Source organism: Frieseomelitta varia, unplaced genomic scaffold (genome assembly GCF_011392965.1).
Source record: "Frieseomelitta varia isolate USP_RPSP 00005682 unplaced genomic scaffold, Fvar_1.2 scaffold_182, whole genome shotgun sequence".
NCBI lineage: Eukaryota > Metazoa > Arthropoda > Insecta > Hymenoptera > Apidae > Frieseomelitta > Frieseomelitta varia.
Window position 1 is genome coordinate 1,959,557 of NW_025109550.1, and position 72,089 is coordinate 2,031,645.

At 38.3% G+C, this 72,089-nt stretch overlaps 2 protein-coding genes and 2 long non-coding RNA genes across 16 annotated transcripts in view; 3 read left to right on the forward strand and 1 right to left on the reverse strand.

Moving 5' to 3' along the window:
- The window catches only part of LOC122538950 (dynamin), an 18,143-nt gene extending 1,450 nt beyond the window's left edge, over nt 1–16,693 (forward strand). Inside the window, exons 3-19 of one of the 13 annotated variants that reach the window (XM_043673472.1) lie at nt 366–515; nt 593–796; nt 861–1,053; nt 1,132–1,341; nt 1,836–2,035; nt 2,156–2,301; nt 2,388–2,545; nt 4,083–4,109; nt 5,449–5,620; nt 5,702–5,947; nt 6,355–6,366; nt 7,134–7,340; nt 7,536–7,711; nt 7,823–7,828; nt 8,039–8,227; nt 9,869–9,964; nt 16,365–16,693. In XM_043673472.1, the coding sequence (XP_043529407.1) occupies nt 366–515; nt 593–796; nt 861–1,053; nt 1,132–1,341; nt 1,836–2,035; nt 2,156–2,301; nt 2,388–2,545; nt 4,083–4,109; nt 5,449–5,620; nt 5,702–5,947; nt 6,355–6,366; nt 7,134–7,340; nt 7,536–7,711; nt 7,823–7,828; nt 8,039–8,227; nt 9,869–9,964; nt 16,365–16,428 (2,456 nt within the window). In that variant the 3' untranslated portion in view covers nt 16,429–16,693. Of the gene's footprint in view, nt 1–365; nt 516–592; nt 797–860; nt 1,054–1,131; nt 1,342–1,835; nt 2,036–2,155; nt 2,302–2,387; nt 2,546–4,082; nt 4,110–5,448; nt 5,621–5,701; nt 5,948–6,354; nt 6,367–6,800; nt 6,813–7,133; nt 7,341–7,535; nt 7,712–7,822; nt 7,829–8,038; nt 8,228–8,548; nt 9,495–9,868; nt 9,965–16,364 lie in introns of those variants that run through there. The other 12 variants (XM_043673471.1, XM_043673480.1, XM_043673473.1 and 9 more) reach the window with 12 other exon arrangements.
- Nucleotides 16,694–22,631: 5,938 nt separating this feature from the next.
- Nucleotides 22,632–24,354, forward strand: LOC122538906. The gene is made up of 3 exons (XM_043673401.1): nt 22,632–22,649; nt 23,354–23,830; nt 24,169–24,354. Exons 1-3 carry the CDS (start codon nt 22,632–22,634, stop codon nt 24,352–24,354), a joined length of 681 nt encoding a protein of 226 aa, XP_043529336.1.
- Nucleotides 24,355–33,312: 8,958 nt separating this feature from the next.
- Nucleotides 33,313–47,941, forward strand: LOC122538909. Its single transcript, XR_006308945.1, has 3 exons — nt 33,313–33,322; nt 36,532–36,537; nt 47,329–47,941. It is a non-coding gene; the product is annotated as an uncharacterized LOC122538909 (long non-coding RNA).
- A 1,799-nt stretch (nt 47,942–49,740) lies between these two features.
- LOC122538908 lies at nt 49,741–51,570 on the reverse strand. The gene is made up of 3 exons (XR_006308944.1): nt 51,204–51,570; nt 50,294–50,500; nt 49,741–50,098 (listed from the first exon to the last, which is right to left on the reverse strand). It is a non-coding gene; the product is annotated as an uncharacterized LOC122538908 (long non-coding RNA).
- Nucleotides 51,571–72,089: the final 20,519 nt, after the last annotated feature.

A 72,089-nucleotide genomic window follows, 5' to 3' on the forward strand; every position in this document is an offset into this window, starting at 1 on the left:
TTCATTTCATTGTAAATTGTTTTTAAGAATTAGATTATAATACTGCAGCTATAGCATAAACAACATAATTATTTTATTACATGTTCTAAATTGTTTACATATTATATATTATTTTCTTCTAAGAAATATTAAGTACAAATTTAATGTAAAATTTAATCCCTTGATATTTTTTATAAAATTTAGTATTATTTATCTCTAATTTTGTTGTCCACAAAATTATCACATTTCCTGTAACAATGAACTTTTGATAAGCGGGAAATCACAAATATTATCAGTTTCACTATGCAGTCAAACAATTAAAAATGTTTTAACAAGATATTATTTAGAAAACACATATTATAAAGTAAATTATGTCTTTATTATAGAATTTGCTGAGTTTTTACATTGTAAAGGTAAAAAGTTTGTGGATTTTGATGAAGTACGGAAGGAAATTGAAGCTGAAACAGACAGAGTTACAGGCAGCAATAAGGGCATTTCTAATATACCAATAAATTTAAGAGTATATTCGCCTAATGGTAAATACAGTTTTTTAAATATTATATTTTATATTGCTCTATGTTAATAACTTTATCAAAATATTTATTGTTATTAGTTCTAAACTTGACATTGATTGATTTACCTGGCCTCACAAAAGTACCAATTGGAGATCAACCAGCAGATATAGAAGCTCAAATTAAAGGCATGATTTTTCAGTTTATTAAAAGAGAAAATTGTCTTATATTGGCAGTAACGCCAGCAAATACTGATTTGGCAAACAGTGATGCTCTTAAACTTGCTAAAGAAGTAGATCCTCAAGGTACATATTTTTAAATATTTGACACTTAATATTAACAAATTATTTATATTGTAAATTTTTTAAGGTGTTCGTACAATTGGTGTTATTACAAAATTGGATCTTATGGATGACGGTACTGATGCAAGAGATATTTTGGAAAATAAATTATTACCTCTAAGACGTGGCTATATAGGTGTTGTTAATAGAAGTCAAAAAGACATAGAAGGTCGAAAAGATATAAAAAATGCTCTAGCGGCAGAAAGAAAATTTTTCTTGAGGTATAATAAAAGAATAATTGTTCTTTGATCAATTTTTTTTATCGAAGTATCTAACATATTTTTTTCTGTATACACTAGCCATCCATCTTATCGACACTTGGCAGATAGATTAGGAACACCATATTTGCAACGTGTTTTAAATCAGCAATTAACAAATCATATCAGGGATACTTTACCAGCACTAAGAGATAGATTACAAAAACAATTACTTACATTGGAGAAGGATGTGGAACAGTACAAACATTTCAGACCTGATGATCCTGCCATAAAAACTAAAGCTATGTTGCAGTAAGTATTTTTTTTCTTTTTTATGTATATTATTATATGTAAATTCATAATTTCTGTGATATTGGTAACTGTTATCATAAAATAATTTCAATGAAAAGAATGGTACATTCCATAACAAATTATGTAGTATATTCTATAATAGAGTCATAAATATCTTATAAACTAATTTACTTCTGCAGTTTTTTTTTCAAATACATTATGGGTGGAGGGTCTTGACATTTTAGAGTTTTTATTCTTATTTTTCAGATCAATTCAAATGTTTCTGTAGGTATCATATTTTTTTTTTCATGTGTGCATTATTTGCATGAAAATTGTATAACCAATTAAAGAGTGAAAAATAACAAAGATTTTCACTAACATTAAAGATTTTAATGTATTAATGAATCATGTAGAATTTATTTGACTTTACTAAATATCATGACTCTCTGCCCATATAATTAATATTGAGGTTTAGTGCTTGTTTATGCATTGATTGAAAGAAAAACATTTTTAAGGATGATACAACAACTTCAGTCAGATTTTGAAAGGACTATAGAAGGTTCAGGATCTGCACAAATCAATACAATGGAGCTTAGTGGAGGTGCTAAAATAAACAGATTATTCCATGAACGTTTTCCATTTGAAATAGTTAAAATGGAATTTGATGAAAAAGAATTGAGAAGAGAAATTGCTTTTGCGATTAGGAATATTCATGGTAAATGATTATTTCAATAATAATAGTCTTATCATTGTGATTTTGTTTTGCACATATGAAGATAAATAAGTGCTGTTATGATTTTAAAAATAAGTTATTAACAATAATATAATGTCATAGGTATCAGAGTAGGTTTGTTTACTCCTGATATGGCCTTTGAGGCAATAGTCAAGAAACAAATCAATAGACTCAAAGAACCTAGTCTGAAGTGTGTGGATTTAGTTGTACAGGAACTCAGTAATGTTGTACGCATTTGTACTGACAGGGTGGGTAAAATTATAAGACTTTTACTTCTGAACTTTTTTTTTTCCTAATGACATATTTTTAACATAATTTATATTTTATGTTACAGATGTCACGTTATCCTAGATTAAGAGAAGAAACGGAACGTATTATAACTACTTATGTCAGACAACGAGAACAATTGTGTAAAGAACAATTGATACTCTTGGTTGATTGTGAACTTGCTTATATGAATACAAATCACGAAGATTTTATTGGTTTTGCCAAGTAAGTTACCTGCATTTTGTTACATGTCTTTGTAGCTATTTAGCAAAGTTAAACGAAATAACATAATACGAGAATTTAATTTTTAACAAACGCACATCTAGCGCTATATGTTGCTCTTATTATATTCATGACTGCAGCTATAAATTTTATTATATTTGTATTCACAAAATTTACTACACGACATTTTTATATAATAAATTTGTAAAACATAATATTTAAAAGATATAATAACAAATACTTTTATTAACTATAAATTACTCGAATAAAATAAAATATTTAATTTCTATTCGCTGTACATGTTAAATTATTATTTTTGGAAAATTCCAATTTGCAGTAATGAATTCTATTTTGCATGACAAATGTAAATTCAACACACAGTATAGTTCACATAATGACAATGTGCTTTACTAAATATAAACATATTTTCGAAAACTAGTTTCATTAGTTTCATTATGGTTATAATTTAAGCTTTTTTATGAGTTGAAAGAAAAGTGATGAGAAAATTCATTGATTAAATATACTGTTAGATATATTAGTTTGCTTGCAAATTCTTTTTATGCAAATTAGAAATTATATATGTTGATTTGTATTTTATTATATATAAAAAACATATCAATGTATATAATACATTTATACCGTATTTCCCTGAAGTAGTATGATTCAGAATGTAAAAATTTATATTGGAAAACGTATTTGACATAACTAATATATATTTAATTACATTTATATGACTTTTATAATCAGGTTTATGCGGTATATTCTACAATCAATGCATGCTTTGCCAAAATCAGTTTATATTGCAAGCTTTAAACTAGCAAATACTATTAGTTTATTTTGTTTTTTTAAAGCTAAGGCACACATTTTTAGTATCATTAATAAATAGTAGAATTTAATGCTATTTTCTTTACTTCTCGTGTACATCTGTATGACACATTGTGTCACATATATTGTCATATGAAATTGTATCTCACATTTTTTCTCTTTGTACTATGCATATTTACAATAATTTAATTCTCTCTAGCAAACATAAATTTTATTCATTTTTATATTTTACTTATTTAACACTTCTACATTTTAAAAGTTAGTTCTCAAAGATATCGCGAAGTAGATTCAAAAGAGAAAAAAGTATCAGATATTAATAAAATATTGATATGATTATGATTTGAGTTCAATTTTTGTTCCATATTCAATAATAATATTTTTAATTTCTTAAATCATGTTATGTGAATTATAGAAAAAATTTATATAGTAGTTTCCTATTATATAGTTTACAATAATTGAAATAAGAAATAAGAATATTCTATTTTTTATAAAGTTTTTTATGTCATTAAAAGGTAAGGCATACTTAATGTAAGAAACTATCTATGATTATCAACAGTTTGTTGACAATATTTTTCACTTTTTTTATACTTATTGTATTAACGAATGTATGTCTTCCCTTGAACTAAGTGGCATATACACATTTCCTGACATTTGTTTTCATTCATTGATACTGTATACTTCGCAATTAAAGAAAATTATTTAATTATATCGGCAGCGCGGCAGCCAGTAGCCATAACGCAAGGTAAGAATTATAAAGTACATTGGAACAAAAATTTACACTACATTTTTCTTCTTTTTCTATTATCACGCTCTTAATTTGTTATGCTTATTTTTCATTTGACTTTCTCTAGTTTTAAGTTTTATAATAAAAAACAAAAATTTTAATAAGCAATATTGAATTTATTTCCCATGTAGCAAAAGATTGAAAACTATTTTTCTAGTATATTTTAAAGCCTTTTTCTTTTGAATGAAATTGAAATTTATAAGTTTTATTCAATATTTCTTTATTAGTTTATTACATTCTGAAAAAGTTAATACCGTTTATATATACATGTATATGTATACACTATATAGATTGTAAGAATGGCACTTAAAATATAATTTTAAATTATTTACATATTAAATGTGAGAGTGGTTTATGAAAATAAAGAAATTGACTTAACCATCATGAAACATTATATCTCATTATAAATAAATTATTATTAAGTTTTCATCGATTATATATTTTTATTTAGTTTTATACATTGTAGAAAGTAGTCATAATTTATTACAATTTTAAGATTTTGATTTTAACATTTTGTATATAATTGCACATTTCAAATGTATTATTAAATAGACCATTCATTGCCACAGTCATTCATGAATACTCCAAATCGTATATTTCATACAGCAGTATCAGATTTTAGTTCCACCACTTTTCACATGATTTCACAATATATGTAATATTTGCTTCTGCAATTTTTCATGTGTTATGATCTGCAAAAATATTACAGTGTAATTAAGTAGAAATAATATTATGTGTACTTACATGTTATAAATAATGTTTGGTTGCATATTCAAAAATATTTAACTTTAAAGCTGTATGAAAAAGTATGTGCATGGAGTTGTTGTGACTGTATGTTATAATTATATGCAAATTAAAGCAATGTAAAGGTAAAATTAGTTTTTTTTTAAACACATGAAAATTTTATTGTTAAGTAGATATAAATTGAGGAGTATATTTTTTATTTATAACTTCCAATCAAATATAATTATAAATTAAAAATATACTATGTAATTATCCTCTCTATATTGTCATTTTGTGATCACATCTCATTGTTTAATATTTTTATATTATAAATACATGTGTTTTGGAAAATTGAATGAATTAATATTACTTATAATTAGGATTAAATTTAAACTTACATGAATGTTTGTGTAATTTAATACAAAAATTATTGCTGAAATTTTTATTCTGTTAGATTTTTTACACAATGAATTAACAGATTTTTATGGCAAGTTGTTACAATAAATTTTATATATGGGTATTCAAAGGCTTTTTTTAATTGACATTTCATTATAAATTATACCTTATGTTACAGTGCTCAACAGTCTTCAGAAAATGCTGTAAAATCTGGTCGTCATACACTAGGCAATCAAGTAATACGTAAAGGATACATGTGTATCCACAATCTTGGCATAATGAAAGGTGGTTCAAGAGATTATTGGTTTGTCTTAACGTCAGAGAGTATTTCTTGGTTCAAAGATGAAGAAGTCAGTATTTTTTAATTATACTATAAATATAATTATAATACATTGATCACATAAATTTTACATATTATGTTTTTTATTCAGGAACGCGAGAAGAAGTACATGTTACCTTTAGATGGATTGAAATTACGCGATTTGGAACAAGGATTCATGTCCCGACGTCATTTGTTTGCTTTGTTTAATCCAGAAGGCAGAAATGTTTATAAGGATTATAAACAGCTTGAATTAAGTTGTGAGACTCAAGATGATGTTGATTCATGGAAAGCTTCTTTCCTCAGGGCTGGTGTATATCCCGAAAAATCAACAGAGCAAGCAAATGGTGAAGGAGAGGTATATTTCTCATTATATAATTGTATTGTTTATATTGTTTCATATGTGTATTCAATTAAATATATCATATGTTGGGAAATATTACAACATATTCAGGGACGCTCGAGTGTCATTCGTCTCATAACTACTCGCATTTATTTTTATATTACAAGATGACAAATTGCATCACAATTTATTCATGTAAATCAAAGTATTATTAAAACGCAGTTGACATAAGATGACGTATGTCACTCGTGTGTACTATTTGTAACGCAGCTTCGATAAAAATATATTGGCATATTGTATAATTTTCATTTATAAATTAGTTACTTAATTATTTGTTTTGATTGAAGGAAAAGATTATTTATTATTATACTGAAATATATTTTGTTATGTTTATTAGAAAAGATTATTTTGGTTTATTTTAGGATATACAGCGGGTGAGTTAGTACGAGAAATGTAATTAAAATATTTTGTTTGATATTATATTTTTAACTGTGTGGTGGTGTGATGCATTAGTCTGCTTTTCATGAAATGGATTATTATAGATTATTATAAAATTCTTTGGATTTGGATGAAAATATTCATAGTGTAATACTATAAAATATTTCAATTAGGTTTTATAATCAAAATTCCATTTTAATATAAAACAGTATTCATAAATTTTCATTTTATATTAAATTAGACAATAATTATATTGCAAAAAATTAATTCTTTGCATTTTCGGAAAATATATCTAATTTAATAGCATCCCTTTTTATGCAAGTATAAATTGCGTAATTTGCATAGTTCTTATGTACTTCAAAAAAATAATTAAGTTTTAGTATTGCATTTACAATTGTTATTAAATTGTTTTGCTTCTAATTAACTGAAGGAAGGATATGAGGTTCGTACAATTGTAGAAATTTTATAGCTATACAGACATAACACTCGACACTCACACAAATATAAAACACCTCCACTCAGCTCTGCTTTTTTAATACGATTACGATTAAAATGTGTTTGTGAGAACATTTTATTCCATGCTGCTGGCAGCATTTCCATTTAAACATAAAATCAATAACACTTTATTAATTAAAACAACAGAATATATATAAATATTCTGTTGTTTTTATTTTTATTTTTGTTAATTATGCTTGTTACATTATCTTAAGCATTATTTTTAACTTGAACGAATGCTTGAAATTTACTATTTGCATATTTATAGGGTGGATCAGAAGCTCAGTCATCAATGGATCCTCAGCTTGAACGTCAAGTGGAAACTATTAGAAATCTGGTGGATTCGTACATGAAAATTGTTACAAAAACAACTCGTGATCTGGTTCCAAAGACAATTATGCATTTGATTATTAACAATGCAAAGGACTTCATTAATGGAGAGTTATTGGCACATCTATACGCAAGTGGTGATCAGGTAATATGTGAATTTAGTACATTATAATTTTATACACACAAATAAATTTTCAATATGATTGTTATTATATATACATTTATTGCTTTTAAATATAATTTAAAAATAATTTTTCTTATTTTGCACTTTGTCATTTATAGTCAAATTTATCGTATAAGTAAAATTTTAAAATGAGTATTTGAACGCGTATTATTATAGGCTTCAATGATGGAGGAGTCACCAGAAGAAGCACAAAAACGAGAAGAAATGTTACGTATGTATCATGCATGCAAGGAGGCACTTCGTATTATTGGAGATGTTTCGATGGCGACAGTGTCTACTCCAGTACCACCACCTGTGAAAAATGATTGGTTAGCATCTGGCGAAAATCCAAGGTAATAATTATGTTATTATTTTCATTGTCGCTTATGCATTTAATTAATTTGATATCTTTCAATCTTATACTGCCTGCTTTTGCCTCATACACTTGAACACCATTGAAACAGTCTTGGGTAAGAGTTACTACATTCTTTATATTAACTAAAATTTATTACTCAAACGCAATCTAAATTATAAATAGAATAACCTGACTTTTATAATTTGCTTATAGACTTATTTCTGTGCGTTTTAATTGAAACATGAAAATACATTACATATTTTCTATATTTATAACAGCAATAAATATAATGATTATTGTTTATTTTGAAATAAATGTGTTATAGGTTATCACCACCATCTCCTGGTGGACCAAGACGCGGAGTGACACAGCCACCACCTCTTTCTAGCTCTCGAGCTCCACCTCCGGTCCCGACGGGTGGTCGACCAGCACCGGCTATTCCTAACCGGCCTGGACCTGGTGGACCTCCGCCAGCCCGTTCTACACCTGGCCTACCTCCTCCTCTTATACCATCGTAAGTACCAAAGATTAACGTAATTTTCATCTAATTTAATGGAATTGTACCTTGTGAAGTAGTACAGAGAACATTTAAAAGAACAAATAGTTTCAAACACTCTGTACTATGGAGTATCTTCCGATTGTCAAGTTTCTCACAAATTTTGCACAACGTTCTGTTAATTTGTGTCAAGGTCGTCTTGTGTACAAAATGGAGGTTCCTTTTTTTTTAATTATTCTTAATCGTCACTGAATATTTTAAAAAAGAAATTTGCAGTTGCTTGTTCTCCATAGCTTTGTGTGATTGGGGCTTTGGTGCTAACTTCACTTTCTATTGCAGGCGCCGACAATAAGTCTTCGCACTAACTCGCCTATTCGCTACTAATTAATATACATATATATATATATATATATCAATTGCATCTAGCCAGTGTATATTTTACACGAGATACAATTTCCTAATGCTATATGTTTTGTCTGCAAATATTACGAATTATTATTGTTAATTAGGGGTGTGTAAATTGTACAAAAATAACCAATGACAGATTAAAGAAAGCTTCCAACAACTTTGATGAGCAATTTATCTCATATTACACGTTATACTCTGTATATCAGTAATATATCAAATTATTTCGTGGTCCAATTATTTCGTAAAAATGACCAAGAGATTATTGTCCGTATTTTTTTTATCGACTTCATTTTATTTTAGACAATATTGTAAAGCATAGTGTTCTAAACTCGCCCTAGACAAATTTCTATAAATTTGCAATTCATCAATTCGATAAATTCATTACAAAATTGCACACCTCTAATTAACAGACTAAATATCTACGATATATCTACGATATATCTAATTGGTATTAGTGGCAAAAAAAAAAAAAAAAGAAGAAATAATATGTAGAGAATAAATCACAGCTCATTCGCGACGAACAAAAGAGGTAGAACGACGTTTGTTTCATTGTAAATTAGTTGAATGAAATTGTACATGATGCCTGTATATACAACTAAAGACGTTGTAAAATAAATGATCTTGAGTTCTTATCACAGATGGTGGATAAGTATTCATTCGCTTTACTAACAGCATGACATTTTAATTGCCTCGTAAACGAAATACATCTTCAATAAACTCGTGGAACAACGTTTCGATGGGTGTAAAGACTTGTATGAGAGAATGTGATATATAAGTACAATACGCAATAAGTTTCGTAATAACGTGTTGCATTTGATGATAGCTTCTGAAACTCTCTTAATATCGCTGCTTTCCTGCCATTGTCGATTCGATAAATAATAAAGTTGCAGAAAAAGCGAGAAGAATTGATTTGAGTCTTGTCAATTAGCAATCGGGGATGGACGTGTCGGTGCCTGCATTGAAAATATTCATTTTGTTGAATGAATGTCAAGCAGTTGATCGTTGACGAGAGTACTCGTCGCTGAGTTTCCCGCGTCTGTCGCTTTTTAGAATCACGCGAGAGATTACACATACTTCTTAGGACATTCGTGAATGCACGATAAAGTCGAATTGAAGTGTTAGTGCATCATGCAGATATTAATTTAAATCACCATATATATGTCGAATTCTGTACAGTAGCATATTATTGTTAAGGCATTAAAAACAAACGAGATCTGTAGTAAAAGCTGAGTGTCCGTGGTGTATGTTTAGTCGTGGGGGTGGTCTTCAGCAGAGGGTGACGCAAGCTGCGACGCAGGCCGCTGCTAATGCCGCCGTGAACGAGCTGATGGATGCATTCAAGATCAAGTAAATAGACCCTTGCTGTCTCATAATCCATTTTTTTTTCATTTTTTTTTTTTTTACATGCGAGATATCTTGCCCTCCTAACCACGATAATGAATTATTATGGGTAATCTTATTTAAGTTGCGCTACGTAGATTGGTAGACTGTTCAGGGTTGAGAATGAACACTAATTCAATGTCTTACTGTTTTCCGATAGTGTGTTTCGATAACCAATTTTTGCGAATTGTAACCAGCTATATTTTTTTATCTTCTTCGCTCTCTCGTTCTCTTTCTCTCTCTTGCATGATCCGAAAAATTGGATTAATAAGCGATGACGTTGCCTTCAACTTTATGTATTGTTATTCGACATATGTGCGCGAAATAATAGATATTATATATATACATATATTTAAAGAAAAGGAAAAACGCCATGTAAAAAAAAAAAATATACGCGTGTAAGGGAATACACTCTGTATACTTGTAAAACACGTGTGTAATTCGCTTCGTTACATTCCACATATATGTATATTGCTCTTACTTCGTAAAGTAGTTTAGTGTTAAAAGGAAATAAATGTTCTTTCATAAACTATAGAACAATGATATATATTGTGTAATCCCAGAAAAAATAAAGATGTTCTAATAGCGCGATGAAGAAAAATTTTAGGATCTGATATAACGTATAATTTATTGTTGTTTCGCTTTGGATATTGATATTAAATACCGGAGATTCGTACACACGATCTTCTTGTTGATAGATATTTAAAAAAAGAAGAAAAAAAGAAAAAGAGTTTATTTAGATCGATATATTTGTATCTTCAGTAACTCTGTATCCTGGAAAGTCTACCAGAACCCTACAATGTGATCAAGAGTAGTTCTCCATTAGAGGTGAAATTCCAATTCCGATTGCGATGTTAAAATTCGTTCCCGGGACTTGCATAAGATAAAAGAAAAAAAATGTCATGCTGTTGGGCAAAAATAATCGAGAATTGTTATTAAATGTTTGTTTTATCTTATCCCATCGATAGACTTTTAATCGGCGAGGATTGCGTTACATCGAGTGAATTTAAGTATATGTAATTATTAAATTGCGTGACGCAAGACACAGTTAACAAATACACACACACACGCATTACACACTGTTTCTCTACCTCTTGAAATGTCACCACAGTTTGTTCCATTCTTAGCCATTAATACTAAAAACTATCATATAAAGTTATACATACATAGCTGATCCCTAATGAGATATTAATGGAAAAAAAACGTGCTCAGACATAGGATGTGATATAGCGTAGAGTGCTTCAAGGATTTTGCATGAAAATCCCAAGTCGCGAATCCTCTCTCTCTCTCTGAATAGCCCTAATAACGAAAGAAAATTGACACTAATGATACCGAATCAGAATAATATTTATATACTATATATAATACATAAAATAGTAATCATATTATACTGTTACAATGTATGATGAATGTATATCACTCAGCATGCGTTCAGGAGCTGCATTATATTTGACGAAGGTATTTGTTGTTTTTTTCCTATGCTCCTCAACCGTGCTTGGAAAATGAAATTAATTATACTTGTACATACATAAGGGAAAGGAATATGATGTATTCTATTACGTTCTTATAATTATATAAATCTACGAGGCGCGATGTGCTTTCGGGTTTGCGTAATAGAGACGTTTGATGATCAAGAACACACTATACTATATTTGGTATATTTATATATAAATATATATATATACAGATAAAGTTTTAAATAACATTATATGAAGCAGAAACTTACCAAGAATTGATATTTGGTTCTTTCAAGTAGTCGTTTAAAAGTTATATTAATTTTTTTACAAAATGCTGCACGAATTTCTAAATACTATGTTAATTATTTTATTTCTTTATTTTCTTCTTACAGATAGTTTCATTATCAGTATTACGATACATGTATATTTATGCATAAATATTGCTTGATAAGCATATTATCTTTGAAACGATATTATTGCAAAAACTTATATCTTTTTATACTTTTCTCTGACCAGTGACGCATGGAATATGCGAGGGCAATGATGGAAGTGCAATTATTAAAGAAAAGAAACAAACGCAGAAAAAAAAGGAAGAAGAATATTATTTTTCATTACAGCAAATCGTCGAAGGTCGTGGATAAATAATAATAATAAAATAAGCACCGACGACGATGGACTCGCATTTCTTCGTGTCACTGTGTCTTTCATGCGATACCTCTTTTCAGTGAACCGAATCAGAAGAGAGGTATTTATAAATTCGATGGCGTACAATTTCAAATTATCTAAAACGTGTTGGCAACTCGTTCGTTTCAATGTCAAAGAGGCCTAAGAATATTCGTTGTTCCATTACAGAGATATATATTTATTTACGCCAAATTTACTTAAAACAAAAAAAAAAAAACCGCAACTTTCTCTTCCAGGACTATCATATCTATGTATTACGTATATACCGATATTTTATGTTAAGAAAGATGTTTTTTCGAAAACAAGATTATAGGAGGAAAATTTTGCACTTCGAATGAAAGCACGTCGCACTCGCGAGTTGAATTGCTTGTCGTCTCTTGACACTGGACACAATCCGTAATTTAGACTATTCGCTAACTAAACTAATTGAACTACATCGTGTACGTTATGCTCGATATTGAAGACATGAGAAGAATTACGGAATACATAAACACACATAAAATAAAAACATACACAGAATGGAGGAGGAGAAATCTCGCGAACAGCCACAAGTGGTACTATTGTAATTGTTATTGTACAGATATATATTATATACATACATATGTCTATTGAGATCACTTTATGCACCGTAATGCCAGAATTTAATAGATCATACTTTGAAAAGGTGATTGCGATTACGGTTCGCGAATTGTGAATACCATTATAATTATAATTATTGTAATTAATATTATGATTAACGACGTCATTATATTGTATACTGTACAAGATAAAGAAGACAATGTTATACGTTTTTTGGTAGTCTGTCAGACTTTCGTGGTTTTGGTAGATTGTGAAAATTTTTATTTTCATAAAGTTGTATACTTTAGCGTTGTTCCTTTCGAGGCAGGTCGTATTATGAATATATTAAGGGGACGATAGATATATAAGTAGATGTACGAGCCTCGTACGAGGCATAGCGTTTCAATAACACTGGGGCATATCAAGTAGTAGAAACGTGAAGAGAAAAATCGTTCTTAAGCATGCCCAGGTTCCTGGATGTTCGTCCGTTTGAAATTAATTGCATTTCATTTCCTTCGTAAATTTTTATCCAGTTTATCGAACGTGTATGTAGCAATATATAAATTCAGGTACTAGTCGTTTAAATTATTTTGAGAAAGATTTTGAGAAACGAACACTCGTACCTTTTTTTGCTCCAAATTCGCGTTTTATATAAAAAGAGCTTTTTGATTCTCGACTGGGTGGGATCTTCATTTCAGATATTACAACGAAAGACGATAAGTGAAAAAGTGTTTGTCATCGTCAGTGAATCGTGAAGCTTCACCAAAGAATCTTTACGATTCCCTACTTGATGTTTCTGTACGCTCGTACCGTCAATTAAGAATTAATCGATACTTTCGTTTAAAAAGAAGAAAAAAAAAAAGAAAAGAAAAAAGAAATCTCTACGTTTTAAGTATTACTTCGTATTGTACAATTTATGATAATATACTTCTTGCGTATTGAGCCTAAAAAAAAAAGGTCTTTGAGAACAAAACTCTCGGCTTTCGTGACTAAATCCAATGAAAATAGCGTTAACCGTGTTTAGCGATGTTGCCATTAACCTACTTAGAGACCAATAACGGATGCAAAAGAACAAGGAAAACGTAAGCTCTCTTGTGAACATAGAACAATACCACTGTTGTATTTAGTATATTTAATCGTCCAACCGAGAAAGGCGATTCTGAACGTAATTGCGCAATAAAATAACGAAGTACGTACCTTACAGAATTAAACGCAAATCTTTTAACGAAGCAGTATAGTATTCGTCTGAATTAAAGATACTATTTATTTATTTCCGATTATTAAACACCATTCTGTATTGAGTTGAACACATAATTGCGTTCAGATCGTCCTGGTTCCAGAGAGAGGAAGAGAAGAGAATAAATCGCGCAGGAAAGTACAGAAGAGGACAGATCGGTAATCGAGATTTCACGCCGCATCCTATTCACGCGACAAATTATTGTTACATGCTTCCATCTAAAGCCTTAAATGTAGCGGAATTCTAGTTAAAAAAAAAAAAAAGAAAAAGAAAAAAAAGGAAAAAAGAAAACAGAAGCTTACCTTGCGTAAGATGGAGCATCGAGTAATAAGCGTGATTTTATTGCACATCGCGGGCCGAGTGTAAGCGTTATACAGTTGCACGTAATAAGAATGCGCGTGCGACGGAGTATGGTATATGGTAGATGAACGATAAAGATGAATATGTAATTAATAAAAATCAATGGAAACATAATTCGTGGCTGGATTCGTCTCCGACGTTATTTTCACATGGTTAAAAATTTAGATCGACGTCGGGACGAATCGTAGATAGCAGAACTCTAAGTAACCCACGTGTCATCGATGGGGCGATCCTTGACAAAAAGAAAAAAAAAAAAGGTCGCTTGAAAACTAAAAAGAAGAAAGAAAGATATATTGAAACGTTTTTTGCAAAAATGTTAATAGAGCTTCCCGTTAATGTGAATTCGTCATCATTTTTATACCTGTTATACCCCTGATTTTGATAGAAATGATTTTTTTCTACGTCTTAGGAAAACCAGAGGAAACGGCCGTTCGTTGAATTCGATTGTCGATGTTCGATCCTCGAACACGTTTTGTCGCGAGAAAATATTTCCCAAATGAACCAACATCGGGAACATTGACAATGGGTTACTTAGCGAATTATTCTATATATGGATTGTGCACCTTACACGATTCATTATTGTAATATCGCGCGACAGGCGCGTGATACATGCATACACCGTTTTACTGCAATATAAATGTATATATAGAAAAGAACATAGATTCAAAATATATATCTATATCTATATAGCTATCTATCTATATATATGTATATGTGTATGTGTATATATATATAGATAGATATATTCATATATGTATAAGAACGAAAATTGAGAGAGAAACGTGTGTTATCCAACGACCGGAAACGCATTTCCGCTGGGGAAATTAGTGTCCGATGAGATTAGCGTCCGGTTACTGCGGCCGAATAGTATTATTCCAGTTCTGTTGTAACACTCGTATTTAATGTGTTGACTGTTTTAATTGTCGATCATCGACACGTACTACTACATGTTTCACTAATTCCTCTCTAATTTTCGCTTGATTCCATGTACCGTTGCGTGCAAATAACAAGCATTATTTTTAATAGAGAATGTGCGAGATTTTCCTGATTGTCCCCGCACGCTGGAATGCGTATTCGCGTTCTGCGTTATTTTTCGTTTTCTTTTCTTTTCTTTTTTCTCTCTCTCTCTCTCTCTCTCTTTCTCTCTCTCACTCACTGTTTCGATTGAAATCACTATCCAATGTCTGCCATTTTTCCACCCATTGAAGCATCCAGGATCTTACCTCGTGAAGTATTATATATACGAATTAATTCAATCGTAATTATCTGTATCCAAAGGACGTTTGAAAAGACGCAATTAAAAAATTACGGTCCGATTGAAAATGTCAAGTGGTTTGGTAAATTAATGAAAACGATTGCAAATGGTCGTAAAACGAACGTCCTTTTTATACGTCTATTTCTGCATGCGTTTTTGCTACTGCTTGAGCATGTGCAAATCTTGGATCTTTTTTTCCCTTTTTTCTTTTTTTTTTTTCTTTTCTCTTTTGCAAATCATCTCATACGCATAAATTATATCGTTTATTACGTCGTTTATTATAAACTTGTTTGTGCTTTTTGCATTACACAACGAATTCATTACGTGTCTTTATCTATCCATATATAAGAGTTTGTTGCACTTGATTCATTGACATACATATACATACACAGTTATTATTATTTTTCTCGTCACCAATTTCATACAGCATAGAAACTCACATGAATACCATGTCATGGCATAACGAAGCAGACATCAACGACGTCAAGTTGAAATTTATTCACTCGAATTTGTTATTCGCAGACAATTCGTTACATAGTAGGCATCGTAGGCCCTTCAAACGCGAAATGAAACATCACAGATGTTATTAATGTTACATTTTCTTTCAACTTCAAGGCGTGTTATTAAATTTTATTTGAAAATTTCGTTAAGTATAATTTGTATCTAATCGTGTATCTTCGCGTTCGAAGGGTAAAGTTATATTTCACGTTTGCGCGAACATTCATCACCGCTTTACTTGTTTAAAGTTAATCAATCGTCGCGTCGCGAACACTTTGGCGAGAAGCACCGAGTACTTAATCACTATCTGTGTTATAGGCGTCCTGTACCCAATATTCCCCCCCGAATTCCCGACAGACCGTACTACGGCCGATTAAACTGAGCTAGTCCATGGTACCGTACGACACCTGTGCACAACCACGCCCGGGAGTGTTCGAGGAGTTTCGTTTTCTCGAAACGAAAGCCGATGCCCGGGACACAGAAACGAACGAGCTCAGGACGAAACGATGGAAGATGTCACCCGATGCATTAGTAGGTGGGTGACAGACGAGGATCCGGATGAGAGAATCCTCTCCAGGACCAGAACGCACGTCCTTTCCAGATCTGTGTCCTCCTTTTTCAATCCCGGCTGATATATCGTTGTACGAGAAAAATTATCGATCATCTTCGCTCGCCCGTGTGAAGAGGAAGATCGAAAAAAAAATAAATAAATAAAAGGAGGAAACGTGATCGATGAACGGAGCAGGAGGAACAAGGCTGTGCCACGAAAACAAAACCGAAGAGAAAGAGGGACCAAGAAATGAACAGACAAGGTCAATGTAAAAAAAAAAAAAAAAAAAAAAAAAAGAAAAAATTAAGAGAAAAATGAGAGAGGACGGAGAATAGGAAATTAAAAAGAATATGAACAAACAAGAGAGTAACTGCACGTCTGTTTATACGCTTGTGTTCTCTCTTATATATATATATATATATATATATATATATATATATATACGTATGGTTTTCTTGCCTTTCACAGGGAGTTGGTTCGCTTTCGTGACCACGATTATTCCTAGGGACATTCATAGGTAAATAGGCGCAGGGTGGATTCGTTTAGAGCCGCTTAACAGTTTCATTCAATTAACCTGGCAGCTTGGCAGATGTAGATTACAAGAGTGTATCGTGTCCCGGCTGTGTTTCGCGACACACGGGTGAGGCCCACCTGACTGCGTCACAACCACTGCTTTACGTATGTCGCTCTGGCACGCGAACCAGCAACCTAACCTCCCCTCCTCCTCCTCCGCCCCCCTCCCCTTCCACACCGCTCCCCTCGAACTTCGCTTTGGTTGATTTTAGACGTAGACTGTAACAGTGTTTAGTCGCATCATCAATCTCACGACCTTCCTCTCTTGTATCTGTATCTAATAAGGGCATCTAACAATAAGTGATGCCTAGAATTATGGCAGTTTGGTAGTCGTAAATATTTTACCCTTTGTTAATCCAAATTTGTTGAATATTTTTACTTATGACATTCGATCAATTTTGGGCGAATTTCCAGTCCAATTTCGTCCGTTTCGGTTACATTATCTCCAGCTAACTTCAAATTTACTCATATTTAATTTTTTCTTTTAAATCATGGAATCTTTTGTCCATACCTAAATAGTTTCGTGAGTTATCAATGTGAAACGATAGAATTGATCGAGATAACTCTTGAGACCGTGAATCAGTTAAAAGGAAATGGTAGAAAATCGAAGCGATCGCCTCAGTTCGGCCTCAAAGTGGAATTCGTACGGATGCAAGATGCGAATCCCGAGCCTGTCTCTGTGGATCCGCTTGGAGGAGAACAATATTCTGTTCCGTCGCCCCGAGTATACACGAACGACGTGCTTCTTATCTCGATCCGCCGCTTGTTGCAATGCAAACACGCATTTAAACGATATTGTTTAACCATTTCTTGTGGATTGTTTGGCCAACGCCGTCTGCCAAGCAAACGGACCGGCCCACTATCGATGTTTTAATTCTCTGTGATGTCTCATTTATATTCTTCTCTATTTACCTATCGGTTATAGAAAATCTTTTTTTTTTTTTATTTAAATGTCTCCATTATTCGAAGAACAATGAAAATTAATCGTTTTTCTCAAATACTTTTTTTATAATAATACATACTTTTATATGTAATATTAATTACACAGAAGGTCAAACGATCAAACGGCAAGAGTTTAATCTATACATAGAAAGAAGAAGAAGAAAATTTGACATCAAACGCTATATTTGTTATAGAGTCACGGACAAATATCGTATGACAGACGATATCGTTGATTATACGTCCTTCTTCACATACTGACAATTTCGTATCGTTAATTATAATAATACGATAAGAAATAATCTTTAATTCCATCAAGCTTGATATCGGCGAATAGTTGAATTAACAACGCTATAAAGTTCCGGAGAATCTCGCCGAGTCTCAACAAAATTAATTTTTAATTCCTTTAAATTCGGCACACTCTGTACATGTAACGTGTAATAATATACATCTTATATATAATAACACTTTTTATCAAACGCTGATAAGCCTGTCGTATCTAAATATGTTTCTTCGAAAGATCATCCGTATCTAGCGCTCTTGAGAACTTTTTATCATCCTTGTGTTTCCATTTTCTTTCTTCAAAAAGAAAAGAAAGAAAAAAAGAGTAATTTCCTTCTCGAAGAGCACCGAGAGAGCCGCCGTATCGCGCATTGAAAATCACTTAGGGGGGCGATGCTTTTATCAAAGAAGAGTCGTCGCGTATGTCGCGTTTACGTTGCATAGAGAGACGACGTTCAGCAGCGCCACGCGCCTATCGGGAGAATTAACTGTAGTTTTAACGTGGCTCCGACTCGGAAACGAGGCGCGTTCGCGTCCCTCAATGACGACTACGACTACGACTACGACTCTACGACTACGGCACGACGCGATACAAAAGGACACGAGCGTGTGTGCGTGGCGCACGTGACGCGTTTGTACGCGTGTGCGCGCGGGCTCTCCTCTACTCGGGTGCACAAGAGGCGTTCGGGAAGTAGGGAGCTCCAAAGATAGCGTAGCAATTGCTTTCGAACCCTTTCGGAACACTCTTTCCACGTTTATTTCTGACAGGGGGGGAAGGGGGGGGCTGCCTCGTAGAATTTCGTTCCTTCTTCGTGCGCGCGTACGAAATTAGGTTACGAGTCAATGAAGAATACTTCACGAACACACACGACCGCGGCCAAAGTGAAATCGCGAAATTGCCCCGCGATGGAAAACTGCAGGGAAAACGTCATTGGTACGTATCAATAAGCACGAGTAAAATTGCCTCACGACGAAACAGGATTCCCCGAATCCGTTCGGATTTATCGGCTAACCTATTTATATTCCACGTAGCTGGAACATTCGTTTCCCTCGAAACGTTCAATTGCGAACTACTCTGACGAAAGTTCAGTACACACACACGTATATACGTCAATTCGAGCGGATGCGAGACGAGTGATGGCCCCTTTAAAAAAACGGAATGAAAACTCGGAGATTTTTCCATCAATGAGCCAGAAACGGCTGGGAACGTTGTTCTCTCGTTGGTTCGACGACCAAGGGACGGTTCGGAGGGGCGAGATAAATTCTCGAGACACCCTGTGTGCAGTCGCGCTGCTCGTTCGAGGGGAGAAACCTCGGGCATGCACGCGGGGGGAATAGAGACGGAACGAACGAATGGAAAAGGAGGCGCTGCGGGTCGAAAGGAGGAACGAGTTTCGCACGAGCGGAACGAAAATGAAGCTACGACTCTCTCTCTCTCTCTCTCTCTCTCTCTTTCTCCCTTCCCTCATCGTCTCTCTTTCTACCTCCCGCTGTCTCTCTTTACCTTTGCTACCGCTAGCTCAACGTCTCTCTGTTCGTCCAACGCGAAAACCCTGCAGAAAGAGCGGAACATCGACCAGAACGGTGACACGAATGTTGAACGAAGACGAGTAGCACGTCGCGAGTAACATGTGCCACATTTTCGAGTTAAGCGGAGCTGCTGCTGCCTTTGCTTATTGTTAGTTTTTATACCTCTAATACCACGATCGATTTGTTTTCTGTCTACTGTCCGGACGACCTACACAGCTCGATTTCCCAGAGACTGAGGACGCGCGTGTTTCGCCGTTTCGGGCAGATTTTTCGAAGAAGTGGGAAGGAGGAGATATATATTTGCAGATACTAGGAACTTTGTTAACGCGACACGTGCGGATAACGAGTTTGCTTATCGGTTCCGCGAAGCGACTTCCCGACTGAGACCTTTTTTTTTTTTTTCCAAAAATGCTGAAATGTCAACACGATTCCTTTCAATCGTAATCAACCGTGACAATAGCGATTTCATACGACGAGAGTACATACGTATCCGGTTTAACATCATGTTCGAGCGTGTACTAAATTTGTTTAAAATTTTTCGCTATTGTGTATTTTTAACACGTCGACTGCCACGTCGGTCACCTCTGACTTTGAGATTGTTTCCTCGATGGGGCCACGGTGACCCACAAAGTGCCACAGATATTTCGATTAAATAAAATAAAACAAATATCGTCGTTAACAAATTTTTCACGTCACAGCCGACTATATCGTGAAATAAAATAAAACTTTGTAACTGCAGAAGATTGTAAAATAATATTATAAAATAAAAAAACGTACGTTTCAACAATTAATTAAAGGATTTTAATTAAAACACTACGTATTGTATCACAGAAACTAAAATGTCTTGTGAATCAGCGTGTTACATATGAACAAATTTTTTTTTTTTTCTTTTTTCTTATATCTCAGAAAATTAGAAGAAAAGAAAAAAAAAATACACCGTGTACCATTTCGCCGAAGACTGCGAACCACGGTGCTCAACGTGTTAAGTTGCTCGCGAGAAATTAGTTGCTCCTGCCTGTGGACGCGGTTCGATAATCGCGGAGAGAAAACGATTTTAAATACGCTTCTTGGAAAGCACGTACCGCGCGAACGCTATGTCTCTCTGTCTCCGTTCCCCCTTCCGCGTCGCGGCGCTTCTTCAAAGAAGCAGAATTTCTGGCGAATTCTCGACGCCGCCAGTTAAAATTCGCCCTCACCAACGAATAATACGCCCGATAAGCGGGCAAATTTACGAGCTCCTTCCGTCGAAGCTATCGATTGGTTTTTCGGTTGTTCCCAAGGACACAGCCGAGATAGGGCATTTTGAAGGGTCTCGTGAAAGCCCACCGGGGTCTGACCTCTGTGTAATATGTTTTCGACAAAGAATGCTGCCAACCAAAGGCGGTTAAGAAAATATCCGCAGCCTCTCAATTCTCTCTTTCGTTCTTTCAATCCAATCCAGTCATTTCATTTATTTATTTGTTCATGTAATTTCCACTTTTACACGCATCAAGGACTCGATCATGTTTCATGTGGAGAACGAATCCTCGAGTCTCACGAATCTTGCATAAAATTCTGTATTTTCGTATTGTCAGTTGACTTTTTAAACGAAAAGAGCAGAATAAATAAATTTCTACCTATTTTTTTTTTTTTTTTTTTTTTTTTACTGAAACAAAATATAAGAAAAAACTAATTTTATTGATGTTGAATTAAATTTCAGTACAAACGTGATTTCTTCCCATATGTTTTGCAAATTATTTCTTTCAAGTATATAATATAACAAAGACATTACGAATTTATTTTGGCAGGAAGTAGATTTTACTGGCCCACCCTGTGTACACCCGACGTACGTAAAATTTGGAAAACGAGTAGCAAATTGGTACGCGAAACCTCTCCACATAGGCGTGTTTGCGAGATCCGCGGATCCGCTCTAGGATTACTCGTAGGAGTTACAACGCACGTAAGAAGGACAGAATAGAAGCGCGACGCGAGAGGAGAATCCATCGAGAGAGAGCGGAGCGCACACACCACTTTCGTGGCTGTTCTGAAATCCTGCTCGGCACGTTCCCGGACGCACACTCTCTCAATGTCGCTCGCAAGCGGCGTTACGATGGAAACGCGCGCGCATCGCCACCGGGACACGGACGTGCACGTAACTCTGTGTGCATTAAGTGGCGGGACAAGCCAGACGCACAATAGACGCGCATCGGGGCCCCGAGACATCGACCTTCGAGTAGCCAGGCAGCAGGTAGATCGTCGCTACTTTCGAAAAAAAGAAAAACGTTTCAGACGGATTCCCGATCTCGAATCGGGCTAAGATGATTACCAAACTCGGCCTTGTGCATCACTTAGCGAGCCATGCGAGATGATTGACCAACTCAGAATCCCGCGATCGATCGATCTCCAAATTGGAAAGCGAAGAGACACGAAACGGACGGAGAATTTTCGACTTAGTATGATTTGCTTTGTGTAAGAAAGTGCAGGTTTGATTATCTTTATGACTCGTGTCGAGGCAAAGTGCTTTTCAAAATCTAGGATTCAGAATTACATGTATGTAGAACAATTTGCTGAAAGTCAAGTCAATTTAACGAGTACAAATGCTCTAGATAAATGCTGCGCGATAGATTTCCAAATGAGGGGTTTTTCGAGTAAAAGTAATTGATGCACAAATTGCTGATTGCGGTTTTGCGATTTATTGACTGATTTGAGAATTATTTATAGCGTCTTTTGTAATGAACGAACATAGAAAAGTCAGTCCGCATCGTCCGACTATGAATTATAAAAGAGAACTGTATAACCATTGAGCGTCGTTCCGGCTTCCGCGAGATTCGATCGTCAAGGATGTTGATAGCTTGATAGGTTCATTTTCGAAGGATGAAGATATATAACGTAGAAGATTGTCATTTCGATCGATCTTGAAAGAAACGCGTTTTGTTACCCAGTTAGAGAGAGATTAAAGAGACCACTTTCTTTAGAAAGTATCCTCGGTGCATAAATATCACGGCAAGATAGCGTGGTAAATTTTTATGTAACGATAGACTCCGGCTTGGAAAAGAAAACGGCGGATCTCTACACAGTAATATGTATAACGACACCATAGAGAAATTTCGTCTCCATTTGAAACATTTTAAGTGAATCACGTTAATCAAATCCTCGTATAAAGATTCGACGAGCGAGCGAGCGTTTAAAAATTGCTCGCGTGCTCCTCTATGTATCGCAGGCATCGGGGTTTAACCTCTTGCGCTAGTAACGGACCATAACGAGCGACCAAAAACCGTAAACAATAATTCGTCTTCTTTTTGAATTCATCGGTATATCACCGGATGAAAATTATTAAGAAGTAATAAATTTGTTATTTGTTTTGCCTGGATTATATTTCAATATACTTAAAACTGAGAAAATGTTGCAATACTTTGGGCCAAATATTCTCGACGTGCGTGGCACGTCACTCCAGCGTAAGAGGTTAAAGGAGCCCTGTGGATCTCTGGTCACGGTGGGAAGAGTCGCAATTCAAAACAGTGTAAAGTACGTGTCGAGGGACGGTTTCTGCTACGCGTCGGAACGAGACAGAACGAGAGACTCGGATGAACCAGACAGATCAGAGCGAGAGGTCCTTGAAACCGAGGAGAGCGAGCGAGCGAACAGATGGGACGAGCAAGTGAAAGATTCTCGGGACGAGATTGGTGTGAGTAAGAAAGCGGGACTGAGTGAAAAGAGAGCTACGGTTCTCGAGAGAGGGAGCAAGATGGCGGCCGTGAGCGAGGAGGATGCTCGTCGGAGAGAGGAAGAAGGAAAAAGTAAACAACGAGCTCGAGCGAGAAACCGTACGAACGGAATAAGGAGGACGAAGACGAGGAGAGACGACAGCGCTCGAGACGTGGAGAAAGAGGGACAGAGGAAGATTGCGGAGGAACGAATCGGCGAGAAGCAGGTAAGAAAGGAGCGACCAGCTGTTTCCTCGTGTGACGTCACGCAGGTGCCTCACGGCCGGCTGGGGGAACGAAGGTGGGCAGGTGGACAATGCTCCTAACCCTCTTGTATTCGTATCTGGATCCTGTTTTCCACCAAGTATACTTGGCTAGTACTTTGCTATCTTTTTCTTTTTTTTGTTTTCCTTCCCGATCTTTCGGTATCATTTTCGAATCCTGCGATATATCTCGAAAGAGACCACCACCATTACGATCGTTCACTCGAGCAGTTTATGAAAGCGTTGCTAAAGGCTCGTTCGAGCGGTTCAGGCTAAAATACGTTTGGCATTTGACGTTTCAGCACGGTGTGCCTTGGAAATGTCAGTTTGCCGATGTTCCGACAAAGTGTTACACATTGCGTGGCGTTTCGTTTAACAACAATGGAAATGAGCCTGAACTCATCGTTCCAAGGGGTTTAACCTCTTGCGCTGGAATGACGTGCCACGAGGTTAAATCCATATATATTAATTGCGAAGAGGCAGAATGATAAACCACGGCGAGAGTCAATTCGAGACTCGAGGGGGCGATTAATTTTAGAAAAAGATGCGCTTTCTGATCGCGCCAAAGAGACGCGAAAGCAACCGTGGATCTCGACTTCTTCGAGTCCTGTAGGGAGATACGAGAGAGAGAGAGATATCGAGAGAGAGAGAGAGAGGCTCCGATGCAGCCATCGTCCATTGGCATCCCACTGTGCCTGCACGCATGCGTGCTCTTCGTGCCGGTGCGCACACACGCGCGCGTTCACGCACGTGCCCGCGTGCACACTGAGACACGCGCCCGTAAAGAAGAAATACAACCTACATATTTCGTCGAGGAATCGACCGAACTGGCTAACAGCGAGCTTAATACCTCCGAGGCTGATGTCTCTCGAGATCGTTCGAGAAACCGCTCGATAAAAATATGATCGACCACGAGCTGATATTCGAGTAAATCTGCCGTAGAGTCTGGTTGAATTAATTTGTAAGGACTGTAAAGACAGATCCCCGATTACGAAGCGTGTAACTCTTTAAGATTACTGTTGTTGGGAATTCTTTATGATCTAACCTTTTCGTTATTTTTAATACGAATGAAATAATTTTTTTTTTTTTTCTGTAGTGTATTTTCTGGTTTGGACATTTATGATAATAATTCAGAGCTAAGAATTTTCATGTAATATTTTTATATTAAATAAAAGAATTTTCATATTTCCCAAACTCTAAAATATACCATTTCTTCTTCGACTCGATAGAAGAAGAAAATTTTCCATATGTTTTGAACTCGTTTTATCTCGTAAAAGGCACGTCTAAGGGCAGTCTTTGTACACAGATTTATCGACCGTGCATAGTCCTTGGTTCGAATCATAAACACAATGGTCTATGACCGTTGACGTCCAACAGCCATATTTTTAAAAATGTCTCCGTTCAATGACATTAGGCCGCGCTCGCGTCTGTATTTTAATAGACAAGGCATATATATGTATGTATGTATATATATTTGGTAGTCGCGCATGGTTCACAGATTGTTGTGCTCTCGTTCCCGCAAACGACTCCGCAGATTGGACTTGAAGCGATTAATCACGAACATTATCTTATCGCGAGTTGAATGCTCCTATCAACGACGCGTCGCAAGCAATCCTCCGCTATGACGAGATTGTGCAACATCGTGCGCAACACCCAGGCCAGATTCACCAATAATGCAGAAACGTGTATTGTTCCATATTAGGCCCGTTCCTACGTTTATTTACGAATAACTTCGCAAATAACTTCAAGTCTGTATTTCTGAATCTTGCAGTGAAATCATTTTTGAAAATTTTCACGATCGAAACTTCGAGATTTTTTTTTTTTAATTTTATTTCTTTATATCCCTATCGGTTTTTATTACACTCGATGCGACGATTAACTGTTAGGTATCTGGAATTCGACTACCTGTACTATTGTTGTTTCGTAACGACGAAACGGCCGGGATTACGACAACAACTTCTTAAATATAATATAAATATAATCCTCTATTGTTAGAAATATCCTCATTAAAACAGTGTTATTTTTCTTCGTATTTTATTTCTTCGTTTCTGTCTTTACCACACTCGATGCAGTAATACGCTGTTCAGTTCAATATCTGAATTTTATTATTTGCGAAAAGTCTAGAATTACAAGGAAAAACTTTACAATACAGTTACAACGCCTAAGTATTTCTGCCAATTTCTCTAAATCACACTGAACAAACAGTTAGTAACAAAGGGCTCGGTTAGTAATGAAAGCGCTTACGCAGAAAATCATCAATTTGGACAACGCAAGGTCTTGCCATACTTGGCTTCGAATTCCCCTAAGTAGGCAGGTATGCGTATGACTAACAATGTTTCAACGAGCGGGGCGGTACGATTCGTTGCTCGCTCTGTCCTTCTCCGACGCCTGTCGACCCCTACATAACTCTGTCTCTCGCATTCACGCGCTCTCTTACAATTAGCTACCTGAGGTACAGGGAAGTATTACTCACCACGAGCACATTGTTTTCATTGTTCCGCGAGTTATGATCCCGGAGTTGATAAGATTGAAGACTAAAACGAGGAAAGGACACTTGGGGTTTATGGACATTACGAATGTTCATCGACGACCGGATTTACTCTGCTCTAACTGTTAAACGAGTCTTGATACGATTCCGGTGACGTCGTTCGATTTATTTAAACGAAATTCATCGCGGATTTTTACGCAATCATTGAAAATTTGGAGATAAATGGGGAAAATAGTAAATAAATTGTATTATTTACATTGAAATATCGAAATATATAAAATATTATATTACAATATATAAATGATATATAAGTAATTATAATAACACGCGAAAGAAACAATTTTCTATTTACATTTCTATTTAAAAATGCGTAAAAATCCGCGTATCCTAAGATCCAGAGTAGTAATTTACCATCATCCTTGATGTTATCGACACTGTCGCCGGATAATGCGAAATTATCGCAAGCAGCATTCATGAGGTTGCGCACACGTAGAATTGTAAAAGGGTTCAGGCGTGTTTTCGTCGTGTTTTCTTTTTTCAAAAGTGTTGTTGGCCGTCGAACGCGCGGCTATTTAAACAGCCGCTCCGCGGAATCTCGAGTTTGACCTATAATTAAATGTGCTATTTTTCGCCGGCACGCCAATTTCACTCTCGCAGCGCCGCACCCGTGAGTTTCTTCAGCAAAATTGCGCATTCGAAATGTCGAATCGTCGTTTTCGTGCTCCTTCCTGAAATGCTTCTAGATTCATGCCAGTTTCACGAAGAAAAAAAAGCATCACTCGCGGGTATAAACAAACGTTCGCCATACAGTGGGACCTCGAACGAAAAATTGGGCCCTGGATGTTTGTCGATCGGGCAGTACTCTTCAGTATTTACAATGTGAAAACGCTGCGCCTCGGGTGCCCCTTGTATACGCATTAGAGTTCACGGAACTGTGCGAATGCTTGACACTTTCATACACAGACTCGATTTTGCTTGCTCAAAATATTAACATAAACAAAAATAAATAAACGAAAATATCTATTAACGTTGGAACAATCGTATCGAGATATGAGTCACTGCAATGAGTTCTACGTATGAGTCACTATAATTTAAATGACAATTAGAGATCGATAGCCAGAAATTAATATCAATTTTGGCAAGAGTAACTTTTAAGCAGCTGTAAAAAACGAAAGTTTGTAAATCAATCGTATTGGTGGGTTTGACTGTCATAATACGTTAATAAAATTGCAATTATTAAATTACAATAATATTCGTAATAAAAATTAATATTAATAATAGTATTATAATTGTACAATTGTTATATATAATTTATATAACAATAATTGTACAATTATGTATAGAATTATTATTACTATTATTTATTATTATCAAATTATAAATAACATTTTCAAATTTCGTGATCATATTGGTAAACTTTGTAAAATCAATTGAAGCCTACGTGAACGAGTGTTTTTTTTTCTTTTTTAATAATCAAGAGAACATCGAAGACAAGTGAGTATGTTTTAACTGTCACATAGGCAAAGATTGTTTTTTGTTGCGAAACTTTGAATTTTATTAGTGCACGCTTCTTTTCATCGTTGCCAAAGATTGGTCGTTTGATAAAGGAGGAAAAACGGTTCGTATTGCACGAGACCGCAGAATCCTCCTTGCGGCTCCTTCTAATTAACTATTTCGCATCGTTAAGATACGCTTAACCAACGAGGGGACGATTTATTTTCGTCCGACTTGGCAGTGCCTATCATAACGTGATTAACTAATTCGCCAACGAGCGTCAATTCGTTCGAATAACTATGTACGTATTCGATTCCCAATGAACCGGATAAAACGGTAACAAATCCCGTCAGGGTTTCATGTCGCAGATCATACGTCTCCTATTTGATTTGCAACGTCTCTTAAAACACACTCGACTTATACAAAATTTTGACGCGCGAAACACTTAAAAAAAATTTCATCAAACGGACACGGCGATATCCACGGTTTTTTCGTCAGTCGAATACGACCAAAAAGAATTCTATTGTGAATACTGAAATACCTTCCCGTAAATGTATATATACACGTCTGAAATACTAGTCGTCGAATATGTTCTCACTGGAGCGTTCGCCTGCAAACGTTATGAAACGGATTTTCGCAATTCCACGGTAGTTATCGATCGGTTGAAAGCATCGACATGTGAGTTAGAAATATTTCATCGCGGCTGGTTAATCCACCGCGTGTGCAAGGGTTATGAACGTCGACGTTCCCCATTAGCGCGGGTCCGGGAAGCAGTTCGACGATCGCTCGAAAAAAAGTGACGGTTGCCCCGAGACGGTTGAACGCACCAAGACGTGGAGCGATCGTTTGTCGAATGAGTGGTGAGCTCCCGTCTTTATTTTCAGTGACACCGGTGTCTATTTTTAAACTGGCTTTGGTCACCTTCGTGAGCGCCCCCTCATCGAACATTGTATTCGGCATATCGATGCCCTAACCTCGCGCGATCGTCGTCCAGTCTATTGACTATGCAACGTTATTATTATTTTCTCACTGATAAAAATAAACACAACTTTTATTCTTATACTTATAAAATTCGTCGGAGACGCTTCATCGTTGCGATCAGCAGAAATATTTCTGAGATTATTACATTACGATTACGTGCGAGTAAAATTTTCGAAACAAAGTTTAAAAACACGTACGCACGTACAGGTTGCAAAGTATTTATCACACTTTACAGAGTATATTTGAGCAAAGTAAATTATTGATTGTATTAACGAGTCAATATTGCGCGGTGGCCATCTTTAGAATTAATTCTATATTTAATACCATTATTCACATTGAGTGTATGTAACATTTGTTTCTGTACATAATGTTTGCCAAGCTTGCAGCTTTTAAACACATTTTCAGGTCGGTTGGGAATTTTGCCGATAAGCTGTATCTCGTTACAGTATTAATTAATGAAATTTCAGAAAATTTCCCCGTATAGAATATACGTACTTATAAGGGTACTTTTTTTACGTGCTCTTAGACAGTGACGGCTCGTTGCTTAAAATTGTGGGGGAATACTGCAACTTTCGGAATACACATGGATTTTTGTTTCTTACATGAAACTGTATAGGATCGAATGAAATAGAAATAAATTAATAAATACATCTATATATGTAAAAATTAAACATTAATATAGGCAACCGTAATAACACGAAATAATATACTAAATACAATAAATACACGAAATTGACATTTCACGAAGCGTTTCCTATAGCGTGTAAACATTTGTAAAAAATTTTTTATAGTTTACACATGGTCTTAGATAATTGTATATCTCTAACAAGTATATATCATCACAGAAAGAAGAACGCGGATTTCTATAATTTCACACTTGTCAAAGAGCTTGTCCTCCCTGTTGTCTGTCATTCCATCTGCACGCGTGTACATTCAATTTAGGGGAAATCACTGGAACAAAGAAGTAAATCTTGCGAGCACGTCAAAGAAATGAACCCGTTCTTTTATTAGCGAGCGCGGTCGCGCTGGCAACCGTAACTATAAGGTGGGCATAGCACACACAGGCTCGCCGCGGTTCTCCCGTATCCTTTTCCCGTGATTACAATGCAGGGACGGTACGATCGGTGGCGCTGATAACAGTGTTTACAGAATCTGGCATGGCGTTATCTTCGCCAGCTTCCGCAACGTCCGTGCTTCTTTCATAAACTCACGCGGAATTTGTTAACCTTCCATTTACGTTGCTTGACACGGATTAGCAAGATTTCCCCCTGGCTAACCTCTATCTTAACCTTTACGACCAATAACGACGTCCGCGCTATTACGTGCGCTATTACGCGCGCGCGCAGAATTTTTTTCTCGACAGACATTCGTCGCGTTCCTCTGAGGATCCTTTGTAACTATTTATAGTATTTACAGTGTTTATAGTATAGTGTTTATATATAAATACTATATTAATATAAATTTAGTATAGTGTTTATATATAAATACTATATTAATTATACTATATTAATACTAGTGTTTATAGTATAGTTTTTATAGTTTTATAAATATTATAATAGTTTATATATATATATATATATATTATACTTGTGTTTATAGTATAGTTTTTATAATTATATAAATACTATATTAAATATACTATATTAATACTAGTGTTTATATATAAATACTATATTAATTATACTATATTAATACTAGTGTTTATAGTATACTATATTATACTAGTGTTTATAGTATAGTTTTTATAGTTTTATAAATATTATAATAGTTTATATATATATATTATACTAGTGTTTATAATATTATAAATATTACTAGTTTATATATATATTATACTTGTGTTTATAGTATAGTGTTTATATATAAACACTATGTTTAATATAAATACTATAAATACATATATAAATTTATCGTGCATTGATGGAACGTGTTTTCAGATTTGTTCCAAATTTTGTGTCATGGCTCTAATGAAATTTCGAAACATATCACGCACATAATTCTACGAAAAATTTGCATTTGTAGATTAAAATCGGACACCCAGTATATTCGTTAAGCCGCAGCCTGCGATTTTCTGTAAAAAAGAGAGACAAAAAAAAAAGAAAAAAAGAAAGAAAATGACGAAGGATTTCAGGATCATCTTGATAATTCGTTGATCAAACAAGTGTCGAAGTTTTTTCACGCACGGCATGAAATTTTATCGCGGCGTGATTTATGAAGTTAATTACCCTTCAGCGTTTCACTTTTAAGGTTATACGCCGGACAGAGTCGAAGGGTGGTTCGAAATTTGTACAGACCAGATATGATCAAAGGTAATCCCGAAGGAAAAATTCGATTCGATGCATGCGCCGGCCGTTGCTATAAAATTGAAACGTGAATAAGCGCTTGCAAAACAACCAATATACGCTCTGATAACTTCACGTTTTCCGATAGGTTAGGTCAGGGACCAGAGTGGAATTTCGAATCCCGATACGTACATACGCCCGTACGTATCTTCTTTTTGGTTTCATTCACTGTTCATTGCCACGGGATAAGGATACATTTCTCTCCCCTTTGACAAATATTTCATTTGTAAAATACCAAAAAGTAACATACACACGTTCCTCAAGACGTGTTTTCATACAGCGAAATACATTTGTCGGTTTCTTTTTCACGATCTGTCATTTATTCGATCACCTTTTAATTACTTCGTCGGTCGCGAAATCCAAAAAAACAAGCGACACTACGAATTTAATTTCAATTTTATTTAATTTCATTTGATATCATCAACCTAACCTAACCCTAGTAAGAAAATTTGCAACGTTTTCAGTATTTGTGATTACATACAATCCTAGTTTTATTTAATGTTACTTTTATTATCATATTTGACATAAAGATTGTAAAACTGTAAAAAAAAAATTTACATCTTCACGATTTCTAGTCTCCATGGTTACGTAACCTCACTGTGACGATTTTGTTCCATCGTGGTGCAACTGAGATTGACTTGTCGACGCGTCATTATTAATATTATTAATTGCCGCGCGAGCGGACAGTGATGCGTCTCTGAAAGCGTAAAATGCCAAAGCGTTCCGGTGAGAAATTCGTCGATCGTTGTAACACGATATAAACACGACCGGTGAGTCCTCTAATGAAAACGATCGGACGCAAGTGGAAAGCCGTCCTCTGTGTCACCTCTCAGGCTTTTCTTCTCCTTTTTTTTCTCTCCCCTTACTCTCTCGCTCGCTCGCTCGCTCCCCACCGTCCCACGCTCGACGTTCCCCCCTCGTTTCTCCTTCTGGCTCCATCGACTTTTCTAGGGATCTCACGGATAACGTATAGCTTTCATTCCTAAAACCATACACAGCCCATGTTCGCCGCCGACTCGCAAGTTCTAATAAACAATAAACGTTTGGTCTGCAGTAATTGCGCGGGCCATTATACATTCGACCTCCCCCTCGCCTTTTCTCTCTTTCCCTGTGGATTTGTAAATGAAACCGGGACGATATTACGGCGAGTTTTAAAATTACGGCAGCGCGTGCAGCAACGTCGCTGGCTGGGAAATACAGTGTTTGAACATTGACTGTAAAACATTTTTATGAATGTACTGCATATCGCGTGAGATGGTAGACTTTGAGTACAAACCTGAGTATGCGGACGGAGGTTACGAGAAAGGAGGTCTGTTGTTAGTTAAAAGAAAAATCGGCAAAATGAGACGCTCATTTGCCAGATCGATTAACTTTTGGAATTTTTTTAGATTCTAGCGTCGAAGCGCTTGATTGACTCTCACCTATTTCTATTTAAAATAAATTTCCCTATATAAAGTGATGTAAATAAACTTTCCTAATATATAGTAATATGACACTGTTAAACGACTGTTTTTTTTTTTATTGGCTTATGAAACTATATCATTAACTCTTTTATATATATATATAATATACTTCTTGCATATTATACTTGCTCTAGCAAACTTGCAATGCACGTTGACAATTGCTTTAAAATTCAAACAATGTTCGAAAGGTATAATTCACAAAATTTCAAAATGTTGAACACCATTAGCATGATTACTTCCAAACGCTGTGTCATTTTATTTGAAGTGATGATGCTTCGTAAATGAAATTGCTGGTAGATGATACGCGAAAAGTGGAGGGAAGAAGGTTAAGACGTTCGAGATTGAGGTTAGGATCCAGTTTCTTTCCGTCCCCGGAGCGGGCGGAAAGAAGTGAAAGTTAATTTTGAACGGGCCATTACAAAAGCGTAATTGCCCCGTTAGCCAATCGGGCGATCATTGTTTTGAACGGAATGATAGATGCCATCAAACTATCATTAAAGCCGCGGTTGCGTAATTGACTCGCGTGGAGCGGTTTGCATCTTTCTTGCGGGCAAGCAAGCCTGCCTTCCTCCCCCCTCTACGTGTATATGTAACGCCGCTACCGCTCGAGCGTTTAATACTCGTCGAAGAACGTTTGCCAGCGATCGTGATTTATTGTCAGTCAACCACTACCATTTACGTGTACTCTGTCAAGATTAACTTCTTCGTTCGAAATGCATTCATCACTTACACGCGTCGTAATTAATATCGGATGTTTTTCAACTATCAAAAAAAAAAAAAAAGAAAAAAGAATAGATATCTTCATGACTATCACCATGAAAAAAAAATAAATAAATTATATTTTCATCATTATCGGCATTGACGCTAATTTACGACAGCATTCGAACGTTTTTGTCACCTCAAAACGATATCTTGGTACTGTTTTGCAGTAAATATCTCGCGATATCTATACATACGTGCGTGCACACGTTTTTTCACGTCTGTCAACATCGGTCGCAATTGTGGCAATCGAGTTTTCGTGGCTGACGAAATCTCCAAACGTTTTTACATAACGCATTTGTGCCAAGTGTTTGTAAGATTAAGATTGCTTAAATAAGTTACTTTCGACAAGTCGGCGCGTTATCGATAAAAGTGAAAGGCGAATATTCTGAATCCAATGAACGTGAATTTATCCTCGATGAATCGTCTCGGAGCGTTCAGTTTCCTTAATCTGTGGAACGAATCGAATCGAACACGTTTTTTTTTTTCTAGAAAAAAAAGACAAAAAAAAACAGACGGAGAAAGGAAAGATAGGATCAGGCGTTTTTCTGATAGCGTGATTCAGGTAATACCGGCGCAATAGCATATCGAGCATGAGACCATCCATGCTGATCGATCTTCTGGCATGGCGCGACTAACTGTGAAAAGCTGATGGCGCCGACAGCGCCGCCACCGTCGTTTTCGTCGTCGTTGTTCCCGTTCTGTCTTCATCATGTTTTCAGTGTGGTTAGTGTCGTTTCGCTCGTGTAAATACACGCCGTGCGTTCGTGTCTCTCCTTGCCCCCTCCCCCTCCTTTCTCGCGTACTCCTCCGATAACGAACGTGTTTTACGCACCGCACCAAAATAATCCGATTACGGGGCCAAGCTTGGCCTTTAAAAGGCGCCTCCGGAACGGGAAAAGGGCGGGAGAAAGGGAGGTCCTTAACCTCTTTGACTTGGCTCGCCTGTTTCACCTCCCGATTCCGCGATTAAGTTTTAATGAACTCGTCCCCCGGCCAGCTTCTTCGTTCACTCGAACGTATTCCTCAATTTTGGACGTTCAGCCACGATACTTTTGATTTTTCGTACATCAGTCTAGTCACTTATGTACAGGGTGGCCACTGAAAAACTGAAGAGCTTTTAAAGAGCCTGTTACTTGTGAGCAGAAAAATGATGGTCATTCGAGGGATGTTGTTTTGAAAAAAAATCCATTTTATCCATAATTATATTTCCAAATAAGTAGTAAAAAGTTAAACACGTATTTGCAAAAGTTACTTTTGTTTTATATCGTTCAGTCTTTTCAGCGACCACCCTGTATTTTCTTTTTTTTTTTTTTCTGTCTTTTTTCCTCGTTCGACAGACGTCGACGCATTATCCTCTGCTGTCCGTAGAAAATTTCTCCGCGCTCTGCGTTCCTGTTCGGCCTGTTCGTACGATAAGCACAACGAGGAATCTCGGCTTTTAATCGATGCCGCCGCGGAATTCACAACGACGCGCGGTCGAGTTAATAAAACGTTTCAATTATTTATCGACCGCGGCTCGTTGAAATTAACGAGCCCCGCCGCTCGATATATCGGATGGTCGAAATAATTGCCGGATTTATTGGTGTCTTCGGTTCGGCTCGAATTTTCGAGTTTGGTTTTGCATAACGTTACGGTGAAAGTTGGACTAGAACGCGGATCCCTGTTACGAGATCGGACTTCCCCGGCCGCGAAAGTGAATTTTCCTTTCCCTCTTCTCCTTAAATACGAAAATAAACACTCTTTCCTCGGGATCCTAGCAGTTCTTCCCGTGTTCGTGTCGAAAACATTTCTCTTCGATTTCAGAGTGACATTTTATCAAGATGCAAAAATTAACAGGATTCGTATCGTATCGTATGTCTGCGATGATCGTTAATTGAAGAGCGGAATTAAAAGATATTATTGTCCGTATCCGTGGCCGAGTTGAAGTTACTCGAATGATATTCAAATAAATGTCTATCTAAAATAATTATTCGAATATATATGTTCTCATTGGTTGAATGTTTTATCATCGTTAATAATTATTCATCGTTTTCTTCGTTTATTCGGACAGTTTGGTACAGAATGAATTTTAATTATTATTAATAATAATTAATTAATATTAGTTATTCATTATTTTTCCATTTTAAAATTTAAACACACTCTACGTGTGACATAATGATATAAATATACCGACGAGTGACAGAAATGCGGGTCTGGATGGTTGTTCTGTTGGATAGACTCGATACAGTCTTAAATATGTACAAGGATACCTATCGGCCGAAAGTATCGCATGAACAAACAGCTCGTGCGGCGCAGCGTTCAGTGAGTGGGGAGAGGGGGAGGCCACTCCTCGCCTCTGCCCTCGCGCCAGTTCTCATCGCCGGAATAAATTTCTATTCAAGTAAATTTTTATTCGAATACAATTCCACGGACAATATTCGTTTTATTATATTTCTTTGTATCCCCCCCCCCCTTTGTATCTTTTCCCATCGTTTCTTAAAATATGAAATCCTATCAGTTAACCTGGTGTTTCGAAATATTAAACAGAGACTATCGTAAAGTTGTAAATTCTTGTAATACATTTTGTTAATAAGTAAAATTTCTGCGAATAGAAAAATGGTTCACAGCCTTATTTATTTTTTCAATTCTACTGCATAGAGCAGAGGTTTATTTGTCAGATTAATTTACTAATATGTAATTCGATTTACTTTGCTGTTGCGCCTCCACTTGCATTTATTAACAAGTGAAATTAGCTAAATGTCAACGTTTCTTATTTATTCACTTATTATTATTATTATTACATAATTTATCTTGTATAATTCTTTCAAGCGTGACAATCAGGTAAAAATCAATATATCTTATTCATTTACATTTATCTGTTTTATCAGATATTTTTTTACACACGATCGCATAATTTATCTTAATTTTCGGAAGAACCTCATAACTTTCGAAGCGAGTTCTACAGCAAAATTTTTCTTATTGTCACTCCCAGCGCGACGCCGCGAGTTCAGAGAGTTGAGTTTTACGTTCAATTGTCGCGGAGGGAAACGTACGGTCGGACATCATTTTTAAATGAAGCGCGCGCCTGAGCGACCAGGAGAGTAGAGGGAAGCGGCAAGTGGCACGTGGCGCGTGTGAAAAAAACACCGCCGCGAGACCGATGTATCTTCAGAATGCCTGTTTATCGATTTGCCGGAAGATTTGCCGTGTACAATGCCCCTTACCACGCTCTGACAACTTGTGCCTTCGCGAGGAGCGTCCGGATCAGATTTCGAAGGATCGTAACTTTGTTTACTCGGGCGCTGATTGAAAAAATTCGTATAGGAACATGTATGAGCATAAGGAACAAATAATAGTCACATGAACAATAAAGTTATATATATTTATTATACATTTATGTCATTCACTGTCAGGAACGTCTTGTGCAGATTGAGCGAAAGGAGACAAAGGAAGATTGCTCGTTGGCAATGAAGACATTGCGTCAACAAATAGAAACAACAGAAAAAGTAATAAAAAGAACAAAAATAATAACAAAAACAGTAAATTAATAATAAAAATAGTGAAATATTAAAATGGTGGTAAAAACTAAAATCTAAATAGTAAACACAAAAATAATGTAAAACACTAAATATAAAAATAGTATAAAATACTAAATACTGAATACAAAAATAGTATAAAACAATAAATACTAAAAAACATAATACAAACTATTTGTTGAAAAGAAGATACGTCTTAAACGTATTTACAAAAATCAGTCTCTTAGGAGAAATATACACGTGGTCGAACTATGCGTTTGACGAAGTTCTGAGAACGCGTGAAGTGTAGATAAAGAATTAGGGGACCTGGGTCCACTGCAGCTTATACCTTCTTCGACACTTGAGCTCTCGTACAGAAAGGTTAGCGATATACCTCTTTCAGTGAAATAAAGTAAAAGTAAAATCATAAAGTGCAGTAAATCATTTCTTTTACCCAATGCTATTGAATACTAAATACTAAAATACCAAAGCAATAATAAAAACACTAAAATATAGAATAAATAATAAAAACACTAAAATATAGAATAAATAATGAAAACACTAAAATATAGAATAAATAATGAAAACACTAAAATATAGAATAAACTTTGAAATAAAAAATTGCTTCGATTTGCTGCACTTTCCTCAGAACGTTACCAGAAACTGATTTTTTTCTCGTCTATAGTCGTCGCCACTTCGGCAATTTGGCGAACACATGGCACACAGCCGCATGATGCGCTCGTGCTTTAGTGCGATCACTAACACAAGCAAGGTCCCAGCGCAGGTCAAAACTGTGACCACGGCACAGTGGGCAGAGGGTTAAAATGATCCGTTATTTTCCTCTTCAAATAAAATTTCCCCAATTCTGTACCAAACCTCTCTGCACCATTCCTCACCCGGGTTACGCAACACGTATGTACACACAGCAGCCCGTAACTTGTCACTCGTAAAATTTCGGGTGATAATATATCCGACTCGGTCGTGCAACAGATGTAGGTGACACAGGTTAGCTCATAGACGACACGGAACAAACACGCAAAAGGAGAAAGAGCAAAAAAAAAAAAAAAAACAGGATAGAGAAAGAGAGAGTCAGACTTACGCTTACGATGAATTAGTAATAAAACATGTACCGCAGGCACCTCGCAGCAGCGTTCACAGCCCACGCGAAAGTAGTCCCTCTATCAGTAAAAGAGGTTAGTAGCCGTGGCAGAAAATAGGGGTTGGCACATAGAGAGCAATGGAGCCCGAGGTTCCATTGAGAGCCGTCAAAGCAGCCCCTACAATCACTGGTGGAGGCAGGTCGAGGGTGCACCTCGGTTAACCCCGTATACACGCTATTCGAAATAATAATTTCCCACGTGTATATTAATCCATTGTACGCTTCACTCTCCAGCAAACAAAATCTTCGATACCTCGCGCGTTGAATTAATTTCAATTGTTTAAAGTCCATTGCGCGTTCACCGCGATAAAATTCCGATTCGTTCTCGCTTCCTCTCCCCCTGCCCCCCCCCCTCCCTCTTTGCTATTGAATCCTTGTTGTTCATTATCCTTGCGCGAAGCATTTACGTGAAACAAAGTAAAATAATTGGAGATTTTCGTTCTCTTTTGGCTATGAAAATATGTGTGAGGTAGCGAGTGTTTTGGGTACAATTGTAGAAACGAACGAGAGGTGTTTACGATGTGGCGTGGCTTCGAGGAAGAGGGGGTTCACGATGGCAGTGTAATTCGAGACAAAAACGTTCGTTCCGGGCAAAACAAGCGAACTCAGGGAGCATTCTCTCTCATTTGCAGTGGAAGGTCACAAGTCTGTCGACAATTGAAGAATTTCGTTTTTTTGTGGAAGAAATGTGCTGTGTTATACTGTCTTACGCAATTCAAGTACAGAGTTTTTCTTTTCGTTGACTATATTTTTTTTTTCCTCTCTGACTCGATGTGTTTGGTAACTGCAATAGTTTCTACAAACATTTCTCTTCACTCGTGATCTTTCTTTTGCATCGTAGAATTGTATTGTCGATAAATTGACTAATTTTTCAAACATTGTTCGAATATCGTCGATTATAGTCTGTTATAGGTAATTATGTTTGTATTATTCTTCATTATTCTTTGTTAAATCATTTTCCATTTTTCATTTTGTATCGTTTATTAATTATTATTCTTCACGTCGTTATTTACAGTGAAGTGCAAAATTGAGTCAGTAAACAAAAATTTTGAAGAAAAATATTTTTCATTGTCAAATAAAGTATAGAAACGTGAATGTAAACTTGACTATCTGATTCTTTATAGTTTTAGGAAACTGAAGCTATTTTTTAACTTTTAAGATTAGGTTTCTCCCTGACTGAAACAATTAAAAAACATAGAATTAATTTTGCACCCCAGAATTTTTTCATAGTCAGATTTATAAGCTTCATCATACCGTCCATAAGCCATTTGCTTAGATAATAGCTGTAATACGTCTTGGCATATTTTCAAACAATCTTGAGCAGAAATCAGGTGGCATTTGATTCCACTGTTCTAAAAACGAGCGTGTAGTTTCAGTACTGAACTAGGAGGAGATTTGTATGCGTCTAGAATTTTTATTTCAATATACCCCATAGATTCTCGATGGTGTTTAGGTTGGGGCTTCGTGCAGGCCAACCTAAGATTAGAAATGCCTGAGTAGTCCGCTAATTAGTTACGCTTTCCACTGTGCGTTTCAGGTCCGAATATAATTTGGCAAATGTTCTTTTAAAATGTCTTTATACATATATTGATTCATAATCCTTTCAATTTTGTGCAATGGGTCAACACCATGCCGCCATACAACACCCCTACAACATATATATACGTATAAATTCTATGGTTTTTAATTTTTTTGAACCAGGAAGAAATTTAATCTTAAAAGTTAAAAATTAGCTTCGGTTTCCTAAAACTGTGAAGAATCAGATAGTATATATATATATACTTTATTTAGCAATAAAAAATATTTTTCTTGAAAATTTTTGTTACTGGCTCAATTTTGCACACCACTGTATTTATTGCTGTCATTTAGTGTTTCGCATTTATGTTCATCAACGTATCGTAGTCGTAAATTTAGTTTTATGAACGATTTACTTTCGTCGAGGAAACTTTCCATTTTATTAATTTCTCGATAGAATGAACGGATTATCTTTGAACCTTGTTATTTAAACAGATAATTGCTGCAGTTAGTATTTAACATTAACATGTTCTACGAGTTTGACAATGACATTTCGAAACAAATTGAAGAAACCGCTTCTGCGCTGTCTGCTGCGTTATAAATTTTTCGTTTCATGTTGCTCTGCCCATCTCTCTGTACTCGCTGCTTCATTGCAAGATTCCAATATACCTTTTGTGATAACGCGATTTTGCGATTGTTTGAAATTAGACAGCCCGTTTGTTACTCAGCTTTCTATAATTTACGATCATACTTGGATCATTCTCCCCAAGAAAACCGAGGTATCTCGACGAACGTTTAATGATCGCAGGCAATTTACTTTGTCTTCTTTAGGAAATATTGCAACAAAAAGAGGGCCGGTATTTACCCTTCGAGTAAGAGGATTATCCAGCTGCTCAGCACTTACCCCAGTGAGCGAGTGTCGTTCGTAGAGCTTCATGGTCTCGTCGTGCCCAGGCTTGTTGGAGGCACAAACCACTACGAAGGGAGAAAGCAGACTCGGAAGAAATTGTAGCGTCAATGACGCCCGTGTCATTTGCTTCTCGAGGAATCGAAGGACCGTGCACAATACCCACTGCTAGCTCGTAATGCCGCGTCCACACTGCTGTTGGCGAGCACTGTGTGGACACTTCAATTGCGATCAGGTTACAGCGTGCTCGTCGAAATTCTCGAAATTCTAGCCTGTGTGCTCGAGGGATGCGAAAACACATGTGTACAAGTTTACACATTTACGCCTAATTCGACACGCCGAGTCAAATGGAGCAGCACGTCCGTGTTTGTCAGTCAGAGGCGGCAGACTTCTTTCCCCTTCTGCGAGCTATTCAGCCGGTTCCCCCACCATGAAGATTCGTTTCCATTCTGTGCATTCTTTCTCGCCGCAGCAGGTCGTGCAAGCAGCTTTTCCGAGCTTCCTTTAATTGTCAGCTAAATCGAAGCTAAAGTGGGAAGATCGACGCAGCGAAAGGGATGGAAAAAGTAGGAGGCACGCGGGCCGCCAGTTCGCCACCTCTGATCTACACAAAGTTGCACGATGTTGGGCACCTCAGTGGGGACAGAGCTTAACCCCTTAAGCGTTTTGTTTTACTTTGAGAACGTGCACTTAATAATTACCAGGCGATGACGAGTATACTCGACGAAAAACACAGTAAATGCGCTTGCTGTGAGATTGAGTTAAATTACAACAAAATGATAAATTTTTGTTTGGGCGTTTCTTTGAGAAATTTTCAATTTTATTGTTTTGTTTTGTTGCCTTGAAATATTCGAAAATGTGCTAAAATTACAGATATATATATATATATAATTGTTTTATCTAAATTTCACAATAAATAGCAAAAGCGAATTTTTTTCTACGTGACGAGTATACTCGACATTAAACAAAAAAAAAAAATTCATTACAAGTTTCAGAACTATAATGTGGCATGGTTATATTGGTCAGATTCCAAGCCAACCTCACAATGTGTAATATTGCATGTATTATATAGGATGTCCCGATATTGAAGACACAATCGAGGATCGAATGATTCTACAAGGTGTCCCAAATGTAAATATCAAAATTTCGGAAGCACGACAAAGGTGGCTGATGAACTAAGAAAAAAAAAAAGTTCTCTCGAGAGTTATTATCGGCTTTCGACTTTCGATATTTAAACTTGGGACACCTTGTGTATGAAAAAAATATATATCAAGAATAAAGAACAAAAATTCTTTCAGTTAAATTTAAATTGTCGTTCTTGGGAAAATCAGGTTTGAAAATTTATCAGGTATATTTGAATTTCGCTAATTTTAGACTCCGTTTCTGTCACTAATCAATAGTAGGTAGATTCTACCTGTGAAAATGAGTGAAAAATGTGAAACAAAATTTCCCCGTTTTAAGACCTCGCTTTTAAGGAAACAGAAGTGCGAATATGTTTAATATTGGCTTAATAATCGCGTAATTGACATTCAAAGCTTCAAATTGAATTTTCTCAAGAACAAAACGTGTCTTGCAAAAAAATCTGCATTCTACATCTTCGTTTTATTTTCAGAAGTAGAATTTCCTGTTCGTTATTTATTGCTGGCCAATTCAGAATTAACTATTCAAGTATAATTGATGAACACTCGAACTTGGTTTTCTTGAAAACGAAGCCTTAAATCAAAAGAATTTGTTCCATACTTTCGATTTATTTTTTCATACAACAACATTCCTTTCAATACTGGGACACCCTGTATAGAATTTACTGCTATAAAACATACACGATATGTACTGCCATTTATTTTTTCATATAATTTCATTCCCTTCAATACTGGGACACCCAGTATAAAATTTAGCGCTACAAACATATACAGATATGTGTTTCGATTTATTTTTTCATACAGTAACAGTTTTATAAAACTTAGTGCTACAAACGATACGTACGTGTAGTAAAAAAACACTCGAGTTACCACGTAAAATGCAAAGTCGATGATTAGCCAATTTCTGAAGTTTTTGGGAACGCCAAGAGGAACAGAGAAATGGCGGCAGGAAGGAGCCAAATACGCTTTCCAATATTTACGAATAACCGCACCCGATTAACCAGAAAGCCGAGGGCGAACGAGTGTTTGAGCCAGTGCCGCGCCCGGAGGGGGCGAATTGACCCCCGACGAAACAGCCTGCTGCACGGCTCCACGCAACAGAGGCCAATGAAATACAAAATGGCCCGGTCATCGTGCTCAAGAATAGAATTCCAACCGCCTCTTTCTTTCGCCGTAGATTTCAATTCACTTCACTTCACTGATCCTCCGTTACGTGGAAACGTGTCTGATTCTTACGTAAAAGCAACACCTTTAAAAACGCGCCTTTCTATTTGTTATTAAACAAATCGCATCGACGAAAGCCTGTCGTCCGTAGTTTTCCACCGCGTGTCTTCAAACATTTGTCAGAGAGTCAGTAAATACGGAGAGGAAAGTCATGAAGAGCTCGAGCTCGAGCGATAATCTGATTAGATACAAGTGGCGGTTGAAAGGAAGGATCGATAAGCCGGCGAGATAATCGGCGAAAAAATCACAGCGACTTAACCTATAACCGTTTGTCAGTAAAAGATGCGAACAACTTCCCCTCCTCCTCTTCCTCCTTCACCGCCGTGCCGGGTGCTCTCGAGAAGCCTCCGCTAAATCTTAGTTCAATAAACACTCTATAGAGCGTGTTACTGGAATTACCCGGCGTTAGTCGGCTGGCAGATTAGTCGAGAGCTTAACGATCCCCCAGAGGTCCGATGGAAATCGACCGTGTGACTTGTTACTCCGGGAATAAGATGATCGCGCGTCATTAATTAATTTCCAGAAGGCGAACCGTTTCACTCTCATCTCTCTCTTTCTCTATCTTTCGCGTTAACGTCGACTAACGCGTAGGGGCAAGAATAGCAAAAAATGATTGCACCGTAAAATTAAAGAAAAATGAAACTAATTAACTTGTATAAATCTCTCTCTCGAACAAAATTCACGTGCCCAAGAAGTTTTATTAATCACAACTCGGAGTTTCCACTTGTCTGTTTATCCGGTTCACTCGCGCGATCGTCTTGGCCTTTGGCGACAAGCATAAGCAGAAACCGATGGTGAAGGAATTTATTGCCGACTTTTCCGTGAAATTATTCATTTCCAATCGTGCAGAGCCGAATGCGAAACCGACAGAGGTCGAACGAATAAAGGGTGAAAATTCGGATTTCGAGGCGTGTCGATCGGATAAAACGTCGGGTGCCGGTGTGTGCAAACGGTTAGCTTCCGTGCAGAACGCGCATAAAGAATTTCGAAACACCATAAAAATCGATCGGCGCGGGGTGGGGTGTGGGGGGGGGGGGAGGAGGTGAGTTCCTCCTTCTCGGTTAAACCGGCTATTCGCAGATTACCGGTCCACGCTGACGCGCCGTGAACGCAACTGCGAGCGCGCGTGCTGTTTGTTCGTACTGTGGCAGAGGCGAAGAAGAAGATAGACGAACGCAAGGGCCGAGCAAGGATAGAAAAAGGAAATCCATAAGCGAGGAGAGTGGATGCGAGCGAGCGCGCGGTCGAAAGCGAGAGCGAGAACGAGAGCGAGGACCGACGATAATGTCGAGAGAGATGGCCTGAGTCACCGGCGGTGAGAGACAAACCGAATCGATGAATAAACGGGAGCGAGCGAGACGGAGTACATATCGGGCGAGAGGAATGTCTGACGATAGGGGCGAGCGAGAGAATGAAGTAAATATAATACAGCCGTTCGGCGGAGAGAGAAGGGAACAAAGCGAACGAGAGAAGTGTAAGCTCATCACTCGGCGGAAGAAAGAGGAGTGAGTTACCGATCGAGCGAGCGAGCGAAATGAAAAAGATGGGAAAAGGACGCGTTGACGAAAGAGCGAGCAAGAGAGAGAGAGAGAGAGAGAGAGAGAGAGAGAGAGAGAGAGAGAGAGAGAGAGAGAGAGAGAGAGCATGGCAAGAAAAAGACTGGACGCGTGCGATGGAAAGGAGCAAAAAAGAGTAACGGAAAATGAGGCGTAATGAGAAGAACAAAAATGTGTGCGCGTTAAAGAGGAACGAAATCATATGAGTTAACGAGTGAGACAAAGGAACGCTTCTGGAAAAAGCAATGCGAGCAAGAGAGAGAGAGAGTGAGAGAGGGGGCGGAAAGGAACCACGTGACAATTGTACAAGGAAAAACGGTAAACGAACCAGAACAGAAACTGTCTTTCTCTCTCTCTCTTTCTTTCTCTCTTTGTTTTTTCCCTTTGAAGGAGAGAATCAGAGGAGAAAAAAAAATGAGAGAGAAAAGCGAAGTTCGAGGAACGAAGTAGAGCAACGTTCAACCACACAGACTTGTCATTCCCCTCTCCGTTTCTCTCACGTTTTTCTCGCGACGAACCGAGAGAGAGAGTCCATCGTGTGTATTCGTATTTGCGCTCTACGTACTACCGGCGCGTTCGATCTTTGCGTATTCGTTGCAAATGGCACACCGTTAACGGTACATCGCGTTCGTTACAAATATTGCAAACATTCGATTCTATAACAGGTCGCCTAACTAACAACGTAACGCTGTCACGAATTTCGAATTCTTCATTCTACGTATATCGCCTTGCCTTACGTACATGCATACATGGTTTTCGTTCGCTGGCGAATTTCGATTTTAGCCTCTACGATATTTGTGTCGAGTTATATCGGCCACGAAAAAATGAACTTTATTTCTGTCATAGGAAAAATTTAAGAAAGAAGCGAAAATCGTGTTACGACAGAAAGAAATAATCATTTGTAATTATCAGTTTTTTGTGAAATAACACGACTTTGTAATGAAATATTTGCAATGAAACGTGATTTAAAAAGAACAAGTGTTATAAATTTATTTCGATTTTACGGTATAACCGAACTCGTCGCGGCTTAAAAAATAATTGAGCGTGCAAACGCACGTTCTCAAAAATGAAATAAAACACTTGGAGGATTAATGTCTTTTTAATAGGTTGCTGGAATGGCAGAGATACTTGGTACGAATGTTTTTTTTTTTTATACAGTGGATAACATAATTCTTCTTCACCGGCGTCTTTCTTTCAGAAAGAAAAACGTAGTTTATTTATTTATTCGCTCGACTAGCGATACCGATGAAGAAACGGAGATCCCCTCGTGTCGTCAGCCTCCTCTTCCTCCTCTTTCTTCCCCCCCGCCCTTCCCCTTTTTACAAATTATTCGCCTCCAAGTGTCATCGATATTCCGTATTTCCGGCGAGTCTTTCGAGCGAGAACGATATTCACGAGCGAAGGTGGGCTCCGCAGGAGAGGAGGCCGGTCGATCGGCAGGAATTAAAATATCGAGCGTCTCGAATAGAGAGGAGCGCGCTTCGGGCTGGCGAGAGAAACGAGAACAGAAAGACAGGGACGAGCAGAGCCAGCAACGAGGACAGAAGTAGCCGAACAGTCCTGGGCTCTTTGCACTCTCCATCCTCCTCGCTCTTACGGAGCCCATGTCGAATCCTCTTTTCATCTCACGGTTTTTCTTCTCTGCTCGCCGGCCACCGAAACGAAGACAGAGGCTCCTTTTTGTTCCGAATAATCCGTGTTCGAAGCGATTTCAGCCGATGCCCTCGCGTAATGTTATTGAATGCCAATCGGCAGACCGATCCTCCTCCATAACGTTCGTCCTTCCCGGTTTGACAGATTTCGTTTGTTTTGACCACCATTTTGAGGTTACGATCACGAGAACTCTCTGGGCGGACATTCTCGCGTAAATCATCTCCGCTTGATGTGAAATCGCGAATGTTGCAACTTTCGAAATATACGTACACACTGTAAATAGTTTTTATCATTTTTTTTTTTATATACAAGATAAAAGGATCGCTGATGATGAAATTAAATATTACGAGCAAGTGTAAATGAATTGACAAGTGTGGTTATGTGTCGAGAACAATTGGGGGCGCAGCAGTTTCGCGGCGCCCCTGTTTCCAATTACTCACCGGTTAAATATTAGAAACGTTGAAACACGCGTTGAAAAGTTGACTTAGATGTTATCTTGTTCCACGGATTATAAGTAATACCGTAACGTCAAAGCAGCCTGCAATCCTCCGACGGGAAAGTCCGGATCTCTCTTAAACAACTTTGCGCGTGCGGTACGCGTTAGTTGGAGGTCGTTCGAGAGTGACCCTCGTCCTTTATGTTGAACCACCAGGACTCCTATTCACGACTATTAGGTTATTTAACCCGATTCTCTTGAAAACGTAATTCCCGTATAAATTCGCAGATTGATCTCAAATTTTCGCCACGTAATTACGGGCGGTCGTGTATCGTTACTTAGTAAGAGTAATTGAGACCACATAATTATTTAATCATTCTAATGGAGACTGATAGAATTTGAATAAAATTAATCTTTTAATATAAATTAAAATTCATCTTTCATAATATAATACGATTAATCTTTGATAACATGCATTAAAAATATTGATCTATTTATTACGGATCCGAATAACGATAAGAATTATAAAAAATGTTGTGGAAGAGAAGTTAATATATAAAGCAATAAATACAAAAATAAAAAACACTTTAATATAAAGAAAAATTGAGATTTTAATCATTTTCTTGTTTTTTCGCTAATAATCCTGAAATTAAAAGAAATCAGTGAATAAATCTTTTATAGATAATACACAATGAAAATTATCTACTGCATAACAAGTATCATCTAAATTAAATCGATAAAATCAATAGTGTAATTATCTGTTAATCCACGGTGAATATTAAAACAAATCCAATAGATCGTACAAATGAAATGTGAAAAATCGGTTTTTAAATGAACCATGACGAACAGTTAACCCTCCGAGTACCGCATCATAGTGACCCATGCCGGAATCACTGCTGACTCACACCGATACTTTACTAACACAGCGGCTCAAGCTCGAGACCCCCACCAATACTGTACGAGCCCAGTTACGGTTGCTCGAGCTCTAGACGTTACTATAATGCAATGTAATAGATTTCGAGTTACGCTCGGATTTTTGTTGTATGTATGCAAAAAAATAATAGATTGATAAGTTGTATTGCATTCATTACATATAATTTTTTGGATTTTTGTTGAGTGGGCATTACAAACATTTCTTTTGCATGAATCGCATACAGGCGAGCATCTGTTATTACTTCCTATACAGAAACAGCACCTAGCACGCTTATTGTAATAAAAGTATGATTGTATGATGGATTGTATTTCACTAACTATACAAATACTGCGTGTATGATACGAGTCTGGGAGATGACTGACTGTTGCTAAGAGACTAAATGTTGCTACGTGACGTTTTGGTGCCAGCTTTTTTCCTAGACTTGGCTTTGTTCCTACCCTTACCGAGATGGGAGAATACCAGGACATCTGGAAATTCTCGGCAAGGCCGAGCTGTGGTGAAGGTGGTGTCATTTTTCGCCTCGCACAAATATGTAGCTTCGCACTGCGTGCGTAATCGTTTTCCAAACGACGCGATACGACGTCACTAATGACTCCGGCATGGTATTTGTAGGGTTAATCATCTAGAAATTACAATTTTTGTAGGAATCGCAATAATTATAGTTTGCATAGATGTATCAGTATCTAAACGTACATTGTTCCTGCTCATATTATTTAAATGTCTACAATATAATTCATGCTTTAGCAACGAGTAATGAAACAATGAAATAATTATTTTAAATTAGACGCCTTTATCTTTGTACAAAAATATTAATGACCACACATTTTTCCAATTGTGAAAAGTACTCTTTCAAGTACTGTAAATGATACACGTAAATACTTTTAGCAAATTTTGTCATTCTAACGATCAAACTATAATTTGCTTTGTTAGTTGTCATTGAAGCATAAATTGCTCGAAACGTTGGACAATATTTATCGACTGTAATTGTCTGACTAATCGGTTAATAACTCTAACCTCAATTATCTAGTAAGATACCTGAGTAATTTTCTCGTAATTTTCCTCTACCTGGACACATCCTTTAGTCGTTGTAGCACAATGGTCCTTTTATGGTTTAAATGCAAAAATCTTTTGCAAATGATGTTTGCTCAAATACCTTCGAGGCGAATCTACTGCACGTGTACATCGGAGGTAGTGGAAAAATGCGAGTCAGGGACTTTGCTCGTAGAGGGGTGCCGTTGGGAGAGTTGTAGCCCCGGCTGTCTTGTAATTGAACAACACGAGCTACCGAACTTCCTCGGTCTGTTCCAACCTGCGGAACGTTGGGGGAGGTAGAGGGGGGGGGGCGAGGGAGAGTTGGGGGAGATCCCTATTTCTGGCCTCAATTTCAGGCCCGATCCTACTGGCTCGCCACACCGGCCCTGGATTAGAAGCTTGTCCTCGCCCATGGAATCCTCCGGCTTCTACTTTTGACCGTAACCATTTCCTTGCACGACACTATTTTTACTCGATGTCACACCCGTCACCGGCCTTTTCATTGGTTTCGTGTGTGTATGTGTATGTGTATGCATGGCTGGAAATTTCGAAATTTCGAAAACTCTTTGCCAGGCGAAACAGGTTGTTGAACAAGCAAGCAAAGAAAACTTTCGATATCGAAAACTGAAACGTGAATTTCGCGACAGAGATGCTCAAATAGAAATGCTTTATCGCGTTTCCATTTGAGTATATGAGAAATATACAGAAGTTGGCCGCACGAGCGCTGAACTGTTATTGATAAATAGAAGAAAAAAAAAAAAAAAAAAAAGAAAAGAAAACGAGTCGAAAAGTCGGAATCGTTTAGTCGAAATACGGAAAAATCTCTGGTTGGATCGATTCGAATGCAAGGGAGAGAGACAGTGTTAGTGGACCGAGAGTATGTACAAGCTTTGACCGTGTCTCCATGGGATCGTGGCGGGATTACCGAAGGGTTAAAGGGGTTAAGCAGCCAAGACCTTTCGGAGGGGCCCGATGGTAGTACCTAGCCATGGATGGATCTTCCCCTTCTCCCTCTCTTTGCGACTGAAGACTTGGTGGGAAACATTGAGATTTAATATCTGGAAAAGGACGTTGCTGCGGCGTGACCAGTGGCGCAGGGAAAGGAAATTTATCGTAGAAAGTACGCCATTTGTCCCGCCGCTGAACACGTCCTATTCTGCGTACGTACGTCAAACGTACGTCGAGATTCTCCATCTTTTGCGTTCAATAGTTTTTAGTCCAAAATCTAAAATTTATACTCTGTTAGTCTTTATTCCACTGTTAGTCTTAATAGTCAATTTTAGATTAATCTAATCTAATTTTCATAGACGTGATTTTTATTTATGAAATACTGCAACTCCATTTTGGACATTCAGATTTTTGGACATTATATTTATAAAAAATATAGAATTATTGTATAATTGCATTTACAACAGTTATAAAATTCGACGTTTATTCAAAAGGCCTGCAGTTAGAATCCCGTTGACTTCCGAGTGTTATTGAGTTTTCAGGTAGCCACCCTTATTCCTTCTACGGATTTCACAGGCCCTAAAAGGTCCGAGGATCCTTTGTGTCTTATGCATTATGTTGTGAATTTTATTGCACTGCAAACTTTCTCTAAATATTTTTACATTGTTGAGAGACTCTTTGTCACATGTGCTCAATAACTTTATCCTAAAATTTATATATATATATATTTTATAAAAAAAAATTCAAAGTCAATTCAAAATTAATCTACAGATTTTGATCCATCAAATACTGTAACCAGCACTCCATTTTGGATTTTTCTCTGTTAACTACATTCTTACACTGTTCAGTCCATGAAAATTAGTCGAGACAGTGGTACCATGGACCGTAGATTATCTGTACCGATAAGATTAGGTCCCTGGTATTCCTAACAGTTCTAAATTTCCATGTCTCGCCACGAGGAATTTCCAAATGAATGATAAGATCAGGACTGATCTTCAAACAATAAAACACGGTCTCACGGTTGTTCTCTCGGTGCTCGAATGCATCGAAACGAATAGGAATTCCATCCGAAGTTTGATTTTCGTGTTTGGCTTCGCCGCGACCTGCCTGCAAACCGAGAAAAATTGCAGCGTACTCGCGAAGGACGGTCGAGGAAGCGGGTGAAGGTGTATAGTAAATGGCAGAGCAACGCTAACGGGTGAAAAGAGAGAACGAGTGTACGAGCGCACACGGACGAAAAGGACGTGATGCGTTCGTGGTATTGGCGGACTGGCGGGAGGGGGGAGAGGAGAGACTGGGCGTTGAAGGAGAAGGGAGGAAACCGCGCGAAGGGGAAAACGACTCGACTCGGAACTTGGTGTCGTAGCGGTACCCGTTTTCTCTTCGGCACCGCGTATCTCGTTGCCACGAAATTGAATAACCGCGATATAACCGCGGCTAGCGTACGAAGTTGCACTCGTCCAGGCTCGAGTTTCTCGACCGTCGGAATCGAACGTGATCCCAAAACAAGCGGTTCGTTTTAGAAAAGCACGGGCGCTCTTTTAGTTCAGGCCCAATTCATCTGGCGAATTTTTTTTACTTGTCGATGTTTTACAAAATCGTAACGACGTTAGTCTGTTTGGAAAATTATGTGTAAAATGATAAAATGTACAATGGTAAAATTTTCGACGTTCTTGTCTAGAGAGAGATTCTCGAGAAAAGTGTCATTTACGGGCTGCGCGAGCGACAAACAAACAATTAACGAGCGCAGAAATATTTTAACGGTGTTCATTTTCAGTCCCGATTCGCATCGCGTTACAATCATACACACCTTCCTCTCGTGCACACTCTCTCGCCTCTTGTTACTCGTACACCGTGCACGAAACTCAAGGGAAAAGGCTTTCCCCACTCGACTGGCTGGCTGGTTAGGTGCTTGATCACGTGTTGCGCGACGCGAGTGCGCACCAGTCAGAACGTCGTTGACCGTTCAATGTAGCAGATCAAATCCATCCCCCCCGATACGTGTATCTTCTGTTTCAACGCTTTCGAATGCCGCGTGTACCAAATTTGGTGGCACGGTGAACCTCATTGTTAGTTGCACGCCCGAACTGCTTCTGCTTTGTGCTTTTTCGTCATACGAACGAAGCTATACGATAGCTACTTTTTTTTTTTTGTTGTACAGGGTATTTTCACTGTAATTTTGGGATGACGACTCGCTCGAAAACTGCCACAGCGCTCGACGTATTAACATTATTTAGAACGTAATCTTCCGTGATTTACAACATGATAAGATGCAGGATTACAAAGAACAACTACGCAACGGACTGTACTACGCAGTACGATAAATTCATTATCAAGGTCGAATTCGATCCATTGTATCGATCGCTCGTCAGCGCCCTGATTTATAGACGCTTACATCACTTATCGCGTATCGTAATCTTCCGCTCGAACGAAACGCTTTCGTACGATTTTATATCATCGAGGTATAACGATCGTCGTGGTATTATCGATAATGGGATACGTGCCAGCTACACTGGATGTTTAATATTTCTATCCGTGTGAATGCAAATGTATTCATAGGGACTAGGTTTTAAGCAGGTGAAGACACGATTAACGACTGTGGCCGTGCATATCGTACATTCTGGTTCTGCACACGGAGTCTTGGCATCGACGAACCCAGAGAGAGAGAAAGAGTAAGAGACTCCATGTTCTCTATAGGCGCCAACAAATTACACGGGACGACTTGGTCGAGTGTCTACCAGGCGCGCAGGTTTACGAGGGAGTTGTCGAGTCGCCATAAGTATCTCTTCGCCGGAACCAAATACAAATCGAACGGCTCGACTTGCCACGCCTGTTACAACAAAAGTAACAGTCTTATTAATTAATTAATTAAAGAAACGATTGCTTCGTCAATTTCAAAGAAAAAACAAGAGAAAGATCGAAAAGTTGTTTTACCGTAGAATTTTTTTTCCGAGGGAAAATTAATTTGGGGAAACGATTGCTTCGTCCGAAAAAACGATCGGGCAGAAACGTTGCAGCGTGAAATTTTCGAGAGACCCAGAGAGGGCGAAAGAAAAGCGAGCAGAGTCGATATCCTGCCAACGAAGTATGTCGGTCCGAGGTAAACGAATACCGCTAGGTACAAACAAGTACGAACTCGGTGCGTCTATTTTGCGCCATACTGCGCATCGTTTCGCCTCCTTTGCCCCTCCCCTCCGCCTGGCCCTTGACTCGCTCTCTCTTTCACTCTCTGCCCCGATCGACCCTTGCTCGTCCCGCACACGGGATAACTTTCGTTCGAACAGGCTAAAACGTAACGGCATAACTTGAAACAAAGGGCGCGCCGAAACTTGGGACGCCGGTGGTAACCGTTTCATTCGGATTGGAGTTCCTTAATAACGAATCCTCGAGGATGTTGGCGGTTACATCGATGTTCGCGGCGTGAGTATCCACTGCGAGTTTAGAATAATTCGCATCGCATTCGGTAGGAACCCTTTGGCTCGTACCGTTATTAATACCCCTGACGCGATTAACACTCTACCAAACTTTTATTTTCAGACAAAAGTCGACCGTTTCACTTTTGATATTTTTGGTTAGATAACGGCTAACGGAGGAATGCTACTCGTTAGCAACGGGACGTTGTACGATAAGATGCTTGTGTTAAATATGACATAATTAAATAAGAATTAAATAGTATTAATTAAATTAAATAAGAATTAATAATAAAATATCGATGTATTGGGTGACGTGAGTTCAAAGTCCACGCCCGAACTATAGAAAGTGAGTACTCTTGAAAAAAAAAAAGAAAAAAAATAGAAATTAACAAACGAGCTGGAATCGAAGCTGGAAAAGATTTGTCGGAGAATCCGATTCGCGTTTGTTTCTCGCGAAATCACGGAACTGTGAAAACTTCGGTCTCGGGGGTGGATTTTAAGCCGAATATCGATCAGCGGCCCCGCGGAGTTTCGTGATTCGACGTGTCCCGCGCGTTCGCTGTCCCGTAATTGTTTCCATACAGCGGCGTGTATCGCATATTGTGCATAATCGCGCGCAATTTGCATAGGAGTGGGCGGGCGTGCGCGACCAGAAGCAGAAAACCGTAACCCGGGTGAGTTACGAGGTCGCCTATGAAGCGACGTCTTTCGTTACGTCGGTTCGTTACGTAATTAACGATCGATAAGCTTCTTACTCGCGGTATCGCCTGTTCCTGCACGCGCCACGTTCCGCTTTAACCATTCCCCTAAGCGAGCCAGTCTCGCGAATCTCGCGAAACGGCGGTCCTGCGAAATCGTCGCGGTTTCAATTTTAATTTTTCATTGACTTGTCTCCCATCAGCTAATTTGTCCCTCCCTCTCTCCCTCCCCCTCCTCCCCTCCTACGGTTGAATGTTTCACGAAGGAGCACTCCGGGGAGGGCAAATGGAAGGCCGAAAGTAAACTGGGAACGATCAATTTTTCAGTGGAAGTAAGAGACGGCTTATTTCCTCGGATGAGGAGAAAAAAAAAGAGGAGAGAAGAGAGAAAAAGAAAAAGAAAAACGGTCCTACAGGAGTCACCTTTTCCTCGCTGCTTTCACGTAACAGCCCCTTCAAGACCTGGCGAGAAAACACACACGGCGGCATCTCCGACTTGCCGCAAAAGTGCTCTTAACCCTCTCGTTCTTTACTTCCCTCCCCCTACCCCACCCATCTCTCTCTCTGTTTCTTTAGGCCCTAGTCGGCGATCGCCAAGCTTCCGCTGGATACTCTCATTAGATTACAATCGAAGAGCAGCCAAGATACAAGTTTTCGTTACGTCCGAACGCCCTGCGCGCAAATTGTTCGCTTTTACTGCCGGTGAAAGGAAGAAACGCGTATGTACGCCTGTTACACGGGTAACGCGGAGAGACACGGAGAAGAGAGACAGACGGACTAAATCTTCGTCGTAATCGTGGGCTTAAGCGTGCCGGGTACACTTTCGTTTTCGTTTCGTCCGTCACGGACAACACTGGCGGGTCGATCGGTGTGGATCGGATCGTAAACACACGATATTTCCTTTCGAGTAAAAACTCGTTTGCTCGGTGTTTACCAGGCATCAGGGCCGAAGTTTGGGACGTGAAAAAAAAAAAGATCGTCGAATTAGAACTGAGGAACGAAATGAATATGCATAGACCCGAATTAACGAGGTAATCGCCGAGGAAACGGAAGCAAGAATTCGTGTTAAAAACCCTGATCGTGTAAAGAAACGTGTCGGTGAGGTCAGCTCGGTCAGGCGACATTACCAGACAAAGGGTTAAGGGGGACAGGAACGTTTTGATGCGCGAGCGGTGTCCCTGTTGTCTTTTTTTTTTTTTTTTTCTTGTATCCACTGCCGCGTGCAGACGATGGCATACGTATGCGCGCGTGCGCGCGCACTACGATATTTCACGTGAACGTTCGCACAAAAGCGCACGGCGCGCATTATCATATCGCATTACGGTACTTACACGCGCGTACATCTACTAAATTCCACGTATGCCATCGGGTATAATGTACCCTTCCTATCTACCATTAAATCAAACGCAAACCACCTAGCCGGTCGGACAGTTCATTTGGTTTCGCCAGTCGTGGGCTGTGCGCGCGCGCGTATCCACCACGAAAATCGTAGCTTTCGTTCCACCGACGAAAAAAACAATGGCGATCATTCTTTCTTCCGACCGTAGATAATTCCGGTGAGGGGGGGGGAGGGGGATTTCCAAGTCTCGTGAACTTGGCAACGACGCGCTGCGATTAATTAAATTTAGTTCGTTTTTCACCGAGTTCGTGTGTAATTGCACGGGAGACTTTTCGACATGCTAATTACAACAGGTGTGGGACACGCCTGTGACAAACTCATTGATTCGTAGAGACCGGATTCGTAGGTACGTGTACATCGAAAAACACAAATCGGGTGCGTGAGTCACTTAACATTCCCCCAGTTTGGTTTAACCCTACTACCGCTAGCAGCCCGTGTCCCTCCGTGCTCACACCTGTTCCGTGCCGATCAGAAAGCCCTCTAGCCTCTATTCGACTCCGTGAGAAAAAACGTAGCGATGCTCGAACGAACGCATAAATAGGTTCGTTTATGGTGGTGAAGTTCGTACGGAGAACTCACTCGTCCGGAGGAAAAATCGCGGTATATGTGTGTCCTCGAATGTGTGTACCGAAAGACGTGTACGGGTTTAAGCAGGAGATACAGGGTGAGCGGCGGAGTGGCGCTGGAGGGAGGGCGGGGACCGATGACGGAGGGGAACGAGGAATCATAGAGAACTACGGGGTAGATGGACCGGTGGACGAAGAGAGAGAACAGAGGAGTGAGGATGAGAGCGGCGGTGGTGGGGGAAAAGGACTCGGAACTCGTGTCGTAGCGGTACGACGTTCGGTCGGGTATCTCCGCATCGTGGGCCACACGCTCGGCCGGTGTCGGCTCGCATACGCGCTCAGTCGTGCTCCGACTTCGCTTGCGTACGGACGTAAGGCACGAGCTTCCCGGTAGAGTTAACACGGTACACGTACAGTGTTTTCTTCACCTCTGTCTCTCTATATATACGTGCGCGCGAGTGCGAGTGTGTCATATATACGTATACATAGACCTGTGGCAGCTATAACACGTCTTGTTCGTGTACGTTTGTTCGTGATACGTGCATCTCTGTTTCTCTCTTTTTGTCTCTTCCGTTTTGTACCTCGGTCATTTCTATCTTCTCGCGTAGGAGAATCGGCACGTACTTGGAAGGGACTGTGAGGTGTCGCGTGCGGGGGCAACACACAGTTGCGACGGTGGTGTTCATATCAAAACGTTATCTCGTGACTGATATCGATATGTTATATCTCTACACGTACTAATAGTGCAGCGACAGCAGTGACGAGAAGGGACAGTGTCGAGTCTAACGTGCTCCGATTAACTTCGTTCCGTTAGTCAGCCGAGTGTGTGGCGAAGCTGAGAGTGGTGCCCAGCGAGAGCAGGAAGGAAGAACAAAGAAGCGACGTCCTCTCTGCCAGTCGCTGGAAGCCAGAAGCGCAGAGGCTTGCGAGAAGAAGATTGTGTCCCCCTTCTCTGCAGAAGAGTCCCCTCTTCACCCCTTTCACTGTGGATTCTCATCTCATCGTCGGTGTGTTCTCCCGGTTCTCGGCACTGCTTTTTTTTTTGTGTCTTCTCTCATCTCCCCGCTTTCTTCGTCTGTTCGGCATCGACGCACCGTGCGAATAGGGCAACGAGAAGCTGATACCATCTCAAGGTAAAGTGATTCTGTGTGACGTCACGAAAGCGATGTCAAGTTGAGCAACCTCCATCCACGCACGTCACCTATTTGCTCCCGTACTCTTATGACTGTCCCTCCGCCTCCTTCCTCCACTCGCTCCGCTCCACCTTGCCCTCCCACCTCCTTCTGCTCTCTTCGTCGCTCTGTTGATTTCTTTTCTCCCCGCGTCGCGTTAAGTACCGCGCGTGACGATCCTGCGACGAAGCGAGTATACCGATATTACGCGCTTATGCGTATGACACAGCATCTATTATCAATGGATAACGTAATCCGGGGGAAAACCTTTGGGTAGCTTGGGTTTTTCTCTTCTCTTTTTCTTTTTCTGTGGGCGTTACTCCCCCGACAGATAGATGAGCTTACCTTCTTTCCTTCGAATAGTTCGGACAGCTCGAAAAATACAGACAAAGTGATACGTTTTTTACTCGTACTTTATTGTCGCGGTATTGTTGCGAGCGAAACGACAAGAACGATGCGGGCTTAAGGTTAGGATTGCACAACGAAATTCTTTTCTCGTGATGGTACTTCGAAACGAAATATAGATACATCACTGATTATCTTGTTAAATGAATAGGGCGACGAAGTGACCAGTTTAGGATCTTTATATTTATTTTGTTCGACATTTCGTTTAAAGGATACCTTCAGATTAGAATTGCACAACAGAATTCTTTCTTTGTGATCATATACATGTACCACTGATTAAGCTGTTAAATGAATAGTCCAGCATCTGAACGTCGAAAGGTTCAAAAGCTTTATATTTTAGTCAATATTTCTTTTCGAAGTGTACGTTGGAAAAAATGAAGTAGATTGTTCAGGAATTGTACGTGTTGTTTTTACAGATAAGAGGGGGACGCTATTCGTTACCGTTTAATCTGTCTTCTATCTAGTGTTGTAGCAACGGTTCGATATATCGTTACGACGTATCTAAATAGTCCGCAGCCTTCGATTTATCACGTTCAGCGGTTGCTTAGGGAATGCCATTAAGTGGATTGCTTAGCCGCTATCGATTTTATATATTTCAGAGTCGTAACGCGATGATGTTAGCCAATCTTTGTATCTCGTTACATTTTTCAATATATATATATATATACATTTATGTGATCAAAATCAAATTACCAAAACGTTAAGTTATTTAAACGTTAGTCTGAGCAAAGTGAAAATCGAGTTTACCTCGAAATTATGTAACGTACGGAATCTAATAGAAATAATTCGATAAACGCTGATAAAAAAAAAATATATGGTAAAGTACGAACGAAAAATGTAAATACGACAGAGTAGAAAGAGTGAGACGAACGACGGGGAATTTCTTAGCGCAATCCTATTCAACAACGAGGAGCCGGCTAGGTCAGGGGATGAATAGCGATACGATAATATTTTCCCAAGCGTTTTTAGAGGCCTACGAATCGGAATAAGCTTCGTCTTCCCTGCAGTCGTAACTAGGTGCAAGCCAGGTCGCCGCGACGTTTTTCTCGTAGCGTATGTTTGTTAAATTTCGCGTGAACGATTAATTCAAGGATCATTAGTAAAATTTCACGGAGCAGACAGACTCGTTTCGATACGATTCTCAGCGGTGTCGCGCTGCTGCGGTTTTCTCTGGCCGTCCTTTATCCCTCTCCCCTTCACCGCCGAACGTAACATATGCGCGCAGATTTACGAACAGTGCACGGTATCGAGTTATTATCGGGGAGAACCGCATTAACCCCTGACTACTCGACCGGTAACAAGGGCCACCGATATCACTGCCTGTCCAAATCTATTTCACTTAAAAGCATGAAATTACCAATTTATTATATATATATACACACACTTAACAGCGTGTAAATTTACACGTCTCGCTAATAACGCGAACTCCTTCGGGGGTTTAATGTGTTAAAATGAGAAAAAAAAGGTAACTTACTATTTCACTTGCAAGCACAGAAACTACAAATCATCGCGTGAAAAAAGAAAAAAGAAAAAAAAAAGAACGAACGGCATACCTGATAAATAAAACACGATAAGCCAACACTTCCGAAGCTTTAAGTGAAAGTATTTACGTGACAATCGATACTTTTGAATTAGTGAAGTGACAGGGGTTGTAGGTTATATACTTTTTTCTGTAAGTTTACAATTTCGTTGAAGAAGGTAATCCGAGAAACGGTCGATCGCAGAGTTTGCTGATAAATTTTCATTCGTTTCATTTCCAGATACAATATAATAAGTTAGAGAGTCTATGAAGCGTTGACCGTTATTTGAATCGTATTTACAAAAATTTTTTATTACCAGTGTATAATGAAGCAAAATATATTAATTTATTACGTGCTATTAACTTATTGGAGTCGTGAAAATTACAGATACCTTCTTTAATGGAATAGCCCTAATGGCCCAGATACCTTCTTGATGGAGGTACCTCCTTGAATTGGAAACCGCTATAGGTTTATTGCAGTATGTACCTGGGTAAAACGTTATTGGCCAGTAATTGTGCGATTTGTTCTTCAGAGTTTGCATATCGAAGCTTTTAAGGTCCCTTTATACTGCATTCTTCTTGTTGATTCGCGCCTTGTCTCTACTTACATTCAAGGACGATTCAGACGTAACTGCTCTCTCTCTCTCTCTCTCTCTCTCTCTCTCTCTCTCTCTCTCTCTCTCTCTCTCTCTCTCTCTCTCTCTCTNGTCTCTCTCTCTCTCTCTCTGTCGCGCGCGCACCGTATATATTCTTTACACGATTTTAACGACAGAAAGGAAAAGTCCCTGAACAAAAAAAAATATAGGGTAACGTTTTTATAATAAGAGACAAGGAGTTTTTATATGTCGTATGTATGTAGAAATGACAATTGTTTTATGAGTTATATTCTTTATAGGTTATATTATCGAGTAAGAATTCCTTTGCAGTTGCAATTGTAAGGAAAACGTATTTACATAAAATATTGCTGTATCTATTACATGTTAATTAATTACTTGTTAAAACGAATGTTGGTAAATGAATATTTTCTGAATATTAATAATTTAATATGAAATGTAGAATGTGCGACTACTTTTTGTAGTCATTGTAAACAGATAGAGAAGGTTTAGGTAAAGAGTAGTGGTCCGTTTTAATCGCGTAAACGAGCGGATTAAAGTTACATTAGTGGCCTCCTTCTGCCGCGACTAATCTGCATTATTTTACGTGCATGTATCATCTGGTGCGTGTGCTCCCCCTAACTTAAAATTCAGCATCGACGGCATCGACGCAACTATTTACGACACTGTCGAGACAGTCCCTCGCGACATCCCACACTCGGTCAATAGTAGATAGAGCCTCGAACATAACCTATCTGCCGTTTAGATAATGCATCGGTCATCAAGCGTTGGGTACATAGTCCCAACCATCGAAACCCTAATTCCACCAAGATTCAACAATAATAATGTACATTGGCACTGTCTTCTTCGTCTAGAATCGAACAGTCGAGTTGTTCCAAAAAGTCCCTAGCACTTTGTTGCCCTCTGTTGCGCAGAGTACGCGGAAGAGCTGAAGAAGAATTTCCAAAATTTGCCAAACAAATTTTTTAACAACTGTCTCGTTGCGAATCGTGAAGCTCGTTCGCTCGCGAAGCCTGTAAAATCTATCATCGAGAAAAGGTGATCTATTCATCGAGTTGAAGCTCTTCCTACGTGGCTATAAATAGCGTCGACAAATATTTGATATTAGGAATCGTCAGATCGTACCTCCATCTTGAAGTAGTTTCAGTTGTGTAGACGGGCGCGTAAGACGGAATTGCTGGTTAATCGTCGATTCAGGAAATCGTCGCGCGCTTATAACAACCCCTCTTGCTCTGAAATGACGTGCCACGCGCGGTCGAGAATTTCTTCTTCCAACATTGCAACATTTTCTCAGTTTTAAGTACATTTAAATGTAAATCAGGCGAAACAAATGATACGTTCGTTATTCTTCAATAATTTTTCATCCAGTGATGTCATACCGACGAGTTTAAAAGTAAAAGAAAGCGACGAATTATTGTATACGGCACGGTCACTCGTTATGGTCCGCGAGCCAGTTAACCGCCGCGAGGGGTTAAGGGTAATTTTCATATACATATCTGGATGGAACGTAAATCAGTGGTAACTGAACGGAAAAATCGGCGACGCCGGATTTCGAGGCATCGGGCGAGGCATATCGAAGGCAGACGTTAACTCCGCTTTAAAATTCTACGACACCGAGGCTCGTAACTATTTACGTCCTGGTCGAGAGCATACAGCCACTTTCATAGGAACTACGGGCGCGCGCGCGCACACAAACGCACACACACATATACGCAAGGTCCGTTTCTCTTTCTGTACGCGCATCGAGACGACGATCTGGACTCTAAACAAAGGTATTATCGCACATACCAGATCTACGTTGAATTACAAAGTGACTTACGAAAGGGCATCCACTCTCTGGTATCTCGCGTAAGCACTTGCAAAAGATCTCGAAGAACAATGGCCGGGTCGCCCAATTAACGGTACGAAAATCCCGTTTCGACGCCAGGGGGGCCTCTCATAATATTCTGTTGCATTGTCGTTAATTATTTACTCCGTTCGTCATCCAATATTTCCTTGAAGCAGGGGTTTTTAACCATTGTCTGCGAACTGAGGTTGACAACGAGGGCATCTGACCTAACCTCTAAACCCTCTGCAGTTCGTTTCTTAATGCTCGCCGAAAATATAACTTTTCGATTTATCGTTAAGCAGCAGATTATTCGTTGAATTACCGCATCGGATGTTAGAATTGAATTTAAAATTCACTTCGAGCGGATTCTTATATAATTTTCTTTGACGAGGTTTAAAAGGTCGGCGTTCATTGTGTGTTGAGTTATGCTCCTTACCGTATTATCGCTGGCGATAAGAGTAATGCCAGACAGATCGCGTCTTTTGATCATCGAACCGAGCTTATTTTGCATCCGACCAGAACGTTCGATAACGATTGACAACGCTTTACATTTATTTCGCGTATGATTAATGAGGGCCGTCGCGATTGTTTCGAGTCAAGTAACAGCTTCTTTTATTTGCATGCTGTTACCAATGCCGTCTCTTTGTCGATCTAGACACGCATCGACTTGTGAGAGCCTGAATTGATTATGTCACAGACTATTGTAACCGGCAGCGGGAAATTCGAAAATTGGAACTCGCGACCGTTAATGCTAATGGAAATAATGCGACATAATCGTCTCGTCGATTAAAAAAGAATAAAGTCACGACAACAGACTTTGATCAGATTCGATATAGTTTCCATTTACCTCCGTAATTAATCAGGAAAGTTATCAATCGTGTGCTGATCATTATAACTTCTATTTTAAGGGCTGTTTTTTCTTTCGAAGAAATTTTATCGAGGAATTCTCTTTGCCATTTCGTTCCTTTCGAAAACAAAATTCATTGACATATGTTTTAATTTTGTACTGCTTTTTTTTTTATCAGACCGGATCTGTGCTACAAAAATGAAAGAAAAGTAAAAAAAAAAAGATCCTTTTTATAATTTTTTACAATTGAGAAACAGATATTTTATGTTCCTTGGAATGACGAATAATTCTTTTTTTTTTCGTTTTTTCTTTAATTTTGACACAGTTTCACTTTATCGACCGTACACGATAACATAAAGAGAGCGGAGTTTTCAAATTGAAAAATTTCAAATGAAATAAACATTCGATCATTCGTATGTATTCTGTAGATACAGTCGAGTAAGAAACGTTGTTTCAAAAACTTTTCTAGATAGCTGCAATAAAACTGCAAAATACAGAATACTTTGGTTTCTTTTATATAAAACGTATCGAAAATGTTTGGATCTGTAAGCTTGGATGACCCTGTATACGTCGTCGAAGAAACGGTTGGAAATTGTTTCGAAGCGTAGAAAAACTCATCGTTCTTTCGACCGCCGGAGTGCGAAGGAACGAAAAACCCGTTAGAAATTGTTCGATGCTACTACTCTTGCATGTCGCGCGAACCGACACGACGGGCTCCGCGTAGCGGTAGTGGTTACTCACGAGTGAGTACGCGCGCGCGTGTGCATGGGCGCGTGTGTGCACCGTCAGCAAGTATGCGCCGCGTCCGCCATAGGTCCTTTCTCGTCGTTCAGTTACGAAGACCGAGTAGTGAGCGCGCGTCCGAAGAAGAATGACAGCAGCGTGAAAGTAAAGAAAGTGGGCCGTTCGAAGTAGCGTTCAACCTAGTGCCGACCTTCCTCTTTTCGCGTGCCACGATCCTTCCTTCCGCACCAGGATCGCCCGATCATGCTGAATTACAATTTATTTGCTTGCAATTTTATGTCGCAACAAGTCAATTTCTTTTGAATCAGACGTTGCGGGTGTTCTTTTTTTTTTCTTTTTTTTTTTTTTTTTTTTTTTTTTTTTTTTTTTTTTACAAAAAGTTGTAACGACTCGATCGGTAAAATAGGCTTATTTAGCAAGACATTGAAAAAAAAAAGAAGATTCGAATAGAGCGCGAGTTAGCAAGTGTTTCTTTTAATTTATTAAGCCTCAACTTGCGCTCAATCTCTCTCTTTACAACGCAACGCGAACAAAACAACAAACCCGTGCTAATTTCTTAAGAGACTATCGATTACCGATCGGGGCTCGACGCAGCGAGGCCGTGGTGCACGCGCGCGCGATTCCATCATGACGTTTGGTCACTTTTACCAACCAGCAAAGCTTTACTCGCCCATCAGTGGCACTCTGAAATCTAAATTAATTGTGTCTCGTCAGTGATTCTAGAAAGTTGTTGTCAAGGCGATTGTTATGAAGCTGGACGCAGGCCAATACCAGCGTAGCTTGATTACTGTCACGTTAAAAAAAATCACATGATACCGAGAGTATCGCGTGCCCTGTTATCTACCAGACGTAATAATAAAATTGCATATAAGTATTCTTTTTCTTTGACCAATTGATAATACGTGTTACAAAACATACCGTACAAAATATAATAGATTGTGTGTAACAGCTTGAAGGAACCAGAAACAATAATGCACAAACAAAAGTGAAATGGCAATATAGAAGTAAGATTAGGAATTTTTTTCTCGGGTGTCTCGAATTTAAACAGCTGAATTGAAAGTGCTTAGTCTACATGTAAAAAAAAAAGAGAAAAAAATATAAAATTCGACACACCAAACGTTTTGTCAGAGATTCGTGAATAAATATTAGTCTGTTTTCACGTGCTGACAATTTCTTATCGTTAGTTATAATAATACGGTAAGAAATCATTTTTAATTCCATCAAATAATAGAATTAACACTATAAAGTTTTCGAGAATCTTACTATTTCATGCTGAATTATTTCTGTTAAATAAATCTTTTGTTTTAAAGTACTGCATAAGTCACGTGATAAAGAAAAATGCGTTAGCTATTTATTTTAAATGTGCAGTAGTTGTTCATAACACCGTAACAAGGCGTTTTCTAACAAACTTTACATAATATTTTTTTTCTTCCTCTTACGTGTAAATCAAGCTCTCGCAGCTTGACCATTTAAGTTCGGGACACCCTGTACAAAGAAACACAACGTAAAAAATCTGTCAGCAGTAAATAACAATTAGTCAAATTGATAGTCACTGTAGGAACGTAAAAATATTCTACAGCAAAGAAAACGAGGAAACAGCCCTCCGTACTTATTATTGAAAGCGCCGATTCCAGTAATGATGTGTATCTAAAGGATGACATCTGTATTTACGTGTCCAGCCTGTCTCATTAAATTTAATTCCATCGATTTTCACGAATATCAACGCTCGCGCGGCGATCCATCGACGAGGCAAAAAATTCAAGCGAAGTTTCAGCACGAAGTTTTTTTACGATGTTAGAAGTTCGTTGTTGATCCGTCAGCGAACGCTGGTAAGGTTAGAATATGTTTTTTTTCCTTTTCTTTCTATTAGCAGGATAGTATGAAATCGGGAGGTCGTTCTCCTCCTCCCCTTGCCCCTCCCCCTCCGCCCTTCCTGTTTTTTTTTTTAAAGCAGCGTCGGGTTTTCTCGGTCCCGTTCCTCTTCGAGTGGCGCAACCAGTTCGAGCAAAGCTTCCCAGGGTCGCGCGAAAAATAACCCAATTAACCATAATTGTCGTAACGCGAGGCGAGACGTGCGCTTCCGCGACTCTCGCGGAAAGATAACGACGAAACATAAATTTTATCTTCGTCGTGCTGACACAAGTAGCTGTTGTTCAATTGATCCGCAGGTTCGATTCAAATCTGAAATTAACGTTTGCAACATTGCTCAATTTTCATGACTTTTGACAACGAATTAACAATAGTGAGGCGTGCAAATTTTTAGATTTTAGGTAATATACAAGTTGTCTGTGTGTGTGTGTGTGTGTGTGTGTGTGTGTGTGTGTAATTATTAGAGAGAAGTAAAACATTTCTTACGCTTGATGACTCTATCATTGACGCAGATGACAGTCGGAATGACAAAGTGTACAACGAGCTGGAAAATGTATCGTGATTGCGTGAGACGTTTTACTGTTATTGTTCCTAACCTCTTTGAATAAAATCGTCAAGGAATGGATTAGTTGGCACGGTTCCATCATCGAATGGCTTCTCGGGTACTCCGCACGATTGTTGTAAAGAACATTTCATTCTCCGAGCCTGTGTTACGAAAGAAATAATGCACGTCTTTCTGACACTGTTTTGCAAAATTATCAGCATTTCGGTCCGCCATCTTAACTTCACATAATTCTAGAAAAAAAAAAAACGGAAGGTTTAATCCAATTGAGATACGAACTGATCCGCAGTCGCAGTCACTATGTTTATACATTTTTTCTCCCACGTTCATTTTCTTCCTCGTTGAACATTTCCGACCGTTTTAATTAAACAGCAAAAAAAGAAATGACCAGCAATTAAAACACGGCCAGGATTCACTATTGTGGAGCGTTCGCTACGATTAATCGATTCTTCGAAATTTTCATCCGCGGCCGTAAGTTACAGTCGAAAAGCAATATCGGTTAATTCGCAATCGAATTCCCAGGAAATTACATTTGGCGGAGGTATACTCGCAAGAGTCCCTCGAAATGCAACACAGATCAACCGAAACGATCGTTTAGAGCCAACCGTTTTATCGAAACTTCAAACAATTTTCTCGAAATATTATTCCCATCGTTTTTTCTCGTTTTCTCTCCTTTTCCTTCTTTTTTTTTTTTTTTAACGGAATAATTCACACGATTTTCCGATTCATTGAATCCCCCCGTCGAAATATCTTTCACGCGTACCACCTACGTACGCGCTATCTCTAGACTCTATTCCCTCTGCAGAAAAAGAGAACGACGAAAAACACGCGCGGCGGCGATTGAACGTTTTATACCTTGATGGTTATTTTCCTTTCTATCGTTGTAAAAAAGAGCACGCTCTCTCCCTCGCGCGTTTCTTTCCTTTGTTATTTGAACGCGATGCGGTTGCAACATACAATCCGTCCAGTTACTTCGAACTCTCTCGCGCGCGCGCGCGCACACACTAACGTGACGGATAATAGAACGAGACGCGCGTACACAACCTGTTACAAAACAGACGTGCGCGGAAAAAAAGAAGAGTCGTCAGCTTCTTTTATTTCTTTCTGCCAGTGAATTCGATTACTCAAGGCGCACGCTTCTCACACGATGTACATACGCACGATACCATGAACTCCCTTTCATGCCTCTCCAAAGGGAGGGTTCCTGTGCAGTTTCTGCGGTGTGTGTTTCGTCGTCGTGTTACGTTTTATCTTCCGACGTCACGGCTTCCTACGTAACGTAAATAGTTCGGCGGTTCGATCATGTTTCGCCCGAGCGTCCAGCCAGTAACGTAAATTCACATCGTGAAGAACAACCGGCAGCTCTCTCCATCTGTCCTTGGACGGAGAAAGAAAGTAGCAAAAAGAAAGAAAGTAAAAATAATCCTACGAATCTTTCTTCTTTGGTCTCTCGGCTCTCGAATGGAACGTGTCGTTGGGCCCCGGCTTTTGTTTTTGTAAGAGGGCGCAGTTACCCGAGCCTCGTCCGTGCAAACGCCCCGGCAGTACACACTTAAGCCGCACGCACACTGAATTCGTTTAGGCCCGCACGTGCGCGTATTTAACGCGCCGCGGACGAGCATCTTTTTCAAGCAATCGGTAAATACACACGTACGTGCACACAGGCTTTTTCTCCCCCTCCGAGGTGGCTGTTTTTCATTCTTGGACGCCTTCGTTTGAAATCGTCCGTACTTTTCAGCTATTGCTTCAACACCGTCCGTGCAATCGATGAAGCAGAACATCGGCAATAGTCTTTCAATGTTCAGTATGGTGGAAAGTTACGAAACTCGTAATAGATTAGAAAATAGTAGCCGTCACATGAAAATATTTTTTGTTTGTTATACGAAATTTTGATTAATTTTGCATTTTTTAACCTTTTCCGCTGGAATGACGCATGTCGAGAATATTTAGTCTAAAATTGCAATATTTTCTTAGTTTTACGTATATTGAAATATAGCCTGAAACCAAACTCAGGCAAAACAAATAATAAATTTATTGCTTTTTAGTAATTTCCATCCAGTGATATACCGATGAATTCAAAAAGAAGACGAATTGTTGTACACGGTTTGGTCACTCGTTATGGTCCGCAATCAGTTGCCAGCGCAAGTGGTTAAACCTCTTACGCACGTCGAGAATTTTTTGTCCCAAAATTGCAATATTTTCTCAGTTTTACGTATATTGAAATATAACCCAGGCAAAACAAATAATAAATTTATTATTTAGTAATTTCCATCCAGTGATATATCGATGAATTCAAAAAGAAGACGAATTGTTGTATACGGTTTGGTCACTCGTTATGGTCCGTGAACCAGTTACTAGCGCAAGAGGTTAAAATGATAATGATAGTTACATTTAATATAAAAATATAATATACAGTACATTTTAACACGATATATAGGGTGTCTCTCGTATAACCGAGTAGGTGATTTTACTCAATGAAAGAAGAAATAAAATTTTTTCATCAAAACCTTCGTTTCAAAAATTGAGTTTGAAAATTTATCAAGTGCGCGTGTGTTGTGGCAATTTTCAACAAAAAAGTGTTTTCACTCGTGTTTTCCCATGATTCGTTGCAGTGATAATATACATCCATAACCAGTCGTTCCGCGTAACAAACACATATATTTGCAAATGTGAACTAAAATTTATCTTGAAATACGATGGAGATGAAAAACGATATACGCGATGAAAAAAAAAAAAAAAAAAAAAAAAAAAAAAAAAAAAAAAGAAAGACGTTGCTCGTGAAGTTGCTTTTACGAAGTGGAGAGGGATCGTGTATATATAGATACAGCTCTGACGTGGTCGGACGTTTCCACGGGCGGAGAGTGAAGACGGTTACAGCGATTTAAAACCAGTCTATGAAAGCCGCGCAACATCCAGGCGAACATAGCGCACGTAGACAGAGAGAGGATAACATTCCAGCGCGTAAAGAGAGGGATCCGTAGTAAATTTAGCGCACTGATCTCATTCTATGGTGAATCCATGGACGAAAATAGCGGAGCGCGGTGAATGTGTTATTAAGGTGCGTTTAGGTCGGGGCCCCGACATGTGCGCGTAATCGGTGGTCAACAGTTACGCACCGCGTAGCTTGAATTCGATTCAATAAGACGTTGCAACGCGTGCCCGCCTCACTTGCGTGTAAATTGAACCGCATCCTTCCTTATGTCACCTTCGTCTAACAATACACATGTACACGTATACAACGTATACCCGCTCAGAAGTCTTATTTTTTTGTATTCAGTACTTATCGTGGACTTATCGTGCATACATATTCTACAATGCAGTATAATACAGTATAAAACAGTATGCAATATAATACAGTAAAATACAACATAATAAAGTATAATAATACAATATATCAATATATTGACAATCTTTATTGTACAAATTATCATCATATTATATTATAATATTCAATCATATTATATTACAATTACATAATTTTGTCTAATTGTATTATATTTATATTTGTTGTAAATACGACGGTTATTATATATTACATATTGCGTGCATAATTTATAGTTTGATGTCTTAAATATTATATTTATTGTATATAATTTATAATTTATATTTATTAATTTAGTTTTTATTACTTTATCATAATAAGATTTCTGAGCGAGGATAGTATGTACGTGTAGAATTTAATTTAAACTGAAAAGAATTGTTGTTGAGTTGTACATTTATCTGCAATGAATAAAGTCTTCAAGTATTGACGAAAAAAAAAGAATCGGGAATCTTATCTTTGATTTAAATATTGTATCATATTACCGGAAATTTATACGTTTTATTAACATAAAACTTCGTACAATATTGGAAGAACAGATATTAGCATCGATTATCATCTTGCTAACTATTAATTTGCAAATTCTTAGATTCTTCCGTTGTGTAACACTACACGGTAACTCGTTCCATATTTGAGGGTTTGAAATGATAGTTACCTGTAAGAAATATGTATTGTTTATTAGAAATTTTATAAATAATTGGACAATTTATTTTAGTCATCACGACTTGTATGCGAAATATTCTGATACGTTGTTCTAGTGATAGATATTTTCATTTGTTTATTTATATTAACATTTTTGTTAACCAACCAAAGTCAGGTACATATATATATATATATATATATACAGCGTCGCAGATGTTTGATTGCAACTGCGTGACAAAGTTTATTAAATGGTGGCAACTTAATCTTCTCGTAAAGCTAATTCTAATCGACGTTTATTTGTCGGTTTCTCGCCGGTTGTGTAGCGTGGATTTTTATGGCGGCGAAATGATCGTCGTGTTTCTCTCTATCGGATATTATATCACACGAAATAAAGGGGGATTATTCGTGTCGCTGAAAATAACGATACGCTGTTTTAACGAGACATTTATTAGCGAGAGAAAGTATGTAAGATATTTCCTTTTATTCGAACCACTTGCAATCGCATTGGCCTGTGAAAAGGGGTTAACAGCCGGCACCTAAACACACCTTTACGCGTAATAGAGGAACCGTGCGTACGCGCATCCGTTCGTTCACTCCTGGAATGAATTTCGAGCCGTGGCGAGTACCGGACTGGCGCACAGATGGCGTTGCCGGCGCGACGCTGATCGAAATTTCGGGAGGACGATGACTAGGTCTCGCTCCCCAGAAACTCTGATCTCATTTTTCTGTCACTGACCTTCCGCGAGCCTCTCGTGTCCACGCGCCACGATCATCATTGCACGGAATTTTGGTCAATTAACCAATCGTACAATTGGCTAGTTGAACCTCGTTTTTAATTTGTCACATTTTTTCCTTACACATATATTAACGTTTGACGAACGGAGTCTAAAAATACCATTTCTCAGACGTGGAAATCTAATATTACACTATTTTTATGACTTAACGACTGAAAATCATGAATAATTAATTTGAATAAATAATGTGAACAAGATTAATTTAAATATCTGTTTCTGTAATTTCGTTAAAAATAATTCAACGCAGTGACAAACAACTACAATTTACACGATAAGAAATTATAGAATATTACAGAGGTATTCCAAACGTGTCAATAGTTCGTGTTTGTCTATATCTAAAGCCACATATACGTGGAAGCGCAGAAGCTTTTGAACTATTGACGATTCTGAGCGTCAGCGATCATCGAACCATATGACATCCTTAGAATGCAAAGTATTGCCCACAATGGTGTAGAGATCCAAAGGAATCCTAAAATGTAGCTATTCAGAGATTCGACTGCTCGCTTTACTCGATTTTATTAGTTTCCTCAGGCGTTACCTTCCGTACGATGTAGGCACCAATGTTACTGTTGTTGATGGCGCTTACGCACGTCACAATCATTACCAGTACATACAGCACAATAATTACCAACGTCTGCATTACGTCACGTTTATACTTGCGGGATACACGCCTTCAGGGAAATCCTACGCGCGTTAAACGTCATTAATGTCCAAGCGTTTCAACACTAAAGCAGGCCATTCTTTTTCCTGAAGTGCCTTTTAAGAATTTTGCTTGCATCTCACACAACGAAATTTTAATAATTCGATACATAAACACAGATTCGCTATTGTGCATAACCTATCTTTATTATGAAAACTATTTAACATAATCAACCTGTCTTATCGTGGAAACTATTGTCTATGTTACATAACCTATCTTTATCGTGGAAACTGTTGTAGAAATATTTTCCATAATTTTTTCGTAATTATATATAGTTCCTTACATTGAAGCTGATATCGTACGAGTCACTATAAATTTGCATACGTTCATTCGAAATGATACGAACCTAAAAATTGTACAGATATTGTTAACTTATTAAGAAGAATTACTTTCGTGAAAATGATCGAATCGATTTACGCCGATGGGAAATGGCTCTCGTCTCCGCTGCAGAGCATCGGGATCAAATAACTGCCAGGTGTTTTGCTATTTCCTCGGGTTACAAGGGGTTCGCGTCTACTAGTTGCGGGGCGATTTCAACGAACATTTCTTAGGTTATGTCTCTCGGTGATCTTACGTACATATTTAACGAGTGAGTAATTCGAGTGTCAAAAGACGCAGTGTACAAAGGCATCACAAAGATAGTATCGGGGAGAAAATTGTCAAGGACGATGAATAATGCTCGAAAAGCGCAACTCTTAAGATTAGAATAATCACGATCGAGAGTGAGCGAACCAGATGGGTTCCTCTGACGCATCCGCGAGGACGCTTGGCTAGAAATAGAGAGTTGATCATGCCCGAAAGTAATCCCGATAGTGAAAAATATTTCCTTTGTCTACGGTCAACATTAACGAGAATAGTTACCGCAATAACACATCTGATCACACAATGATCTCTCCTAAAAGATCGAATAGCGAGTTATATGTTAATCAAACATTTAATGATAGATATGTCTCGTTTACAATTATTAATGAGATTCTCACATGTTGGCCCATGCGAAAGGAAACAAATTTCAGTCCGAAAGATCCTTTCTAGTGTCTATAAGTCGTAATTTAAAAAATTTTCTCCTCGGTGGATAATTTGTCGACAATTTAAAAAACTTCTTATCACGCGATACACGAAAGTTAGAAATTCCCGTTAACTACGGGATTTCATGAATTTAATTGATAATCGATCAAATTTCCAAAAGTCCAAAAAAATTTCTTTCTGATTTCAGTGATCGTCATTTTAAAAAACTTTCGACTCGGTTGATAATTCGTGGCAATTTCGAAAAGAATTCTTACGATGCGAAAGTCGGAATAGAAATTCTTGGTTAATGGCGGTAAAGATGCACTTGCACCTTCGAGTGATGCCAATTTCGGCTCCGAAGGTTCATAGGTCCCGCGAGTGGACACGGGCCCCTTCCTCCTCCGCTCGCGTATCGCAACAAAAACACGGGCATGGCAACAAGGAGAGTGGCGCGTCTTCCCAACCAGCTGGTGGAACGCGTGACGTCACGCTTCTACCTACACCAATGCTACGGCCGTCCTCACTCTCTATCGATACACACTCCACTCTCTCCCCCACCACCCACTTCGCGTTTTCCCCACTGCCAAGATACGGCGGGAA

Coding starts and splice junctions, on each gene's coding strand:
- LOC122538906 (XM_043673401.1), top strand. Junction 23,831..24,168: donor AACGAATCGGCGAGAAGCAG/GTAAGAAAGGAG, acceptor TTGACGTTTCAG/CACGGTGTGCCTTGGAAATG.